The 72,089-nt window shown below is 46.3% G+C and overlaps 1 protein-coding gene across 1 annotated transcript; it reads left to right on the forward strand.

Moving 5' to 3' along the window:
- Positions 1–8,193: 8,193 nt before the first annotated feature.
- LOC142578438 (uncharacterized) lies at positions 8,194–57,470 on the forward strand. Its single transcript, XM_075687823.1, has 7 exons — positions 8,194–8,291; positions 15,882–16,244; positions 18,527–18,762; positions 33,543–33,889; positions 35,516–35,730; positions 40,221–40,415; positions 57,041–57,470. The coding sequence occupies exons 1-7, from the start codon at positions 8,223–8,225 to the stop codon at positions 57,296–57,298; spliced, it is 1,683 nt and encodes a 560-aa protein (XP_075543938.1). The 5' UTR covers positions 8,194–8,222; the 3' UTR covers positions 57,299–57,470.
- Positions 57,471–72,089: the final 14,619 nt, after the last annotated feature.

A 72,089-nucleotide genomic window follows, 5' to 3' on the forward strand; every position in this document is an offset into this window, starting at 1 on the left:
CCTTATCAGTGCGGCTTCCGAGAAGGGCGCTCCACAACCGATCATCTCGTACGTGTTGAAGGGAATATCCGGGACGCATTTATACATAAACAGTTCTTCCTATCCATATTCCTCGATATGGAAAAGGCGTATGACACAACGTGGCGTTACGGAATCTTGAGACCTGTCAGAAATGGGCATCCACGGTAATATGTTAAATATAATAGAAAGCTATCTGTCAAATCGTACCTTCCGGGTAAAAGTCGGCAATGCACTCTCACGTCCTTTTACGCAAGAAACGGGTGTACCCCAAGGAGGCGTGCTCAGCTGCACGCTCTTTATCGTGAAGATGAACACGCTTCGTTCTTCACTACCACCCGCCATCTTTTACTCTGTCTATGTAGACGACATTCAAATAGCTTTCAAATCTTGTAACCTCGCAGTCTGCGAGAGACAGGTACAGCATGGCCTGAACAAAGTGTCAACATGGGCAGACAGGAATGGATTTAAGATCAATCCTAAAAAAAGCTCTTGTGTTCTTTTTACAAGAAAGAGAGGCCTGGTTCCGGATCCTTCCTTAGAACTGTGTGGACAACGAATACCTATCAGCAAACAGCACAAATTCCTAGGAATCATACTTGACTACAGACTCACTTTCATTCCACACATTAAATATCTGAAAGAAAAATGTCTAAAAACAATGAACTTAATGAAACTTCTATCCCAGACTACATGGGGTACTGATAGGAAGTGTTTAATGAACCTATACAAGAGCCTAATTCGGTCTCGATTGGATTATGGTGCTGTAGTATATAACTCTGCCGCCCCGAGCGCACTAAAGATCCTAGATCCTGTCCACCATCTAGGAATCCGACTGGCCACTGGCGCTTTCAGAACGAGTCCCATACAAAGTCTATATGTAGAATCAAATGAATGGTCTCTCCACCTACAGAGATCATACATTAGCTTTACATATTTCCTTAAAGTGCGCTCTAATCCTGAACATCCATCTTTTGATACTGTTACCAATATGACGTGCGCTACACTTTACAGCAACCGTCCCTCCATAAGACAGCCTTTTTCGCTGCGTGTGAAGGAGCTTAGCAATGAAATGCATGTCCCACTCCTCGAGCATCGCTTAATGCACACAATCAAGCTCTTACCTCCTTGGGAGTGGAAGGTGATACAATGTGACATATCCTTTATAAATGTTACAAAGCACGCTCCTGAGGCCGAAATCAGAATGCATTTCCTAGAACTCCAGCACAAGCATTCCTGTGCAGAGTTCTACACAGACGCTTCGAAGTCAAATGCCGGGGTATCCTATGCAGCCGTCGGCCCATCCTTCTCGGAATCCGACGTACTGCATCCGGAAACAAGCATATTTACAGCTGAGGCCTACGCATTACTGTCTGCTGTGAAGCATATAAGAAAATCAAAACTTCCAAAAGCAGCGATCTATACAGACTCCCTAAGCGTCGTGAAGGCCTTGATGTCAGTCTATACACACAAAAATCCTGTACTTAGTGAACTCTACACCGCCTTGTGTAAAGCGTACATATCAAACCAGCGTATCATTATATGCTGGGTGCCTGGCCACAGGAGCATTGAGGGTAACGTTCTGGCGGACGAGATGGCCACGTCAATCGCATCGCAAACTGTTAACCCTTCCGCTGCGGTGCCTGTCACAGATCTGAGGCCTTTCTTGCGAAGGAGATTGCGGGACCACTGGCAACGCATGTGGGACGCGGAAACGAATAATAAGCTCCACCTGATAAAACCACAGTTAGGATTCTGGCCCTCTACTACAAAATCGCGCCGAACAGATGTCCTATTCTGTCGGCTCAGAATAGGACACACGTTTGGCACCCATAATTTTCTACTAACCGGAAGTGAGCCTCCAACCTGTGGTAGATGCGGGGAGAGGCTGACCGTGCTCCACGTCCTTCTGGAGTGCCGGGAAGCCGAATCTGAAAGAATGAAACATTTTTCCTTAGCTTACAGACAGCACATCCCTCTTCATCCAGTAATGTTCCTCGGCCCAGAACCGCTTTTTAACACAGACACTGTCCTAGGTTTTCTGAGAGATGTGGTCCTACATGTTATTAGCCCCATGCATTCCTAGCGCTTCCTCTCTTTAGAGGATGCCGCTGGGATAGTAGTACGATATAGCACATGCCTCCAGACCCTTGAGTTTCAAGGGCTCTAAGGAGGCAGTAGTGCTCTAGCATTTATTATAATCTGATATATTTTACCTCTTGTATCTTTTTAAATGCATCGAAATGTTCATAGTACAGGTCATATGTCATCGCCATAATTTTATCATACAGATTTTACGCACTTTAGAGCGTATATTTTAAGGCCTCTTTACAGCCACCTCACACCAACTTCATAGCAATCATAATTACACCGCAAACTCATTACCACAGACATGGCGCTCTTTGGCCACACCTGGCCCTTGCGCCAAAAAACTCCACACATCATCATCATCATCATCCCGATATTGACTGCTGTCGAGCGTTTGCAAACGCTTCAACGTCTCTCGATAACGAGCGAGGTCACCGTGCCAGTCCAGGTGCACCTGGTAGAGGGCTCGGATCTACAGCGCTGTGTCGTTTACAACGCTGACGTTGGCGAGGACCAGACTGCTCTCCAGCGTGAGCTCTACTGTCCTACTAACCGTGTCATTCAAGCGCGTTACATGGGAAAGGGGCGCTCTTGCATCGTCACCTTGCAGGGCCCACCTACTCCCCCAGCCCGCCTGTACTACTATGGCTCCATTCTACGACCTCGGCCATATAAACCCAGTGTCGCCTATTGTTACAACTGTTTCCGACCGGGCCACATGCGCCGATCCTGTCCATTTACAGCGCCAGATGAAGCTGTATTAGCTGGCGCAATGTCCAATCGATGTGGACTCTGCAAGACCGACGACCACGAGATCACGTCTCCAACTTGTCCCACAAAGCAAAAGGCCACTCAGAAGGTTCGTCGCGGGATTCCTAAGCAATGGCCTCAGCATGCTGCAACACAACCAGTGCCGACATCAAACAAGTTTGCGGCGCTCCAGTGGGATGACGACGACTGGCCAGAGCTTTCCGAGCCCGACCCGCCGGCACCCCATTCCCAAGAGACTTACAGTGACAAAGTTCGCAAAGACCGCCGTCGCCCGCTGGTTGTACAGAAGCAGAGCGGGCCGGAACATCCGCGTGATGATATGGCAGCAGTTGACAATCAAATTGCCCGCCTTTTAGCGGAGTTATCCAAGCTCCGACAGCACCGTGAACTACTTGCGCGTCGGCGACGTTCAGTGGAATCTCACACCACTACAAGTATCGATTCCGCTGCAACCTCACCTGTGTCACACCCTGCTGTATCGTTCGTAGAGTCTACCAGATCTTCAGCTCCATTGCCGGATAACTACAACATCCCTTTTGCGGTTCATGGTCAGCCAGTTATCCAACCTGACATCCGTGATTTTGCAACGCGTGGACTCGTAATCAAAATGGCGGGCACAGGTGTTTGTGGCGCGCTGCAGTGGAACTGTAGAGGGCTCTCCACGAAAGTGGGGGAGCTTAAATCCCGTCTACGTGTGAACAAGCTGCAGGTGTGGGCCCTGTTACTACAGGGGACCAACGCCTTGCCTGCCATTCCGGGCTTCAGTGGATACGTTTCTCCTTCGACGAGTGACCGTCGCGTGCACACAGCTGCCCCTCCAGGAAAGGCGGCAGTGTATGTTGATACGCGCTATCCTCAGGTCTGCCTTTCTCTTGAAAACTGGTGTAACTCATATCAGGAGGTAGTGGCAGTAGCTGTGAAGTTACCCAAGGCAACTGTTGTGGTAGTGTCATACTACATAAGACCAGCCGGTGGCTCTTCTTCAAGAAGTAATCTGGGCTGGTTAGTGAATGTCCGTCGCCAATACCCAGCGTGTCCTATTTTAGTTGGTGGTGATTTCAACGCCACTCACCCAGATTGGGGGTACCCTACTTCTAGCCCTCGAGGTAGGCGTGTGCGGGACGCCTTCGCGGATGCGTTCTTTGTACTACTGAACCATCCCGATTCAGCAACGCGAGCTGTGCCTCAAGCTCGACGTACAACACGTAGGACTCGGTCGACGTCTGTACACGTGTGGCAAGGGCTTTCTTGGCATTGACTTGTCGACCAAACGGATTGCCAAAAATTTCCCTTAGCTCGTCTTTGAAGAGATCCTAGCTCGAGTTCTTCTCTTCGTGAGTCTGGAACCACGCCAATGGAGCTCCGTCGAGGAAGAAAAGTACGTTGGCAAGCATAATAGTCGGATCCCACCTGTGACTGGTGCTGACACGTTCGTATAAGCGGAGCCAGTCGTCAGCATCAGGACTGCCGACTCCGTTGAATACATCAGGATCCCGAGTGGCGAAACGGCGACGTAGGTCGGGGCTGCAGGCGGAGACGCTTGCGTAGATGAAGTGCGGCTAGCAGGAGCCGAAGTTGCATTGTCGCCATTGCGACCGCTGCGAAGCTCCGTGACGGGTACGGGGAACGTCCACCTCCACCAAATTAATGTTACGCGAAGCTGAAGCCGAATACTATTTACAATCTATTTACAGGGAAGCTCACGGAGGCCAAAACGGCGACGCTATATCACGGGCACACACGTCTTCTTCGTACTACTCAGTGCAGCCACACTGTGGCGGCTGTTCCGTAGCAATATGTTTTTATAGTGGGCGGTCCGTATAACCAAATGGCGCATAACAGACCAAAGCCTCAATGCAGGCAGCGATCGCACGGGTTTGCGACGACCGACTTCCCGTCCGCATGCATGTCCGCGCACAATGTTTCGCTTTCACTTAGAGCGTTTTCACACCGTGCTGTGATATCTAGGCTGCAGAATATGAGCGTTTGACAGTCCACAAGCAAACATTGTTGCGTGGATGTTATCAGAGCTGTTAAAAAAACAATTTCGTTTTAACAAGGGATTTCGACGCTTACGGCGTCTGTGATGTGCCGTCGTGACTATTCAATTTCTTTTTCTAAATTCTTGGACGTTTCAATATTTATTAGGATGCGTCGCACCCTATGCACTCGGGGGGCGATCTCACGCTGCTTCTTTTTTTTTCGTAATGCAGAGCGTTAATTCATAACAGACAGGACCATATGCCATGCCTTTGGATCATGTGCTTCTTACCACTCGCTTTCCATTCCAGTAAACTTGCCAGTGTCTAGGATCAAGAAGTTCATAGACCAAACCGTCATGGCATTAGCCCGGTCGCAGGGGTGAGCGAGCGTTTCAGTGCGCGTTTTCTGCTACTCACCGAACATCGCACTCCTAGCGCCGTAGCAGAAATATTCCTCGTGTCCGTACTTGCTGCATACATGAGTTGTAGCCGATGGCTGTTTGCCGGTCATAAGTACCGCGAGCCAAGCTTCACGCAGCTTCTTGTCCCGCGGCTACGCGTGAATAAGGCTGACACCTGCCTCCATTGCGTACGTCCGGCTCTGCGGCACCAATCAGTAGCCTGCCATGTTGCACGCCTCTAAAAGCAGCCACTACCTATTACAGTGATTGCAAATGTTCTCAAGCAGATACCCAAGGCGGGAAACCCTGACCACTTAAGCATAACCGCAGCGCAGGTGGGTCTTAAAACTCTCGTTTTCAGCTCGCTTCGGCGCTTCCAAAGCAGCCGATGCGGCCACTGTGTCCACGTGACCCCTCATGCGGCGTCCCGCCGACGGTGGCGCCAGCTTTTCCAGTGGTGCAGCTTGCCCCCAATAGTACTATACGAGGTTTTTGTTAGGCTGATTAATGAACTAGGATCAAAACGTAAGGAAGCTCTGTTGAAAGCAGCAGAACAAAACTTTAAAAGACGCACGAATACCAGACAAATGGCGTCAAATTAGAATGAATTGAAGTTATAAAAATAAGGGGGGAAATATAGAATTCACTCGTACAGACGTTGACCACTACATCGCTAATATACAGGTTAGCAATGCAGACGATTAAATTGAAGCTGAAAGCATGGACAGAGCGTAATGGCCTATTGGGAGAACTAAAGGATGGCTTCAGAGTGGGTAGGCGTCTGGTTGACAACTTATTTGTCCTTATTCAGTTTATTGCTGTATCGAGAGTGCAACCGAGGCCGTTATGTGCGTTTCTTTTATATTACAGGAGCCTATGACAACGTAGGCCAGAAAATGTTGTAAGATATTCTGGAAGGGGAAAGCTTAGGTGACGACTGTATATAAATTTCGACAGATATTTACTAGAAAATAGTTTGTGTTGAATGGGAAGAAATGAGGAGCGAGCAGAAAGTTGATAATCAACAAGGTACTGAGGCAGGGGGTCCCTTTATCCCTACTGCTGTTTACGATGTACATGGTGAGGACGAAAAGGGCGTTAGAAGGAAGTAATACCGGGTTTAATCTCTTATACAAACAGGCGGCTGCAGTAGTAGAACTGTAGCTTCCAGGTTCGTTTTATGCGGATGACCTTGTGTTCATAGCTAACAGTCAAAGTGATATGCAGCGTTTGGCTAATATCTGTGCACAGCAAGGCGATAAGTTAGGTCTGAAATTTAGCGTTCAGAGATCAGGTGTTGTGGTATTCAATGAAAACAAAGAACAGACAGTAACAATACAGGGCAAGGAAATGCCTCGCGTAAAAGAATATAAATACCTTGGTATATGGATAAAAGAAGTGGATAGATATATGGAAACACAGAGAAAAAACAATAACAGTTAAGGGGAAGAGAAATGCGGTCATAATGAAACACAGGGCTATGGGGATACAATGGGTACGGGGTGCTCCGGAGTATGTGGAAAGATGTAACGGTTCCAGGACTTCCACTTGGAAACGCGATTGCTTGCTTCAAGTCAGGGGTACAATCTGGACTTGATGACCACCTAGGGAAAGTGGCACGCTTCGCATTGGGCGCTCACGGGAAGACTACAAATGAAGCTGTGCAGGGTGAAATGGATTGGACAAGTTTTGAAGGAATGTTTTATTAGTAAGTGAAGATATCTGCCCAGTGGTACATTTAGGCACCACTGGCCTCCTAGAAGCCCTTGGGTTCAGTGAGAGCATGGTGAAACCAAACATGTCCGCAAGAGATTAGTAAGAGGCGATTAGAAGATAGGTAGAAGAAAAGTAGGGAAAGGACAAATAATGGAAGTGTACAAAAACAAAGTTTCCAAAAGTGGTTCAGAAATATGTGTGAAGGGAATTCTTCGTAGTTGCTTTCTTTTTTTCTGCTTTTATCATAGGTGGGACTTTAGGCTATACACCAACAAGAGCGTGATGGCGCCGCCTACCGGCACAATTCTAAAGAGGACGCTCGTGGGATCCATCCAGCTTGAATAGCCGACGGACCACTCACGTGGCGATGCTTGTACAAGATTGGCGAGTGGCGTACCGGTGGACCACACTGAAAACCACTCGGTGGTGTTCGGGCTTTATGTTTGGGGTGGCCTACCGAGGAAACGAAACCATGGTCCCGTTGCCCCGACCGAGCACTCCGGACTCGCGGTGCTACAAACCATCGGCTCTGCCGACATAGGGTCACCCCGTGTGTTCCTGTTCCACCTTGCATTTCTATGCGTAATTTCTTACAAGAAACTGTAAATGCAAATTTCATCTGTGTCTGCTTCAATACACCTTAAGCTTCCAGCGAACCTGTTAGCGGCAGTATTCTTCACTTTCGGATACCCTCTCTGACGGTGCTTCTCGGACCCCCAAGTAGGAAAAGAATACCTCTGCTCTTGAGATGGACGAAGAAGCTGTACTCTTACTGAAGTGCTACCAACAAACTTTCTATCCTAAAATAGGTCAATTGCGCTCTCTTCTATATCGAGGTAAAATGTGGCATTGTTTCGTTCGGAAAATACAACGCCTGCATTTAGCTCTGTATTTGTCGTTGTTGCCACTACTAAAACGTAGAGGTTTCAGCTCTTGTATAATACAGATACCACTACTGAAGGCGGGGGTTTTCATAACCATCCATGTTTTTTTCTTGTTCTCGCAGTTAAGACTCCAGCCACGGGAACAACGTAACCTCGATTCACTGATGTGCAACACCATGAAACGGATCTCTTCGCTCAGCTGCTTTTACTTGTGTGATTCAGTGTTAAGTAGTACTGCGATCACAGTTGCGGCCTTCTCAGCTGTCACTAGACTGTTGCGGTCTCGACTCGCCGCACTATCTCTGGACCACGTGCGACTGACCAATCTTTCCAAGGAAGCGTGTGCTTCGCTGGATGCTTTCATGACGGCAGTTTCGGAGACAAGCGCACTGAAGTCGCTCAAAGTCGTCAATACGTTCTTCACAAACGAGGTAACTTGCGTGCGTGCCTGCGTGTATCTGTCTGTGTGCCTGTATGTGTGCGTGCGCGCTAACAAATGTGGCACAGTTGCTTAGTGGATAGGGTAGAGCTGGAGTGATTGTAGTCTATAAATCTCTCCAAGCGAAAGAATACAGCTGCACAAAAATACTTCTCAAGCGCGCTCTTTTATCCCCGAGCGGTGTACTGTTATTAAATGTGACAATTATACAGTAACAAATTCTTGCGTTTCATTTCCCAAAGCCACACAGTGCGCCTCAATTGAGGGCTCGGGAATATTTTCGACATCTTGTGCGAGAAATTTTTTTACCACGAAGCTGTATTGGCCACCTCACAATGGGTCTGTCGTGTCCGCAGGCAAAAAAACTCGGGAGGCGTGCGCCGCGTGTGCCGCTGGGGTTCTTGCAGCACCAGCAGATGGCGCTCGCCTCCGCGGCAGCAGTGGCGCCGGCCGTGCGGGGTAACTATAAAAGAACCAGAAATGTCGCCTTCGCGCATAGCGTTCACTGTACTTGTTTCCCGGTAAAGATTACGGCTGTATACGCTGCAGTTGCCGGGAAGTGGACCTGCACTATACGAAGAAGGGAGCGTCGTAACTACGGCTTCCGTAGGTAAGAGAACCCGCCTAGGAACCGATGTGTAGTGTTACTGTGCCACGGGAAGGCCGCGTATAGTGAGGACTTCCGATGTCCAGCGTGCGTACGAGGCGCGGCGAAAGTGCGGTTCAGTGCATTTCTAATCAGCCTGGTCCACTCTCTCTAGGTGCACGAAGTAGTGGCCCAAGCCAAGTCGCGAACCGCTGAACCGTTATAGCCGAATAATTAGGTAAAGTTCATGTGAATGTCGCCATGTGAATAATTTGAAACTACGTTGCAATGGGTAATTGTTCTAGTCGTTCACGACTCCGTTGTCGAACCGCCTTAACAGCCTGGATTGGAGACCAGTTTTTTTCTTAGTGTGCCAAATTTCCATCTACGAGGGCTTTTGTATTCCTTCCGCGTGCACACGCGGGCATACAGTCAGGGATGAAACCGGACGACGGACGAGGGAGAACGTTACGGCCTCTAAGCACAACGCTTTTCAGGAAAATTTACAGACACGCGTCACCAGGCGGTCATAATTTTATCCAGTGCACCCCACCACATCTCCAAAGCTAAGCTGGCGGTGTACGCAAGGAGTGCACTAATTTATGATCAGTTATTGGTTGATGTGTAAGTTCTTCGGTAATGACCGAGATAGCTAGCAGACTTCACGTCGTCCTGCTTGTCATTCGCCGGGTATCGAACTAAATGAGTTGGAAAGCGCTAACTTTTTGTGTTTTCAATAAAGTCAAGGAATCGTAAAGCAATTTGTTTCAGCCAAACACCAGTTGCTTAGGCACTAAAGATCACTGTTTTAGCTGCCTTTAACAAGCACTAGAGTTGCTACTTACGCATTTGTAGGCACAGAAAACAGACATTTAGCCATGTATACGATAAATTAAGTTCTCCTGTCCGTCCGAGAACAACTTACGATTTTCTGAGAAATAAAGCCCGCTAAATGCCTGTTTCGTGAAATTCACTTTATTTTCGCAATACAATAAAAGGAGGTATCTGTCTGAAGATCTGTCTGAAACCAAGTGCGCCTAGACATGCAACCACGGGAAAAGTTTTGAAAGCAGTGACAAATAAGCACCATCTCAAGATGTTCGTGTTTCATATTGTGCCTATTTTTTCTGGGTATCAGCTTGTAAGGGCAAACAACGCTCAATATCCACCGATGTTACCCAGCACATACTTCTCGTTCGGTAGATTTGATGATCTATTGCCCTGTGGAATTACAAAATGTTCGCTGGTCAAAATCTGCAACAGTTCTTTCAATACCAAACACCTGATATTTTCGCACAATTTATTTCGAAGTTTCTAAATAGCTTTAACAGCAGCATATTCGTTAGGGATGACGACGAACGTTCTTTAAACTTCAAAGTTAGCCCCACGCTCGTAGTCAGAGTCGCAACAAGGCATTCAACTTTCCAGATATAAATTGAGCCCACAAGTCGGTTAAGTCACCTCCAAGTGTATCTTCGTGTTTAGCCAGCCGCAAAGCTGTTAATAAGAGCCTTAACACCGGCAACGTGTTCGCGGTAACAATCGGTTGCCTTCAGTCGAATTCCCCTGTGGGTTATAACATTGTAAAGAAGACAAGGCTAGCACAAACAGTCAGACTAATTTCTAGGCCCTGAAAATTGTATATAGGCACCAACATCGAGCTAATCATTCATAAGCCCGGTAATGACGTCACTAAAATGATTCTAGACATAGTATGTGCTTATATGTTTAATAGGCGCGATATGTAAGAAAAAACTAAGCATTCTGCCTAATGTTCTGGTTACTAATCATAAGTGATCAAATCAAATAAGAACTTGAGAAAAACAAACATGGGCGTGATCGCAAATCGTTGTTGCGTTCAGTTTGCGTTCAGTTTCGCCTCACGCGATTGGCCTAGGCTGCGCCCAGACGGCGGCTGACTACTCGGCGCGGCCTATATGCGTGAGCAGAAACTCAACGCGCATTTAGAAGAACGATCTCCGATCGCACCCCAGGTCAACACATTCTAAAACCCCGTTCACACTTGGAGATTTTCGGATGCTGATCTTGTCGGCGACAGGAAAACTTTCTTTGCGTCACGCAAAAAGCTCTCGTCTTGCCATTCGGTCCGATACAGATTTTTGTCGCCGAAAAAAAAAAGAAAGAGGCAACGCTTGTTTCAAGCAACGGAACACAATACGCATCTTTTATCGGAGAGTCATTTCGGTGGGGCGCATTTATACAGGGTCAAGCACGTCGCGTTTTGTGACTTAACACGTTCTATAACGCCTAATAGTTTCCACTAGCTGTTCAAGGTCCATTCTGGTGACTGAGGGATACATTTGTCTCCGAAATCTTCAGCGCCCATCCCGTCGTACTGCGTAATTTTGCTGGCTTGCTCCTGCTTCCCGTTTCCCATAGTATGTGGGATTTGTGTAATTTTTCTGCGAGCATGTGACCGCATGCGCCTACGTGACATAAGGTCTACGTTTGTTGTTTATGCAGTGTATCTGATCTTCTTTCAGTTACTTGTGCACATATGCGAAATACTTTTGCAATAACCGTGAATTCGGAACAAACCAGCAAGAAGTGAGAGTCCATGCACAACCCCTCTCTCGAGAGCTAATGAATGGCGACGGACATTTCGTCACGCACGACGACAGCTTCGTTGGGAACGTGGCCATTTTGTCGTCTACGAGATACCGCGAACTCGCGTGATGGAATGCTACCCAGTTTGAACGCGCTTTAGCAACTTCGTTGGAGGGAAGTAACAAAAATAGTAGGCCACCTTAATATTTGACTTACGCGTCTCTTGGTGGCACTAGCACCTCGGCATTGGTGTTCATTTGCTTGAGCCAGTGAACGTCTTTACCCTGGCACCATAAGCGGGCGAGGAGCGAGAGAGCGAGTTGCAAGCGCAGCACGCGTCACCTAGCGAGGCGTAGCCTCCTAGCGGAGAGCGCCCGATGCGCATCTTACGCTGCTGACGTCGCAGCAAGTAATGAGCACGCAGGTGAGGGCCTCCAGAGAAGCGAGAGAGGACATCCGCTCTACTAGGCAGATGTTCAGTCTCTGCGAGGCAACTCTTTTCCATTGCTTAGCATGTTAAATATCAGGCCACCTTCTTGTGTGAGACGTCATTAGTGACGACATTACTTCCGCTTTCTACTTTCGTCTTTCCAGGAATTTCTTCAAAGTAGTGCTCACGGGGCGCGTCTAAAATCTACGATTATGTGCTTTGGTGTACGGTAATCAGAAATTTCGAATTCTATTTATTCCACACACTTCGGTAACCCAACTTGTAACTGAACTTGTGCTCTGATATCATATCTACAATAAAACCCACGAATATTGTACTCTACTATTTCTTTGCTTTTTTCTGATTAATTTTGAATTTCGTCCCCGGTCGTCTCAAGAGGTGAACCGGAAGTCCTGCGCAATAACCAAGAGTCTCACTCGATGGTCGTGCCACTAAAAAGCTTAAAAGGAAGCAAAATAACTGACAGAATTCAACCACGTGTACTGCAACACACGTTTGCTTCAGATAAGACGCGCACGAAAGACACATGCGTGACGACAGGGCTTGCAAATGCTAACTGAAAGCAAATGCCAACTACTCCAAGAAGGAGCGCCCTTTAAAACCCACATATCCAATGGCGATATTGTAATCTTGAGATTACGAAATCGAATGCGCGTCAGGTCATTGTTGTTGGGCATTAAAACCGAAGCACGGTCCTGTACGTAATAATTGTGGACTGAACATTTCGTCTTTAGAATTTGCTTTTGAAAAATTGCACATGCTATGTGTGACGGGTAAGATGCTACGACAACATAATTGGAACTAAACAGTAGTTGACTCTAAATATTCCACTCTATTTTTTTCACTAGTATAGACGTCGCAGCAACGTTTCGCGCTTGCCTGTATGCAACGTCACTTGGATATCGTGAAGTGGTGAACGAGACTAAATGCTCCACTAGAAAATTATTTACGTTTCAGGTTTCTAAATTTGGAAGCACACATTATGAGTTACAGTCGTTGTACTGTAACTCATGCTGTACGAGCAGAATTTTGTCGAGTTTCGCAGGCATCTAGATTTTCATCGAGTGGCCACATACGTTTACCTGAAATCGTCGAGTAAATTTTTTAAAAGAATATCAGTAGGACGTAGTTTACTATGTTGCTTTGCTATCCTCCCGCATATTAGTTAGCTAATGTGTTTAACCCTTCATTTTTCCTCCTTTCCGTGTTTACTCCATTTCGCATTCCTTCTTTCCACTAGAATCATTTATATTCTACCTTTCTGCTCATTTCCTGCTAATTTGTTTTCAATCTACCCCATTAATGTCCCATCTCTTTCGCATTGCTTGCATAAAGGCGGGAAATATGCAGTAAAACCCAACCAATTTTTGGCGGTGGGTTAGATCGTGCTTAATGATAAATCTGACACGTAACCTTCGGTTTTAGCTGTCCTACACTTTAAAATCTTCCCGTCTTTACCATCTGTCAAACGATTTTGCCAACTGTTAATCGAAGGCTTCTACAACAGAGATAGATTACCCCTGATTACAAATTCACTGCCGTCCGCGAAGGCGCTTTCTTTCCTCATTGATAGCCGATTCGTTACTTTAAAGGTTCTCAGCTGCACTCTTTGCCGAACTCTGCCTGCTAAATATGGGCCTCTGTTGCAAATAACAGCTTTGACACATTTAGAATCACCCCTTACTTCGTTTACCAACTTCGATTTTATCGCACACTGTGAGGCCTCTTGGTCTTTTTGTTTCTTCTTAAATCTTCTTGTTCGCGTTATCTTTTTAGTGTGTCCACGTTCTTGAAGCCTAAGCATTCAAACCCTTTAACTTCGTGCGAACCCGCTCAACAACCCCTGGTGAGCATCCTTAACGTTCAAATTAGCCCCCGTAAGTTACAAGTGCTAAAATGCATGCATTTTATTCTTTTCCTTTTCAAGAACAACGATGCATTGCCGTTTATAATTTAAAATTGCTGTGGCATGTGCTTTCATTTCTAATCACCAGCAGGTTTGCTACACAGGGACCGTGGCCCATGTTATTGCAACGCGAGTTTCATGCACTCTCAATCGTTCAGCTTTGATGCGTGGCTTTATGGCGATTCTGCAATCGCAGGCGAGCGCTGCGCAGCGCGATAAAACGCACAGATCCAAAACGCTGTCGTATTAATAATAAAGGCCACATACTCGCCTCTTTGTAGGTGCGCTAATAGATGATTGCGACACGTTTTACATACTTCAATCCTTAGTCACGAGCGCGTATAAAGGATAGAACATTTCTAGCATGAAATAGAAGAGCCGGAATCACTGACACGCGATATTGCGAGAACCAGCCGCACCTGCTGCTACCACCGCCCCAGAATCATATGTGATTTGCGTGAGGGCACAAGTTTGGCCAATAAGTTTCTTGCAGTTTAGTCGTGCTCGCCGTGTTGACTGTGTACCTGTGCTCACTGGCCTGTGCATCACAGTATCTTCTTCGGCTAAACTGCTACTTCTGCAGCTTCACAAGAATTATGGTAAATCTGGAACTCGTCATCTTTTATCAGTTTGTATCGTTACCTATTTGCCTGACAGTCCTTTGAAATACGAGCTTTTTGTCTGTAGTCCGTGCTCTTTATGTTTTGCACGGTGCGGTTTGCATAAGGTTCATACATTCGACCCCCTAAACTGCCCTTAATATGTTTAGACGTTTGGACGTCCTGGTTTACCAATATGGCAAATCATCGCGCTGACACACGGAAATGTAATAGAAAAATACCTCTGTTCATGGTTAGCGCTCGACTGTCATCTCAAATTTCGTCCTCCTCTGGCTCTTGCGTCTTTGTCGTGGCGTAACTCACAATATTGTCCGCTTCATATCATTTATCACATCTTGAATGTCCCAAAGTTGCAGAAAGTGACTGTCATACTCAGGTCGATGGTAGCTTAGATTTTCTCTTTCGCTACCCTCCATAATCCTCCCTAATCGGCCATCCAAAATATTTATAGCAAGCATACATTGTAAGAGATTTTGTCTTCCTCTACAAGCACTTCTCAGCTGATATTTTGGTTCAAAAAATTATGACAGCCGTAGAATCGGTAGATGTATACTGAGGTGTTTAGTGGTGCTTCCTCAATGGTTTCTTTAATTGCGTGTATCTAAGGTGGATCTCTGCATTGTCTCATCTTTATCTTAATTACGTTAATCGAGAAGAACAAGTTTTTAATCAAAACGGTATCCTTTAGATGTAACATAGTCAGCGGTTTTGTTGGCATAAAGTAGAATACATTTGTACAATTGTTAGTACTTGTGACTGCACGTAGCATTGAATATTTCATAAATCGTGTTTGTCATGCACCTCTTTCTAAGGTACACTAACAATTTACCATTTGAGCAATAAGAAATGTAGTTGTGGTTGACACCTATGGTTCAAAATAAGGTTTTTATGGGGGCGAAATGGAAAACCACCAGTCTATTAGGTGTAGGTCCACATCAAAGAAGGACAGGTTGTCACAATTAATCCAGAGTCGCCCACTACGGTGTCCTTTATAATGAAATCGTGGTATTCACACGTAGAACTCCACAATTATTTTTTCGAAATTAATAATAATAAACAGTGGTGTACAGGTTACTTGCGAGCAGAAATTGCAGTGTACTCAGTGATTAGGAACTAAATGCCGGGATATTGCTGTAGCGTCACGGTTTATTGTAACATTAGGGCGGCTTGTAATGTAAGGCTCTAAACCTCTGAAGCAAAAAAAAAAAACTTTAAACAATTTGTCCCCTTGCAGAGGAACCGTGACGTTACAGGGAAGTATTTCGCAAACATTTTTTTTCTGTGTATGACTCGGTTTTCTGGCTCACTTGAACGGACACTCTGCAATGAGGCGCTTTGCGTAATCTTTGAGTCTAGGCTGCTCAGCCCTCCTTTTATGAAACGGCGACAGACTTTTGTAGAACTAATTTTATTGTTGTTTTCACTTGCCGCGTACGCATGTTTCTGTCTAGGTGTTTGACTTCGTCGGAAAGCTGCTGCAGGCCCTGGAAAAAAGCACCAACATCTCTTGCCTAACCTTGGATGCCACCTTTTCATCTCACCAGTGCGGTTCAAGCTTCAAGCGAATGCTTGCCAGACCTTCGGCTCCTCCTGTCGTGACTGTATTTTGCCACAACCACACTTACCGCACCAAGGCAAACATGGTGTTCGGAGCGCTCATTACCAACAAAACAGTGACCAAGCTCACCGTAGAGGGCTTCAAATTGGGTGTCTTGGATTCTAAGTCACTCTCGCAGTTCCTTGCCTCCAACAATACCATTCAGGAGATGACACTGGTTAATATTCGGTGGGACTTGAGGAAACAAAAACCTCAGGTGAGGAAGACTTCTACGTGTTTCAACTTGTTGAGTAGCACACGCTAGAAACTCCTATTGTGTTAGCACAATAAATTTCAATCGCGTGATGTCTTCATAGGTCAAAACTAAGCCTAACACTTTCTCTTTTATAAGGATGACTAATGTTCTAAATATGCAGACGTTATTATTTTAAAGTAAATACATAAAGGCGCCTAAATAAGGAGCGCATTTTTTCTCACTGTCAACGTTCATTTCGTGAAAGAAACGTTTTTAAAGAACAGTGTTTCTTTAAAGACGTTCAGTAGTTAATCAGTGAACCAAAATATTTTTAGACCCTCGTATTCCCGCCACGGCGTCTATACATTGTCTGATCTATGTCCTTCGGCTTTCCTTGCAGTTTGGTGTGTCTATCAAACAGGTAATTAGTGACAAAGAACACGTCAAATAAAGGAATAAGATGAATGCTCACAACGGTCTTCAAGCTCAACCACTCGAATCGTCAAGACACGCGCTCATTCACGCGCAAAGCTACCCTACGCATGGTCGTCGCCTTAACGAACACAAATAACATTTATAACGAAGCTTATCTAGCTTAGCACAATCGCTATATGCTATGATCGGGTCACGTGCATCCACAACATGAATATTGTGCCCCTCTTGCCATGCGTGCCAGAGATATTGGCCTACTGAAGGTATAGGCGCAGGCTACTGGTCTCTCCATGAGGCCAGCAGGCTGCGCCTATAATTTCAGTAAGCCAATATCTCTGGCACGAATAACAGGCTCTCCATGAGGCGAAAGTGACCAAATTTGAACGACTGCATTTCGAAGAGTGATTTGAAAGGCCTTATTTGGGATAAGACCCTTATTCAAAAGAATGTCTAATAATTCCATCTTCGGCGTGTTGGTCATTCAGTGTTTGACGAAAAGAAGGCGTCTTGTTCATGAGAATAACTGTAAGTGAATAAAATTTTAGGAATAAATTAGTGTTAGAGACTACTCGTGCTTTAATATACACATAGTCACTCTTGCATGAAAGGTGGAACGCGCTAGGTGCTCTTCCGCTCGGCTTTTGCCAAGAGATTTTATGACTGGTGGCGATTTTATGACCTTATCGACGGGATGAAACTCAATGCTATGGAATCTTGAGGCATCTCGAAATGAGGCGGTAAAACATGTCTTACAATAGGTAACGGTGAGGCTCTACCGGAATTGTCTTTATTTTTACCCAGCCTCTACTTTCGCAGTGCAAGTCCTTGTGCACTTCTTTTTGACTTCAGTGTAGTGGTATTTACAAGATTGCTACGCATCTCGGCTTCAGTTTATATCGCCTTTGCTGCCAATATCATCTACTAATGCAATCGTCCGCCTTTTTCAAACACTTCTTTTTCGATGATACAGGTCGGCACTCGCCGTATGCAGAGGCAATATCTAGTCAGACAATAATCATGTCATACATTAGACAATAAGGCAATTTGTGTGTCGATTCGTTATCCGCGCGAACTGTTGTGTTGGAGATGTGAGTACATACCACCTAAATATCGATTTCTAATTGACTGTGAAGGTTGTCAAAGTTGCTTACCCGAATACAACTACACCACACATGTAATTACAGCAGTGAAAGAGGGGGCGTTATCTATCACTGATATTTTAGCTGCTACTTTTCCTGCACAGCCAACGGATTCAAGCGGATATGTTAGGAGCGGATAGAACCCGTAGAAGCTGCTGCATATGCTCAATGCGCACAACATATGTCGGAAACTTTCTAATTGCCTTGTCGGCGAAAGCTTACAGAAAATTTACACAAAATTTTTTAGATATTCGTAACTTGCGAATGAAAATCATGAATATGCTGAAATAGAATGCGTTTTCTCAAGGTGCTAGACAGAGGTAAACTTCTGCAAAATAGGAGTCGTTTATTTCTGTACCTTTCCTTCTTGATTTCTAGCTTTGCTATGGGCGTCTAATTTGGATGGAGGTTCAGTTTTGTTACAAATAGTTCCCTGTATGACAAATATTGCGAAATATATATTCTGCCTATATGCGAGCATGCATTTACAAAATTTTTTATGTGCCATGTGAGTTTTTTTAAGTACACATGCAAGGCTTTCTGGACTCTGTAAATGGAAGGCACTTCACACTTCCGCATTTGTGTGTGTTGTAAAAGAGTACAGTTGAGCCTCAGCTTGCAGCTTTTGCTCAGCTACTCGCTTTCCTAGAACAACTGTACAACGTCTGATAATTGATAGAGATAAATCAAGAACTAATTCTTCTGTCTAACACTTTGTATTCCGACAAGCAGACGATCAGGTGGCATGCTGACCGTTTGGCGGATGGCCTCAGGCAGGCAAAGTCACTCCGGCGCCTCACCCTGGGATCTGACTTTTCTGCTGCCGAGATTCGTTGGATCATCAAAGCCACTCATGTATGCGAGTCCCTGAAAGAGTTCCACTTTTCGGTTGTCCTTGAGGACGATGTTGATCCCATATCTGCTGCGCGTCAGGAGATGGCCAACAAGTGGAAGATCACAATTGGAGAGTGAGTAATTTGATTACTTCTCTACGTTCTCGAGATTGCAAAACCTGCAAGGCGAGTGTGGTGCCCAGAGGCGAAGAGCTTGTGTATGCTGTTTACTTGAAGTAATAGGAGCAGCAAGTGTATTATTGAATCGCTCAGTTCTTGTTGGCTATATGAATCTGGAAATAGTCGGTACATAAATATTATAACTAAAACTACATTCTTTACCATGTCACGATGGAAAGAAATCTTAACTTAGGCGCAAGCTTTGAAGTTGAATATTCCATTGAAGCGATATTATTGAAGCTAATATCGCGGTCGCGGTGTCGTCGACGTTGGCGCAGAACAGCAGCACTGGCAATGCACTGTTTGTTCTCTTGTTACCATAAATTCCTGATGGCTCTATGTTCATGGCCCACATTCAAAGCACACTGTATGCTATCATTCATTAGGTAGCTGCTGTTCTACCGAACCTTATTGGCTTGCATTGTGACAGTGTTCAAAACATACGCCCAGGCCGTGTATAATATCAAGCCTTTCTATGCATCGAAAAAGGGGCCTATTCAGCATAAACCATAGCAAGACTCCGTGGGTAGCTGCTGTTATACAGGGTTTGGTTTGGAGCCTGTAGATATAGCACAACCCACTACAAGGGATTGGCCATGAATCGGGCGGCAGTGGGTCGTAAAAGAATAAATAGCTAAATAAGATTTTCTCTTTACTAAAAATGAGATATTAAATGAATTCTAATCGTTAATCATAATTTTCATGCTATACTTTCTTAAAATTAGAAGTTAACATTATTGGCTTCTTGTTGTGAAAAATACAACAGTTAAATTAGCATGGAAGTCTCCTTGTTTCCATTACAAAATTATATATGGCATCACATACGTTCCTATTACAGTGTGCTAGTGCCGACGCCCCCAGAGACAGAATGATAGGTAGCGTAATGGCTAATCCAAGTTGGCGTAAGGGACCTTCTAGAAGTCATTTTCTATGCACGTTGAACCTACGACACTCTATAAAGAAATGATCCATAGTTTCGGGTTCATTGCAGTAGAAACATTTAGGAGAAGGTGCCAAACCAGACCTTTGGGAATAGAAATTAAGCCTTGGTATTATGCAACGCATACGCGTAAACGAAACTTCAAGTTTTCTTGTTACACACCATCCGCTGTGCCAAGGAAATCTAAGGGGCTGAAAATCGGCGTTATCAAATACACATGATTTGGCATGTTCTTCTTGAATGGAAATTTTTTAAAATCTTGCAGAAGTGACGTATGCCGGAGGGTTTATGGTCCTCAGTACCGGGAATTTAAGAGATGCCGCTGCTAGTGCGTCTGCTGACTTGTTTAAAGTGAGCCCCACGTGCCCTGGCACCCATACCAGACGGATGAGGCGTAAATGTTGAGGAATGAATGAATGAAATTCTCGGAGAATGATACTTGAATTGGGCACACATAAAGCGGAGCAAACAGACAAGGAGTCGATTAAGATTACGGCTGAAGAAATAGATATGGGAAGTTTCCGTAGAGCTAGGATGATCGCCAATAACTCTGCTTGAAATACTGGCGTAAAGTCGGGTAGTCAAAGAGAGAAAGACCAAATTAATGATGTCTAAAAAATGCCCACTCCGGCCTTCTCTTCACTGACAGAAGTATCTGTGGCTATTACGGCATTTATTTGGAGGTTTTCAAGGTGGTCATCTAATAAACCTTTTAGGTATCGAATAGGTAGGAGCTTAGCGTTATTGGGAAATATCTCGCCAAATTCAACACTTACTGTCGAAGTAGGTAAATTTAGAAAAGCCGCATCACGGATTGATATTCGTAATGTCTCTAATAGCTTCCGCACAAAAACTACCTGGGGTCAATGCAGTCTGGACCATTGATTCTCAATGAATGCAGTTGGTTCTGCAATAAAAATATAGTACGGGTGTTTCTGGGGAGAAGCATAGATGTTTAGAAATGTTTGAACTGTCAGTATACGAAATCGAGTTTGAAGAGAAGGCAGATGTGTTCTATGATATAAAATGTTATTGGCTACAAATTTCCGAAGGCCGAGGCACAGATGTGGTGATTCGCGTTCTAAAAGAACCAGAGGACGTAACTTATACGTAGGACCTCCTGAAAATAACACGCATCCAAACTCTAGAATGGGGCGGACATACATACAATAAATCATCAGCAAGGTCTCCCTGCGCATTCCAAAACGACTGCTGCAGACTCTTCGTAATAAACTAACATCTCGTGCTCCTTTAAACTCGATGTATTCTACGTGTGTCTGCCAATCAAGCCTTTCGGTGTAAATCATTCTCAGATATTTTAAAGAATGTACCTGCGGAATAATCTGGCCATACCACAGTGTTATTCGGATAGGAAAAGTTAAGGGAAAGACAATGATCGCACTTTTGTTAACTGTTAGCGACATTTGTATTCCTTTTAGCCAAATTTCAATCTGATTCAAATGCGACTGCAAAGTTTTATATAGGCTATGTATATCATTCGATACCGTGAAAAATGCGATATCGTCAGCGTATACGTATACCTGTACGTCATGATGTGTCGGGATGTGATTTAGTAAAATATCGAATAATACTGCGGAAAGTACTGCACCTTGAGGAACGCCCCTTGTCTGTTTGTAACTTTTAGAAGAAACACCGTTTTGATAGCAATGAAATGTTCGTCCGCTTAGAAAATTTTGAATCCATGCAATGATAGGCTGTTGAAGATTCACACTATAGAGTCTGTTGATTAAAAGTATTGTGGTCGACACTGTCATACGCCTTCGCAATGTCTAATGTTATAAGGCCGCGTACTGGTTTTTGCGCCGAGCGAGTTGAATTCTACTCTCCAAGTCAACATGAGCACACCAAATTAAGCAGCCGGGTCTGAATCCTATTTGAGAATCACTTATTTTGTTCTCGCCTATCCAACTATCGACGTGACCATACAGAACTCTCCCGACGTATGAGAAAGCTTCGTTTCCTTCTTCGTCGTTCTAGTTCCGGAAAGCTACCCCGCTCGCAGAAGTTAACGAAAAGTTTGGTTCCAGCGCCTACAGGTGTTGAAGGCCCGTTTAACCATAGAGCCACCCGGTACTCTCAAGGTACAGGATCTTGTCTTGCCGTCTCTTCCTCTATGGAGCTCCTCTATTCGTACAATATTCCATAGTTGCCGGGGCTTGTTTGACTGTTGTAGAAGTTCGAGTTCACCTTTCTTAATTCTGTCGAACGAGGTTGCTGACTTCGGGCTGGGCATTGTTCTTAACTCAGAAAGGTATTCATTGGACCAATGCACCCAGAAAGTTCTTCGCGCTTTCAACAGCGGAGCTGTTCTAAGTTGAGCCAACGCCGCCTATTGTCCGGTGTGATAGCAGTGCGGTAGGTTGCGGAGTCTGTGTTGTGTCCCAAACACTGGCGCATACCAACTATGGTGGATTGGCCAAGAAGCACCTGAGTCACTACTACTCTATGCTTCTGGTGGTGGTGGTGGTGGAAACAATTTTATTGAGATTCTGCTCAGTTTGATCTGGGATGTTAAAGAAAGGGTCGCCCCCTCATGAGGAGCGACCCTTTCAGCCCAGGCAACGAGGGCTTACCCCCTCCCAGGTTAACTCTATACTTCTGCTTACCATTCTCTTCCTCTTCTGCACTGTTGGCGTTCTTCGTTACTGTTACAACACTTACATATATATATATATATATATATATATATATATATATATATATATATATATATATATATATAATATTGCTACGGAATAGTATTACCAATGACGAAGAGGTGAGCAGTAAGAAGCCGACGACGACGATTAGAGGCTAGCGCGGGCTGTTGCCTCTCGCCAAGTGCGGCGTATTACGTTGTAAATGTACTTGCATATAGCTTTTCATCTGCGTCTTCTTACGTAACATATCTGGTGGAGGTGGACGTTCGCTGTACCTCGTCACGGAGCTTCGCAGTGGACGGTACGTCGAGCCTACCTTCATGGCTCCCGGCGATGACAACTCGACTCAGCCGCCCCCGACACCTGCTGCCACTTCGACGACCTACATCACTCTCCCTGCTCCTCGTGATCCTGGCGTATTCTCGAGCAAAGATGGGGAAGATATCGACGACTGGGTCAGCCTGTACGAACGCGTCAGCCGCAATAACAGGAGGGACCCTACCATCATGCTCGCCAACGTAGTCTTTTACCTCGGTAGCACACCTCGAGTTTGGTTTTGGACTCACGAAGATGAGCTCACCAGTTGGGATTCGCTCAAACAAAAGCTCCGAGACTTGTTCGGCAACCCCTACGGTCACAAACTTGCCGCGCAAAAGGCGCTTTCCGGCCGTGTGCAGACGGCAACAGAGCCCTACGTCACGTACATTCAGGACGTCTTGGCTCTGTGTCGCAAAGTTCATGCACACACGACTGAGTCAGACAAGGTATCCCATATCCTCAAAGGCATTGCCGATGACGCCTTCAACTTGCTCGTATTCAACAACGTCGCCATGGGGGATGCTGTTATAAGATTGCCGCCGCCTGGAACTCGCTAAAAGCCGACATATCGACCAGCAGTTTGCCCGTTTGCCCAACACCCCAGCGACATCTTCCTGTGCCGACGCTCCTCGTCCCAACAACACTGGCGATATTACCAAGATCGTCCGGCGTGAGATCGAGGCCACCTATCCGGCTGCCTTCGACTCCAGTCCCACCAACACATCTGCAGTCACGGTCTCACTGATCCAGGCAGTTGTCCGCCAGGAGTTCGAAAATATGGGCCTTCACACCATCTGCTCGACCCATCGCCCTGATACCCATCCGGCTTCTTCGATTCCGCCCCGTCCCGCATCTTCTTACCCACCACGTTTCCGCAACCCATCTGAATGGCGCACTGCTGACGACAAGCCCATTTGTTTTCACTGCCGTCGCATCGGGCACATTTCTCGGCACTGTCGAAGTCGCTGGACTTCCCGGACCCGGTCTGCTTATACTGCCTACTCTCGCCCCTCAGGTGGCCCTTCTCCTCCCTATGCCACACACTCCGATAATGCCGCCATTGACTCTGCTGCGCCGAACCGCCCCTATTCTCGTTCACCTTCGCCCCAACGACGACAATCTCGCTCTCCCCAGCCCCGTCGTTCCTTTTCGCCGACTCCCTTCGGACGCCGTTCCCAGCCGGAAAACTAGATGACGCAGCGCCTCGAGGTGACGCTGCATTGCTCCCTACGCCGCCAAATCCTCCACTGACGTTGCCCACTCATCGAACCTTCTTGACGTGCGAGTCGACGGTGTACCTGTATCAGCTCTTATAGACACTGGGGCGCATTTGTCGGTAATGGGCGCTGACCTTCGTACCCGCCTGAAAAAAATAATCACGCCCGCCACGACGCATGTTGTCCGTGTCGTCGATGGCAGAACAACACCCGTAATTGGTAGGTGTGCCGACCGTGTCTCCTTCGCCGATCGCTCCACAATTGTTCTATTCAGTCATGGCCCACTGTCCCCACGACATCATCCTCGGCTTAGACTTCCTCTCCGCACATTCTGCTCTCATCGATTGTTCCGCCAGTACTCTCCGCCTTGACCTGCCTGTTCTGGATCCCGCTGAACCACACCCCAGTCACCTCAGTTCCGTCGACTTCGTTCGCTTGCCACCTTCGGCACTGACTTACGTTGACCTAGTGTCATCCCCACCAGTGCCCGACGGTCACTATATCGCGGCTCCTATGCAAGACCTTACACACGGGATCACGGTACCTCATACCGTTTTATCTATTACGGCGAATTGCGTCTGCCTGCCAGTGGTCAGTTTGGCTTGACGACACAAGTGCTGCCACGCGGGATGTCTCTGGCCCAGCTTTGCTCATTTGAGGATCACTCAATAGCATCTGTTGAGGTAGACGACAATTCAGCCGATCCTCCTTTGCCATCGCAGTCGACAACTTGTACCATCGCCGACTTACAGAAAATGATTGCGCCGGACATGCCGTCTGAGCACGCTCGTGAGCTCTACCGCGTTCTGTTTTCCTACAACGATATTTTTGACTTTAACGATCGTCCTTTGGCCCAAACAACAGCTGTTAAACATCGCATTAATACCGGCGATGCCCCTCCTATTCATCGCCGCCCGTATCGAGTGTCACCGGCTGAGCGTCAAGTTATTCACGCAGAAGTTCGCAAAATGCTTGTCAGGAACATCATAGAACCGTCATTTAGTCCATGGGCGTCACCTGTTGTACTGGTAAAAAAGAAGGATGGCTCATGGCGCTTTTGCATAGATTATCGGCACCTTAACAGGGTTACCAAAAAGGTCGTGTATCCCCTACCTCGGATCGATGACGCCCTTGACTGCCTCCATGGTGCTCGCTACTTCTTCTCTATTGACCTCCGCTCCGGCTACTGGCAGATTGCCGTGGACGATCTCGACCGCGAGAAGACTGCTTTTGTAACTCCGGACGGCCTTTATCAATTCAAAGTGATGCCGCTCGGTCTATGTAACGCTGCTGCCACTTTTGAACGCATGATGGACTCCCTTCTTCACGGTTTCAAATGGTACACATGCCTGTGCTACTTCGACGACGTTATAGTATTCTTCCCAACGTTCGCTACGCACCTCGAGCGCCTCTCGGCAGTCCTGGACGTTTATCGTCGCGCCGGTCTGCAACTGAACGCATCGAAGTGCCAATTCGGCCGTCGCCAGATTACCGCCCTTGCGCATCTCGTTGACGCGAACGGAGTGCAACTGGACCCAGGCAAGATCCATGCTGTTACGCACTTCCCTGTTCCAAAGTGTGTCAAGGATGTGTGCAGCTTCATCGGCCTTTGATCCTACTTCCACCGTTTCGTGAAAAATTTCGCGGCCATAGCACGACCACTAACCGAGCTTTTGAATAAAGACGCCCCTTTCCAGTGGGGCGATAACGAGGCCTCTGCATTCTCGCATCTAATCGACGTTCTCACAACGCCTCCCGTTCTGGCCCATTTCGATCCTTCTGCGCCTACCGAAGTTCGTACTGATGCCAGCGGTCACGGAATTGGCGCAGTACTGGCACAACGCCAGCGCGGCAACGACCGTGTTATCGCTTACGCCAGCAGGCTCCTCTCACCCTCCGAGCGCAACTATTCTATCACTGAGCGTGAGTGTCTGGCCCTAGTTTGGGGGTTGCGAAATTCCGCCCATACTTATATGGCCGACCCTTTTCCTTTATCACAGACCATCACGCGCTTTGCTGGTTATGCTCACGGAAAGATCCTACAGGAAGGCTTGATCGCTGGGCCTTACGCCTCCAAGAATATTCGTATGTCACCTACAAATCTGGCCCACTACACAAGGACGCTGACTGCCTGTCTCGTTACCCGGTAGACGAGCCTGACGACGCCGACAGTAGTACCGCCAACGGCATTTTCTCTGTGTCTGCCTTCGCTAACATCGCCGATGAGCAGTACCGAGACCTACCGCTGCGAGCACTCATCGAGCGTCTGCGCTCTACACCTACCGACGCGTCCGTTCGCCGATATGTCCTCCAGGGCGGCATTCTGTATCGAAGGAACTTCCTCCCTGACGGCTCTGACCTTCTTCTTGTCGTGCCAAAACAGCTACGACAGACTGTGCTCTTTCAGATGCATGACGCACCTACTGCAGGACATCTTGGCGTAACCCGCACGTACGACCGCGTCCGCCGCCGCTTCTATTGGCCTGGTCTCGCTCGCTCCGTCCAACGCTATGTTGCTGCCTGTGATACCTGCCAGCGTCGGAAAACACCTCAGGTGCTACCTGCCGGTCATCTCCAGCCGATCACTGTCTCTGTGGAACCGTTCTTTCGTGTTGTATTAGACCTCCTCGGTCCCTTTCCCACGTCATCCTCTGGGAACAAATGGGTAGCCGTCGTAACTGATTACGCCACACGATACGCTATCACGCGGGCTCTCCCTACCAGTTGCGCCACTGAAGTCGCGGACTTTCTCTTGCGTGACATTATCTTACTTCATGGCGCCCCGCGACAGCTGCTCACTGACCGTGGTCGTAACTTCCTCTCGAAAGTTATCGCCGACACTGTACGTTCCTGCTCCACTCAACACAAGCTGACTACCTCATACCATCCTCAAACAATGGCCTGACAGAGCGATTAAACCGTACTCTGACCGATATGCTGTCCAAGTACGTTTCCAAGGACCACCCTTCCTTCCTTACCCTTGCCCTTCCTTGCGTCACATTTGCTTATAATTCTTCCCCGCACGACACCGCCGAATTTTCTCCCTTTTATCCACTCTACGGTCGCGAACCGACCTTGCCCCTTGACACGGCACTTCCCCCTGCTTCTATCTCAACAAGCGAGTATGCGCGCGACGCCATCGCCCTCGCCGACCATGCACGCCAGCTTGCCCGTGCTCGACTGACGGACTCGCAAACCACTCAGCAGCGTCATTACAACGCCCGCAACCGTGACCTACAGTTTTCGCCTGGTGCGCTCGTGCTCTTGTGGTCGCCCTCTCGTCACGTAGGACTTTCAGAAAAGCTCCTTTCGCGATACACAGGGCCCTACCGCGTGCTGCGCCAGGTGACGCCTGTGACGTACGAAATTGCTCCGGTGAGCTCAACCTCGTCTTCTACTATGGCATCTAGTGATGTCGTGCACGTCAGTAGGCTCAAGGCCTGCTACACTGCTTCCGAATCCGGCCTTTAGTCGCTCCGGGACGGCGCTTTTCACGCCGGGGGTAGTGCTACAGAATAGTATTACCAATGACGAAGAGGCGAGCAGTAAGAAGATGACGACGACGATCAGAGGCTAGCGCGGGCTGTTGCCTCTTGGCCAAGTGCGGCGTATTACGTTGTAAATAAACTTTTATATAGCTTTTCATCTGCGTCTTCTTACGTAACAATATATATATATATATATATATATATATATATATATATATAATTGTGTGTGTGCAGTGAAACCTTGATAAACCGTAGTTGACCGGAGCTCGGACAAAGTACGTACCAAATGGTAGTATTGCTTAACCGAAATAGCACGAGATTGCCCACTTATCTGCCTAAAACCGAACTTTGGGAGAGTGCAATGAAAGGGAAAAAATATACAGTATTTATTCACGCCAAGCGACAAAAGCTCATTTTCGTTTGGAGGCCGCGGCGGCTAAGCAGCGACGACAGCGGCCTGAAATTTACTGAAGTTCCGAGCAATCATTCCAGCCAGCCCCCGCGGCAAACACGCGCATGGCATGTTCCTTGTTGGCGTTACATATCCTCCGTGCACTCTTTACTCGCTGGAAATGATCCTCCAACCTGTGGTAGACGCGGGAAGAGGCTGATCGTCCTCCACGTCCTCCTTCAGTGTTGGGAAACCGAGTCTGAGAGCATTTTCCCTTAGCATACAGGCAGCACATCCTCCTTCACCCTGTAATGTTACTCGGCCGAGAACCGCTGTTTGACACCAACGCAGTCCTATGTTTCCTGAAAGATGTTGTATTGCATGTTATTAGCCCCACACATTCGTAGCGTCTCCTCTCTTCAGAGGATGCCGCTGTGATAGCTGTCTCGTGTAGCACATGCCTCTAAGGCCCTTGTGTTTCAAGGGCTCTGGTGAGGCAGTAGTGCTCCAGGTAATTTTACCATCTCACATAATTTCTACGTTGCCTCATTCCTTCACGATGGATTTTACCGCACATAGAACATGCCATTTGTCATCGACATAATCTTATTACACATAGATTTCACGCACTCTAGAGCTACTATCTTTAAGTCCCCTCTTCAAGGGGGAGATAGAAAGGAATAGAGACGAGCCCGACCAAACCGCGTAGACTACATAGCCGTAGGGGTCGGCGTTCTCGCAGTCTATCGTGAAGCCGCGCAGACCGCCGGAAACTTAATAACGCCAGTATTGCCTTTAGCGTGGATGTTCTGTGGGAGTAGTGAAATAAAACTTTCAGTTCTGACAGTGGACGATTGTCTAACTTGTCCGGTACTCTGAACAGCACTTGTCTCTGAGCATTATCATCATCATCATCATCATCAGCCTGGTTACGCCCACTGCAGGGCAAAGGCCTCTCCCATACTTCTCCAACTACCCCGGTCATGTACTAATTGTGGCCATGCCGTCCCTGCAAACTTCTTAATCTCATCCGCCCACCTAACTTTCTGCCGCCCCCTGCTACGCTTCCCTTCCCTTGGGATCCAGTCCGTAACCCTTAATGACCATCGGTTATCTTCCCTCCTCATTACATATCCTGCCCATGCCCATTTCTTTTTCTTGATTTCAACTAAGATGTCATTAACTCGCGTTTGTTCCCTCACCCAATCTGCTCTTTTTTATCCCTTAACGTTACACCTATCATTCTTCTTTCCATAGCTCGTTGTGTCGTCCTCAATTTGAGTAGAACCCTTTTCGTAAGCCTCCAGGTTTCTGCCCCGTTATCTGGGATAATATGTGCGATCGTCTCCTTGATGTTGGATGTGCTGCACGTGGGGCTGTTGGCCATTCCAACAAGGAAAGCATACGAGTTCGTGAATGCAATGCCTAGCCAAAGACGGCACAGCATGGTCTGTTCACGTCGTGGTAACCCACGCGGTAGGAGCATCCGGATGTCCGGAGACAGTGAACGCAAAGGACAAATGGTGAAAGCGTCCGAGTCCCACAGAGGCAAAGTACATTCACGGGACATCAGGGGCAGCTCAGCCGCAGCGTCTGTTCGCGAAAGCGGAATCAAGACACGTTGACCACTTTCATGTGCAGATCGCGCGGCTAGGTCGGCGTGGTCATTCCCGCTGATGATGCAATGTACTGGGAGCCATTGAAAGATTATGTTGTATCCCTTGTCATGGCTGCGATAATACATGTGTCGAATTTCTGAGTCCAGTTGTTCATTGGGTCCGTGGCGCACTGGGCTTTGTATGCACTGAAGGGTTGCCATGGAGTCGCTAAAGACTGTCCATTGTTGCGGAGGTTCATGAGTAATGAAATCAAGTGCAGCACGGAGTGCCAAAAGTGCAGCACCTGTTGATTTGGTCAAACATGAAATTTTTAATTTGGTTTCTTCACATCTTGCCGGGAGGATGACTGCACCAGCTGAGCTGTTTAGTTTTAACGAACCATCTGTGTAGACATGTTGCCGGAATTTCTGTACGTTGTGAATGTGTCCCAAAGTTGCTTGTGTCAAAGCTTGCAACGGTGCTCCAGCTTTCTTTCTGATTCCTGGAATTGTCAATTGCACTTGCGGCCGATGCAGACACCACAATGGATCTGATAATAGTGTAACGGACGTAAGTTCTGATGGCAAGTAGGAGTGATGTCTTACAATACTTTTGGCAAAAGCAGAATGTGGCCTCTTTGCTGGCAAGCAAGCAAGATGGTGTGAGGGAATCCGACTCAGGTGTCGGATGTGTACTCTCTGCATATCTGTATCTATCTAGGCAGCCAAAGGAGCGTCTCCGGCAATGGCCACTGTCGCAATCGATGACGCAGTTTTGAGGAGACCGAGACAAGTTCTGACTGCTTGTGCTTGCATACCCTGATGTTTGCGGATATTTGTAGTGCAAGTATTTCCTAGTACAGGTAACCTGGGTACAGCAGGAAAGCCAAAAAGAGTGCTTTATATAGTTGCAACATTGATGGTACTGTTGCGCCCCAGGACTTCCCATCGAGAAATGGCTCATCATTGATAGGGAATTGTCGTGGAGCCCTGACGTCTAGTGCGTGACAGAGCGTTTGGCCGCCATTGTGGAATGCAACGAGAATTGTGTACCGCGCTTTGGGTGCACGTTGAAAAGCCCCAGCTGTTCAAAATTATAACGGAGTACTACACCACAGCAACACATATAACCCGCTATGCAGTGTCTTGGCATTAAGCTTCACAATTTTTTCTATAATTTGTGAGGCAGATTCTCTTATGGGGGTGACTATTCACAGTTAAGCTACCAGTACGTTCAATAAAAATGCGATTCTAGCTACGGAAAATGTGTTATGCACAGGCAGCTTATGCGCTATGCCGGACAGTGTTCGTGATAACAATTAGTCATTAATCATCTAATTACCAAACGTTACTTGATTACTTCTTTGTTGGTGTGATTAAAGCATACGTTCAAATTGGAAACGTGAAATCGTATTTGAAGACCTTATTTTGTATGAGTCTCCTGGAACGCTTCTTCAAGGTATTCGTAACCAAATGTGACACTCATGCAGTTAATTACGCATTCTGGGGTAGGAATCTTGACAAAACGTCAAGGCGTGAGGCAAGGTCAACACAATAAAAGGAAGAAAAGCCAGCCGTCGCTCGTTTTCGCAAGCTAATAGTAACAGCACAGCGGTTTCAGCTTCGCATTGCTTGCAAATGAAATGCCACACAAAGTAGGCTACACCAGATTGGGGACTTGTTGTGTGGAGATCCATGCCCCTGATTCGCATTAGATAATTGAGTCAAATTTGATGAATATGTCTAACACAAACGCCCCACTGATTAAAACAGAGCTGCCTTCAAATACCACCGTCTTCCGTTTTCAAATATAGACGTATACTACAATCGCGAAAGCCGAAGAATAATTAGGAAGTTTTGGTTATTTATCTGTTTGACGATTCTAATTACTCAAGAATACTGTGTCTCCCAAAGCGCATGAATTGTCTGTGCAAATATATTCACGTAGATAGCATGTCATATTGAGTTACATTGCTATTAGTTCAACTTTGAACCACTTAAATAAAGAATGGTCTTCATTTTTCTGAGATCCAGTGAGTTCATAAATATATACGCTGTACAATACAACAAAATTTAAAACATAACTTCTTTCATGGCGTATTTTATTGAGAATCATTGTCACTATTAGGTCCATACACTATACTGTTTTTGCCCAATTTCTGCAAACTTAAACCAGGCGTCCCATTGGTCCTCTCGTAACACAGGGTAAACGTGCGTATAACGCGTGTTTAATACTTTCTAAAAAGGCATGCAATATGTAAATTACGACGGGGCCGTAAATCTTGTCGTACGAAAAGCCTCAGCTCGATGCCGGCTGACAGTAAACATCGAGTGTGGCTCCGTGCGGCCTCTCCCAAACGGCGTGATCCACGAAATACGAAAGCTGCCATCCACTCCTGGGCCATCTAGATCCCTAGGATAGGCGCAACCATTTGAAACGACAAAGCGCAAGCGGATCTTAGACACACTCCTTGCTTACCTTGGTGAGGCGGGCCTCGTGGCCCAACTCTAATGTTTTTCACTGGTCGACCTCTAGTGCGTTCGCGCTCTCCATTGTCCGTTTCGGAGCAACTCGCTCCGTGCCAGATCGAGCTCACTTGCTTCGCTGACGAGGCGCGGATTCAGGCGCAACAGGACAAACATGCGTCACTTCCGCTCTCTGCTGGACGGCGACTTTGGATACCATGGAAGAATACAGAGCGAGAGTTGGTTTGTATGACGTGTGCGTTCAGGCTCTCACAGACTTCCGGTGTGAACCCCGATGGAGAATTTTCGCTCTCCGCTGGCATATTCGCGTGAGGCGGATTATATGCTTGCGCATCCCGTCGTCCAGGTCCGTTTCCCAAATGATGGAACCTACACTGACAGGTTAACCGACTAACACACGACGCTACCTCACATTCCACCGCTGACAGTGAACAGCACGCTTCTCTTTTCAATTCTACACTCTCGCCGCTAACACAGCCTCGTTCGTTACGACGCCCGACCCACCTTACCGACTCTCCTTCTAAGAAGAGCCGTAACTAAATATACTATGCCGAGGAAAGCATGTGTCGCCTTCAAAAAGACAAGTTCACTTGTGGAAAAGTTGGCTCCGGCTTTCACCTTGTTCTCGCTTTGACCAAAGTGGAAAATAATGTGAAGTGTGGAAACCCTGTTAGGTGTATATGTTAGGTGTATATATATGCATGCCTCTACTGTATAAATTGCAACTGACTGTGGCCACCTTCGGACCACCGTCGGTTGCACTATGCTCTTTCAAGGGGCGGGACGTGTGTCGAGTGGGCTCCCAAACAACACGTCTCAATGTGGCAGACACGGTTTAAATGATGGAACCGCGGCCTCAAAGGAGTGCCCCGTAGTGCTTACGCACTTCTCTCGGATTTACCGCTTAATAGCGAGCGAGCGAAAACTTTATTCGGAATGCGGAGGCCCGAGCCTGGGGCCGCCTAGATGGCCACTGGGAGAAGCCGCTCTAGTACGACCTCCATGGCGCGCTGGGCGACCCAAAGCTGGTCTTGGAGTTCTGAGCTGAGCAGCGCGGCCGACCACCGTGCTCGTAGATTTTCTGGGGAGACTGCCATTTTATGTTTATATTATTTACATCCGCGCAACGTGTGTTGAAAGGCGGCTCTAACAGACTTGCATAGCTTGTATATATCGCTCTCGTATATATCGGGGTAGATAGCCACTGAGTTTTTATTTAGGAATTTCGTCGACATTATAGTGACAGTTTAGTAGAGTAGTTTGATGGGCCAGTTGGTGCATGGTGAACGTATATTGGTTTCCAGCAAGTACGGACGCGAGCACGAGAAACACCAGCGTTGTCCTGTCTGTTTCTACTTCTTGTGCTCGCGTCCGCACTTGCTCGAAACCATTATACGTTATAGTAACAATTGTTCATACGTACACGTTCGCCTTCTCATTCTTCAGCTGCATGCATGCTGGTTCGCAGTATGCAGTAAATACGTAAGTGAATTATTTACGGCATGTTGTATGTCCTATTTAAGGATTGAATATCGTATTATTGCTCGCTGAATCATTCCAGCTGAGAATAGTCGCGAAGTGACTAACACAACCACAAGATTTTAATGACGTCGTTGTGTTCTGTCTGGTTTTTGCAGATTTGCGATTAGCGTACACTCCAATGCCGCTAAACAAATTGCCTGCAGCCACGAGGTTCTCTCAAGCCCCGATAGGCTTGAGCCTCTGAATCTGATCTTTGCTCCGCTGGGACACTCGTGCGGTCCTCCCAATGTCCCCTGTGGAGACCATCTGACCTCCTTGCTTTTGTCCGGCGAGTACTTCATAAAAGTACTCCCGGATGTCGCCAAAGGATTGGGCCTTTACCTGGCACTGACACGCAGTCTACGAAAGTTGGGCATGGAATTTGAAACGTCGCATGACTCGGCGCAGACCATCATAGAAGGCATCGCAAAGAATAAAAGCATCGAGGAGCTGCGGATAGAAAGTAGGTAAACTGCGCGTAGAATGCCGAATTTTGTTGAGTTTTTCAGTGCTGTAACGTAGCCCGTCGTTACTTTCCAATTTACTGATATTGCGGGCAGCACAAAATTCTCTGCAGTTTAGTCAGGGCACTTAACATAACATGTTCAAGCTTGTGCGTAAGTGAATTGCGTTTTGCGCACTACTGCGGACATCGTAAAGGACCCTGCTGGTGGCGCAGAACTTTACCAGAGTAAGCTGATGTAACATGGGTGACCAATTATTGTATAATAAGATGCTGGCGTGAATTTTCCGCAGAAAGAACGTAAGGTGAACAAAGAGCCTTTCTAAAGCAAATCTTTATTAGTTAATTCTGGCGGATTCTCCAAACCGTGGCTGCTGATGGGTGCTGGTGCTGTCTTGCCGGATAGGTCATATTTAAAAAAAACTATTCGCAGTGGTTGGATCGACCCACGGTCACCCCAGTACCGCGTCCAAATGCTCTATCAGCCCACAATCGCACGTATTATTTGTGCAAACATCAACAAGCTCTCCGAGATGATCACCGGGTGTGTCACGTAACCTAGCATCACGCGCGCACAAGCCAAAGACGCAGGAATGAAATGGAAAATTTACAGCGGTTGATTAAACGCTTCACAAAAAGTACGCGCAGATCACAATATGTGCTTTCGATGTGCATAAGTTGACTCCCGTAGCAGCAAAACGTGTTAAACTCATTGTGGTTGTACAAGGCATCACAAAATCTCGCTACTAGCATTGTTGCTTCAATTTAACTCTCAAGTACCCTAGCATTTTGGGAAGTTTAGCACGTGCAGAAAACTCGCTATTCATTGCAAAAAATTGCAGTTCATCTCTGCGCACACAAATTCATCAACACGTCACTGGATTGAACTATTGAGAAATTGCTCAAAGTGTGATGGCTAACTGGATTCCAATTCCACGAGCAACATGCGATTTTTGAAAAAGGTTGTTTGTTGGGAGGTTGCCATTGCAATACACAGCGATATTGGCTACAACAATCAGCGTATAAGCTGGAATCACTTTATTCACTTCCTTGTTTCAGTTCAATTGACACTGTATACTCGTCTAACAAGCAGGATTGTTTTCTGCGGCATGATGGCTACTGCGTATACTATGCAGCAGCGACGATAGTATATCTTTCTCTGAAGGTTGCCAATCAACGTGTACTTCAGCTTCAGTGCAATCAACTTGTACCCTCGCCTTACCTTTGATACAGCAGCGCCTCATGGCGACTATGATATACTGTTGCCCGCACCTGAAACCCAAAAACTCTTCCAGAACAGACACAATCCCGTATAAAAATTTTTTGTGCTTGTGATTTCCATACTAATTTCGTAACCTAACCGACATGCATTATATTGCCACGCTACCAGATCACAAATCAGCGCTTCGTTCTCGCATGATTTCCTGACCCTGGGTTGAGAAGTGTTCAGAGTATAATGAAAAAACACGCCCAAGCCCGCACACTTCCACTCTGGATGGCGCTGTTCTAGCGCACTAGATACTAATAGTCCCGGCAACGACGTTTGATAGTATAGTACGGTAGCCTTAATAGTTTCGGTAGCTTTGGCACGATGACTTGGCTCTGAATTGCCTTTTGTGAACGCAGGATTCTTGGTGAAGGATGATGACTGGGCAACCTTGACCAATTGGCTGATCGACAATCGGCGCTTGCACAACCTGGTCATCTTGCCTCCTCCTAGAGAGAATGCGGCAGTGGTCGAATCCTTGGCAACGTCATTCGAGAGTAACTACTCCGTCACGGCAATGAAAATATTTGACCGTTATCTCGAACAAGCAGCCTGGATGCGCATAAAGAACATCGTAAGAAAGCTCTGTGCGATGCCCAATATACGCGCTACATACGCATGCCCTTGCTTATGTGCTTATTTTTACATTAATTCACGGGACGCATAAAGCCTCGCATACGGATATCGCATGAGATAAAGAGAGCAGGGGCTGCAATAACAAAGAATAATCTAATCTTTAACAAAACAAACCGCTAATATTGCACAATGCAATGTATTTCACGATAGGATGCGCACTGCACTAAATGTAGTCATCAAGATTCACAAATAGAAGAGGGCAGAGAAAGAAAATTCTGAATGTAAAACAGCTGAATGGACATACGTTAGAAATGAGGACATATCAACCAGCAAAAGTCTTGAGCAAGCGCTTCAGTGCTACAATGAGTGATCAAAAACACACAGAATTCAGCAAGTACAATCCACGACGAAAGACAATTTAAGGGGACAGCGCGAATGGAAGAACGAGCGAACGCACGAGCGTTTTCCTTGCCGAACGCTTGACAAATTTCATCCAAGACAGTCCTCCACTCCTCACTGCTGCGCCCTCCCCGCAACTCAGTTGCATGGGCACCATTTACCTCGGCTCCTTTCTGTCGCAAGTCCTACCTTCGGCAGCCGCCGACCGCGAAAACAGGTGAAAGGGCAAAATCAAGCTATTCAATTTAACAACCTTTTGCAAGGTCCAGCTGTTTCAGCAATAAACAGACGGTCGTGGAGATGTGCAAGGTTCAGAGCTGCTAAAGCTTTCCACATCTGGTGGAGCACTTCAACGTTGAACGCGTTCATGTATATCACTGAACGTGTTTTTACCGGATACAAGTGTACGCCGCTGAAATGGGCATATATATACACAGAGCCAGTCACTACAGCCCAAAGTCATCGTATTTGGCCAGCGCGTACACAGCGATATTCAGTGCCACTGTTCACTGCAAACATGGCGCGGGCCAGAAAGGGGTTGGATCGAGGACTTCATCATCATCGGCCTATTTATGTTCACTGCAGCACGAAGGCCTCTTCTCTGTGATCTCCATTCACCCCTGTCCGTCGTCAACCAATTCCAACTTGCTCCTGCATATGGTCCACCTGTTATCCATACTACGTACTGCATGGGTTACACAGGTCCATTTTTCGCTCATAATATCAATTACAATATCGATTATCCCCGTTCGCTCTCTCATTCACACGACTCCCTGTCCCTTAACGTTACGCCTAACATTCTTTGTTCCATCGCTCTTTGCGCGGTCCATAACATGTTCTCGAGCTTCTTTGTCAGTCTCAAGTTTCTGCTCCATATGTTAGCACCAGTATAATAACTGTACAGCTTCCTACTTCATGATAATGATAAGCTTCCAGTCACAATATAACATTCTCTGCCTTGTGCGCGCTCCAACCCATTTCAATTTTGTAAATTTCCTCCTCATAATCCGTGAGAGAGTGAGTGAGTGAATAAACTTTTATTGGGTCTAGCAATACGCGATAAAACGCGCACTCGCCTAATCCCACGACCGGACTCACATATGTAGTCTGCCGGCCCGATCGCGGGCGCGCTGGACGGCCAGGATTTCGTCCTCAAAGACGGGACTTCGCAGGAGCGCGTCCCACTCTTCCTTGGTGAACTTCGGGCCCAGCAACCCGCACTCCCAGAGCATATAAGGCAAAGTAGCAACTTCACCACAGACCACGCATCCCTTAACAGCATATATCCCGAGATTTATCCGAATTGTTCCTCATGATCAAAATCGTCTGTGAGTAATTGCCCTAAATAAACGTCCTCCTCCACATACTCTACAGGCTGGTTGGCGATCCTGAGCACGTCTTCCCTTGTCCAGCTATTCACGTTAATCTCTGTCTTCTGGATATTAGTCTTCAACCCCATTTTTTACACTTTCTCTGTTAAATTATCCAATCATTTGTTGTAATTCGTCGCCGATGTTGCCAAACAAGACATTATCATCTGCAAACTGAAGGTTACTGAGATATTTGCCATTTATTTTCACTGCTAAGCCTTCCCAGTTTATTCGCTTATAGGTTGAATACTTCTTCCAAGCATGCAGGGAATTGAAATGATGAAATTGTCTCTCCCTGCCTGACCCCTTTCTTGATAGGTAACTTGCTACTTTTCTTGTAGAGAACCTTGGTAGCTGTGGAATCATCTTAGATATTTTGGTGAATATAAAGAAGTTATCTTGGTAAATATTCTAGACAATACTGAAAGCAAGCTAATGGGCCTGCAATTTTTTTCATTCTTTAACGCCTCCTTTCTCGTGGATTACTATAATATTCGCATCTTTGCAGTTCCCTGGTGCACACAAAATCGTGAGGCGCCTGTAAGCTTTTCAAGCAGGATGTCTCCTCCATGTTCGATTAAACAGACCGTTATTCCATCTTCGCCAGCCGCTTTTCCCGAGGCCATGTCTTGCACTAAATTCATCGTTCTCTATCTGAAGGCTCCTTCTATAGCTGGCTTCAGATTCCTAAAACAAAGCAGATGAATTCTGCTGAGGTTCGCAGGGGGCAGAAGCTTTACGAAAGGGATAATTCTAGCTCCCTGTTCCACAGTAGCGCGGATAGCAGTATTTCCTTACAGGAATTCTCAATGTACGCTTCTATAAATTCACATATTTCATTACTTTGCTATCAGTTCACTCGACAAGCAAGTGTGTCTGCCGAGACAAAACCAAATAGCACTGCGAGAAGTGAGATATACCAGATCATCCTACACCTAAAAGCCTGTCGCTGGTGCATGAACGGTCAAATCTGCTTCATCTTATGTGAGAAGTGCAAGCACCGGGACTATCTCGAGGTTCCTCCCCCATCATACATACTTGCCAAGTGTTAGCTACTCCAACGTAACCACTTCTTGACCATAACATGAAGTTAATTTTACTATGACCGCATGCAGTATAACGACGACCGTCGTCCTCATAGCGTCGTAGTGGTATTCAAATATTTGCTATTGTAGCCCCAAGTTAATCGAAAGACTAAGCAATGCCAATACCACGCATATAACCCATTCGCATGACAGAAGACCGACGGAATGTTTACAGAAATGTGAAGGTGTTGTTTGGTAGGCAATTTTATTAGTAGGTTCAGCGCATAAAAATTTCCTACAGGTAGAAACATCCTGCACACAGTTCAAGTTACCATTTGTCTTAAAACACAGTGAAGCTTTTACCTTGCACTAAGTGAACATACTAAAGAGAGCCCATTTCATGTATTTTTATTGCTTCAATCGAAATGTCAATACCCTTTTGTGAAAACGCGCAAGTTGGAGCAGGATTCAAGCAAACCAAAATTGTCATCTACCTGGTTGCAGCAGGGAGCTACAGAGGAAACATATAGGGATTACTCGGAAAGTTTTCCAATTCAGAAAATAATCGTCCAGTTCATGGTTCCGTTCAAGTTCTAGATTCTTGGTTAAGTGAGGCACCACGGTTACAGAAACCTTAAACGAATTTAGATAAGTGTCGCACTTTTCTGTGCTCCCATGCTTCTCTTTTTCCCATTCTTCCTGCCACAAGCATCAAACATCGCCTTCGTCCTCATGGCATCGCTGCATTTATGTCTCACTGTGGCCATCCGCCGGAGTTTTTTCTAGCATTTAAGCGTATCTTGTGAACGGTGTAGTGCATAAACGTTGCCCGAAATGAAAAGTGGTCAATGTGGTACATATACACAAACAATGCGTCAAATTGCATATTACACAATATGTAAAAAAAGCACAATTGGGCGCATTAGGCTTAGTTGTACATCATTTATACGTCTGTTCACTGAAGCTTTGCTTCACCCGAATTCCAGCGTTTGATATGCCTTTTTTTTCTCAGAGCCTATTCTAGTGATGTTATCAGATCATCAAGATATGCCACGTAATCAAAAATCGTTCATACTGCTAGTTTACTCGTTCATCGGATAAAAAAATTAGGTATGTGTATTTACCAAGACACTTTCTCTAGCTTGCCAGCTTGTTTCAAACACCGAGGTGGTAACTTTATAAAGAATACATCCATCCAGCTTTTTATCTTGCTTCTAGGCAGCAGTCCTCGTGTTTTTATGTAATTTTATTTTCTGCATTTTTCATAATGGTGCCCTTCAGTGCATTGGTAATAGTTTATATTATTTTTTATTTCCATACCTTTCTCGGAACCTCCACACACTTAACGCGTAGCCGCAGTTGGCATCCTTCAAGCACATTGCAAATTCACTGCCAACTTTCCACGGCTGCCAACCAGACTTAAACGCGACCTTTCTTTTGCAGTTGTTTTATTTTTCTCGCACCTTCAAACACTGCTGTACAGACTTAATAATTAAATACCCGTTGGCAGCTGATGTCGGCAGTGCCAGACACGGTCCTAACTACACGGCCACACGTACAGAAGGCACTCAACAGGTCTGCTGTGTTCTACGCGACTGCCGACATTTCTGAACACGCGTCACAAGCATTCCTTAAATGTTCAGTGTTTTTTTTTTCCAGTGCCTGAGCTCATGAATCATTCTGAAACCCTGCAGACTCGGCGTAACTACGGATTGGTGCAGTGCGCAGCTGCGTTCGTCATGGGAAGCTCGCTTAAACGCGCTGCGGTCGCCTACGAACTGGTCTCGTGGCACCCGCAGCTTCCCGAGGTTGTCCAGTGCATGGAATTCCTGAGTGAAGCCGAGGCCAAGGCGAGAATGGAACAAAGCCGCCTTCGGCTTCGTGATGAGGTAGGCGATGGTCCAAGGCTCTCACTAGCTGAATCTCATTGCATTTCAATAGGATGTGCTGAGCCGTCTCCGGATTGCAGCATACACATGCCTCGTGTTATTGCGAATAGTTGCTCCGATATGTTTTTGCTCTTCCGCAACCAGCTCGAGCATGAAATAGCAAGGTACTTCCTTTTTTCTTATCGTACAGATTTTTCAGTCTAATTTCCTTCTTGCTATTGTAAATCCCCATGGTTTTTTTTGTTTCTATTCTTTGCATCCAATTTGTTGTCTGTGTTACTCTCACTATCTTTCTGACGACTCTTGCTTGTTTATTTACCCTTTAAATTACCCTGTACTTGGTTGTCAAGTTTCTTGACTTCATCCTGCAGTCTGTGCCCACGCTTGTCAGGTTGAGATACTTCTGCACTTTAGCTGCGCACCTATGTTGCTGCATGTTCCTGAGTCTGTCTTCAAAACTACTTTGCTCTGCGCTTGTTTCATTTCAAAAGAGGCCCAACCTATGTCACCTTGCACTGCCTTATTTGTGGTTTTACCGTGGGCTTCCGAAGCCAACCGACCTACCAATGTTTGGTTAACGTCTAACCACGCCAAGGTATCCGATATTAAGTACATAATATTTACAAACGTTAGCGCTGCCACCATGACTCCTTTCCAGATTCCACGCACCACCTCACATTTATTGTGGCCCCAAAGTGCTCTACGTTTCATATTTGCATTGCGCTTCCCCTTTATTTTCAGAATATCGTGGAGGGTGCTTCAGAAATTATTTCCTTCGTTTTGTATACGCCGAGGTATTTATACCTTTTGTCTATGGGTATGACTTTTTTAAATTGACACCGCGAAATAACCCGACTTTTTATAAAAGGTCATAACTCCCAATTTCCCTGTGCTAAACTCAACGCATATATTGGTCGCTGTCTTATCACATATATTCGCAAGTGTCTGTATACCTCCTGCATTGCCGGTTAGTAGGGCTATGTTGTTCGCATACACCAGTCCGCGGACATTCTGTTGCACCATTGTATATTACGCATGTAGGATGAATCAAACCCTAATTGACTTTTTTTGCAGTGGTCTTTCAGTGCTTTTGACATAAAGCGTGAACAACACTGGAAATAAAGGACACCACTGCTTCAGTCCTAGGTGAATTTCTACCACTCCATTACATTTTCAACATTCCGGTACAACTTACACTATGTTGTCTCTCTATATGTACCTCAGCAGCTCCAAGAAATTGTTATTTATACTTTCGTGCTTGAGAATATACCATAACAATTCCTTGCCTATGTTATTGTTGTTGGCTCCTTTGATATTTGGAAATGCTATCCATAAAGCTATATTCTGAGCTATTGAGCTATTTACGCACTGAGTTAGTACGGCCGAATCCTCTAAACGTCTGCCTGGTCTGAACCCATTCTGTAGTTCCCCGAGTACGTTATTTTCTTTCAACCTACTTAAACAGTTGTAATTTTATGGCTGGCATTACCATCTGTATATCACCGACATCAGGTAACTGGCCTATGCGTGTCCATCTATCCTTATCACGTTCGCTTTTGTAGATGAGCTTAATCTTGCTTTTAGGCCATCCAACCTGAATTTCCATCCATCTACTCAATCGCTCTGTGGTAGCAGTCGCTTCTTCTTTGCACCAATGTTTTTGATTAGCTGCATGGGAATTTTGTGGGATGCTGCGGCAGTGTTATTGGGGACATTTTCTTCTACTGTTTTCTAGCAATAGATTTCTATACTAAATTTTGATCCCTCAGGCTTCTATGTTGTTGCTGGATCTGTTTGAGTCCGGACTAGGCTTTTTTTTTCGTGCCGTAGTTATACCTAATACCATCTCTGGTGTACCGAAGCGCATAGCCTTCTTCGAAAATGTTACCGCCTTCGTTACTTACAGGCGTATACGAATATTTAGTTGGTGCTCGTTTTGGTGCGCCTTTGTCTGTTCTGTGAATGTTGTGCACCCAACATTCACTTGTGCATTTAATTTTATCTCGCGCAAGCTCACTCGCCACCCTCTTCTCTGTATTTGTTCCATCTACGGAGCACCTCTTGTTCGTGTAGTCCCAACTTTATGGCTTCTCGATGATCATTTGAGGCCTGCTCGCGCTCTTGCATAGCTTCCTTTATTTCCTTCGCTTGCGGTTCTGAGCGCCACCGCGCCTTTACGAAATGGCATCTGCTACAAGCCCAATTTTGTGCATTAGAAACCTGCGGAGAAATTCAATACCATCGTAAAAACTCCCAAACAATCTTGCACAATGATGACGATGTTTGCAAAAATCTGTTTCATATGGCGCCATTTGTCTTGTAATTTCGTTCTTGAGGCGTCGCAGCTCTGGAACATCAAACAGCGGCCACTTCGTGCCTGCGACTTGCCGATATGTGGAACTGCTGAACTTTATTGGCAAAATCGCCAATGCAGCGCAGACGGCGAACAAATAACACGGATCATCACATGTCATGGCGACCAGCCTGCTTATTATTTTGAAGCCAATTACATGAGCACTCCAGACGAATTTTCGTCGTCGCCGTCATGTTAAGTACCAAGTCCAACTGCGACAAGGCTTCCTTAAGCCATAGTAGCGCAAATAAAAATGAGCACAACACTAGACCGGACACCACGGGCGCTACACTCATAACTGATTTATAGGCCTCTTGAAAGCCAGAAGAAACGTACGCTAAAATGCGCATGCACAGAAATTCGTTACGAAAAAAAAACAGATTAATATAATGAGACCTCGTTTCGAAATAGATAAACAAGAATATATAATGCAATTCGTACTTCTCTTCTTGATATGAGAGGCTTCCAAAAGTTCGCGTGCGAAAGATTATTTTCTATTGCCCGAAATGATTGTTCGCACTTGCAAGCCATACAATGTTCGAACAGATGCGGATTGCTTTTATCTTTAATTGAGAGTTCGTGCTGCCGTGCTCGGTCACTAACGCATCACCCAGTTTTGCCTGTATTAGCCATGAGATGTTTTAGTGGCACCCCCTTGCCACAGCGAGGGACTCCTCTGTCATGCCGCGCGCTCGCTCGTTTGCTGCTCGTTAGGGGAAGGCAATGTGATGGTCAGCCCTTTTTTGACAATGAACAGCAGTGACTGGCCCTCGGCAGTCGTGTCTACGCCGTGATAACCTTCGGGAAGTGTCTGAAGTGACATACAGCCATGTACATTCCGAGTTCTCTCCCTAATGTGCTGTAGCGGTCTCCGTTAGCGAGAGATTCCGAGAAAAGAAGGAAAGGGGCTGCCAGTTATTATCCGCAAACTGTTGAAGCACCGTTCCCGCTGCTGCATTGCACGCATCAGTCATGAGGAAAAGTGGGGCTCCTGGTCTCGGATGGACCAGAAGGGTTGCCTGAGACAACTTGGTCTTCGTTGTATTGAAAGCGGTTAGTGCTTCGGGGGCCAGGTGAGTTTCAGTTGTTTTGCATTTGTTGCCCTGCAACGTGTCCATAAGGGCCGGAGAAAAGCGGCGGAATGAGACATGAAGCGGTTGTAGAAACTTACGAGGCCAGAAAACTCGCAGGTTTACGGATGGAAGGTGGCTGACGAAAATCTTGTATGAACTGGGTTCTTAACGACAAGAGATGGATGCCATCCTTCTCGACAGGGTGATTGATGAAGTCCAACTCGAGTACGCCGAATTCGCAGTTCACCCTATTGATGGTAAAGCCATATTCGGCAAGGCGTTGAAAAAGTTGGCCCAGATGTTGCACGTGTTGTTCTGCGTCGCGACTAAGGACAAGCAAATCGTCGATGTACGCGGAACTGAAAGGCTCTCGTCACTGTCGATGAATTGTTGAAAAGTTTGTGCAGCATTTCCAAGGCCGAAAGTCATGCGCACACACTCGAAGAGTCCAAATGGCGTCATGGTTACGTCTTAGGAATATTCACTGGTTCTAGAGGAATTTGATGGTAAGTCTTCACCAGGTCGATTTTGTAGAATATTGTTGCTCCAGGCATTGTCGCAGAGAAATCTGCTATGTGCGGAAGTGGGTAACGGTCCTGCACAGTAGCATTATTGAGCATACGGTAATCTCCGCACGGCTGCTAGTCTGCAGGAGACTCCTTGGACACCATATGCAGTGGACATGCTTAAGGACTTGAAGAAGGCTGCACGATCCCGAGTTCGAGCATGTGTTCAAATTCGATGCGTGAGATCTTGCAGCGATCACGTGGTAAACGACGAGCTCGAGCATGGACTGGTGGATCGGTTGTAATGAAATGGTGAGCGACATCCTGTTTGACTGGCAAAGGGAAGTTGGCCGGCGGAAGAAGGAATGGAAATTTCTCAAGGAGTTTTATGAAGGCTGACTTTGGCAATGAGTTGTTGACCACCAAAAGTGGCACTCGCGAGACTACACCAAGCACAGAAAGGTGTCTCGTGGCATCAACAAAGTGTCTGTGATGCATCTAAACTAAGAGATTATAATGGTGCAAGAAATCCACACCCAAGATGGAGTAGGGAACAGCAGCAATTAGAAAATTCCCACAGAGTGTACTGCGGAGGCCGATGATGAGGGACAGTGCTTGTTCCCCACATGTGGCAAAGGGGGTCTCATTGGCAGCTTGTAGTTGTGATTGGGCTTGCCGGCGCTTGCGAGTGACCGCTGAGAATGGGATGACGCTGACCTCTGCACCAGTATTCACGAGAAAACGCAGGCCTGTAGTTTTGTCAGTCAAGAAGAATAAGCGGTCGCAGGGCCACTCGCTGCTTCTAGTGGTGCCTAGGGAAGTTGCCCTGAAAACTACAGGGCGCGGTGCACTTTCACGCTTCGTTACCGAACGTACGATAGTACCAGAATTCACCTAGCTGTTATGAGGACGGCGGGTGGCTGCGCGAAAAAGAGCGCTGATGTCGAGGAGATAGAGCGGCAATGTGGTCGGACAGTTTGTAGATCTCCTCGCTGAATTCATTGCGCAGGCTTTGCATGGAGGGCAAAGTGGCACAGTGGATGCATCTCAACATTCCACGAGTGAAATCGCGGGACTTGATGCCTCCATGACGCAGCCGGCAAGTTTGGCACAGCCGAAGTGTATGCAATATGAACGGTAGTTCAAAAGATCATTGCTGGCAAACTTGAAAACACTGTCATATACACATATTCATTAAGCATACTGAAGGCTCTACACATGAAATCCCAAAGTGAACCCTTCATAGGGGATATTTTGAACGCATTATCGTCAAACAAATATGGCAGATCAATTAGGTTTTGCTGGGTACCAAGCCATGTTCGGATACCGGGTAACGAAGCAGCGGATAGATGCGCATCAACGGCAGCGTACAAAAACATTCAAAATACAGCGCTTCCATATAAAGACAGTGCCAATGCGATTCGGAAAGCCTTGACCTCAAAATGGCAACGCGGTTGGGACAATTGTTTAAGCAACAAGCTACATCTTATTAAACCTGTAATTGGCGAGTGTAAATCATGCAGTCACCAGAAACGGTTCTACGAGGTGATCTTGTGTCGACTTCGAATTGGACACACATCTGACGCACAATTTCCCTCTCCGAAAAGAAAACCCGCCAACTTGCCAAAAATGCAATGAAGCTCTTACAGTCATGCACGTCCTAATAACATGTCCACACATCTACGCTCTGAGACGGAGGTTTTTACACAGCCTGTATAATGTGCGCACAGCATTACACCCTGTCATGTTACTAGCAGATGACCCCTAGTGCCATTTACTAACCTACTCGGCTTTTTTAGAGAAAACTGGTTATTTACACCAACTATAATGTAATGCAGGTTTACCTGCTCTAACGTTCCGTTTTATTTTGTCTTGTGTCTGGCACAGCATGGCCTTAGTTGCCTTTGTGCAATTAAACCCAAACTAATTAAATAACGAAACGGTTGAATTTTTGAGCCTGCGACGTGACTCGTGCAATGGCGAACTGGCTGTTTATTTGAGCGATGTTGAGTTCGCGGTCCGCTGGCCAGTATTGGGGTAACCTTTGCGAAAGAGTAGCCACGTCGCGATGTGGCGCAGGGGTTCTTCGATCGCTGTCATCCGCGACGATGGTTCAGCGCTGATCATTGGAAGCATTGCGGCTGTGTTAAGCCATGTCCGCCGTCCGTGGTCACCAATATAGGGGGGTGCAAAATCAGTGATGATGATGAGCCACAACAAACAGCCGTATATTTTCACTGAGAGGAAGGCCTTAGCTGATGCTCATACCTAGAGGGATCGCTCTCCAGGCTACCTCGCACCGGCCGCTCGTGATGTGGGCCGGGCGCCCGCTTCACTCCCTACGCAGTGGACTGTCGTTGTTGTTGTAGTTGTTGTTGTTGTCGTCCCTACCCAGCCGCCGTTCTACTCGTCTTCTTCGACGTCTATGCCGCTACACTACGTTTGTCTCTCCCCAGTGTGCGCCGCCTGCTCGTTTACCTGATCCCTTACCAGTTACCTGTTCCCCAAAATTAGGTAGTTTCTGCGCTGCATTAATGCATGTGCTACTTTACCTCCTTTGCCGCACAATGCGATATATTGCTACAATGTGGCATGAGTACAAAATGACATAAGGTAAATGAGTGATGTATTTGCAACTTTACATGGTCCCACACGATGCAAGCTGAACCTGTCCAGAAAGCACAAAGAAATTATCAGAACGCATATTGGCTGGGTATTGGCTGGGTATTGGATCTGATTTCCCTGAAATTTCGTGCAACTTTTACTTCGAACAGGAAGTTTCTACTCTTCTCATTTGGAAATTGCGATGGAGAAGAAAAGTATCCTGTCCGTTCATTGAACTTAGTGGGTTGGTTTCAGGACTAAGAAATTGACCAAACACAGATCGGCGCAATAAATCGGTGATGGGTTTTCCTGCTTTCTATTAAGATATTTTTATTCTTCCACTTACGTAGTGATTTTTTCCTAGTGGGCTCCGGTAGCCTAAAAATGCGTTCAACAGAAGTATTCTCATTCTTTTCGCATTAAAAATGTCAAATTTTTCCCTTACAATTCCATAAAGAAATTTATTTGCAAGACGTATACTGTAAAGAATGCTTGGTGACCGCGAAACATGATAGAGGGTGATGCAACTAATATTCGTGATAAACCAACTGTCAGTGAAATGAGGTTATTCTTGTGAGCAAGAGTTTCACACATGCAAAATCAAGTGAATAGAATTATGAGCGAAATGTAAATTTGCGTTAACTTACTCCTTAGTCGACGCAAAATTTAGCGAGTGAGCCCTACGATTGTGAGCATTTAAGAGCTGCGTAGATTCCCGTGTACTTGCTATGTGTGATGCTTGATGACTAAGTCGCGACTTTGTGCCTTTACCATGACGTCTGTAATTGTATGAAAAAGGAAGCTATTCTGGGATTTCACTTCCAGAAATAATGATTAGAAGGCACGCCGTAACAGAGGACTCCACATTAGTTTTGACCATTTGGGGTTCTCTAATGTGCAGGTAAATCTTTAAATCTACCTTTAAGGGGACAGGGTAGGTCCTATTCTTGCCATGCATTTTAGGCTATGTTCGTGACCCTTTTTCTCACGATCTGTTGGGGTTAGAACATTAACCTTGGTTGCATTGTAATAAGCAATGTTACGTAGTGTTACTGAACCAGGATTATTCTTTTTTAAAGATTTTTTTTGTTTTCTTTTTTTTACTGGACCCACCACATTTTAGAGCCAAAATCTGCAGTAAATAGCCTGTAAACAAAAATCCCCTACAAGAATATTTATAATCCTGGTTCAGTAGACTGTCTGTAATATTTGCTCAATATCTGGAATATATTATCTCCCTAGCACTTGTAGTTTCTGAAAAAAATGGTCAAATGCAGCAAAATTTGGTGTTTTGAGATAATTGGCTTTGAAGTGGAAGAAAGAGCTTTAATGCAATATAGGACTATAGAACCAAATTCTGGCGCATTTTTTGAATAGCCACCAGCCTGGTAGTCCCCTCCGTCGTCAACAATTCTTTTCTATGCTAGCTGCCTTGTTTTCCGGGCCTCCTTAGTGACCAGTCGTGTAGCCCTCTCAGCAAAGTACAGTCGCCGCCGGTCAGCTTCGCGCAACCACTGGACTGTGAACCGTCCTGGAGAAACTCCGAATGACCTCAAAATGTCGGTTCGAGCAATGCTGCGGTCATTAAAAGTTAGCACAGCATCCATTGTCGCTATTTTCAGCGTCTTGAGGCCAAGAAAGACTTTCTTCGGAGCGCGCTCCCATACAACGTTGTTGAACGCCTCATTCGCGTTCTGAGTTTTTCCATGGAGACATTTCTGGAGAAGCTCAGGCTTTGAGAGCTGCTGAAACACCGGCGTTCTGCTTCAAGCGATCCGCCGAGCGCGAAAGCTTCGATGCAGACGCGCACGTGGTGGCCGCGGCGCCCACTCATGGATTGTGTTGCGGAGAATTGGCGTCATTGGAAATCGACTTATGCCGGTTTCCGTGGAAGAGACGTTTTTTAAAGCACTTCTTTCGCTTCGTCATTGCATTACCGCTAAATAACCAGCATCAAAGTATAAACAAATTCGATTGTCCGCGAAAACACGCCGAAGCACGAGCAAAATGCCGCGCGTTGCGAGTAATCCAGCTGCGTCTTAGGATTCGTTTTCCTAAGTGAAATATGCTAGCTAGGTTTTCACTTTTGCCAGATGAGTGGCAGCCATTCCGCTAAACGTGACGAAAAAGAGGCGGTGAAAACAATTTTTTTTTTTCACTTTAGGAGAGGCACAGATCCCGAGCATGTGTCAAAAGGGGCGTGGCTGGATGCTGCCTAGGTTTCGAAAAATGTTGATCTTGAGGTAAATATTTCGCGTGCGCGCAAATGAAACACTGGGCCATGTTAAGGAAAGAATAGAGATATTATATAACACAAAAACAAAAAATCGATTTTTTTCGGCAACTTTGCCTACCCTGTTCCCTTAAATCTCCCTTTAAATCTACCCCACGACCGACAGCTCTGCAGCGAAACGTCATAGCTGCTAGGCAACCACAGTCGTTTGTAATAGGGAAGACACGTTTCTAGATTGCAATAATGCTGGTATTTTTAAAAACAACCTAGAAAAAATGCAATTAGTAATCGGAGAACTTCGTTCTACGCAAGCAGGCGTCCACTGCGCCAGAAAACGAATTGAAATACAGCTATTATAGCGGGAGTGTAGCAGTCGACAAATGCGAATCCCCACAATGATGTCACCATAGCGGCATTCGCAGCGTCACCGTCAGACGCACACGAGGTAAACAGGTCTCCTGACGTAACACTGGAATCAAGCAAGCCACGCCGGTTGTACACCTCACACGCGATTCTTCTGGCGTTAACGCTTCCTGTTTTAGCATTAAAAAAATGAAGCTTCGCCTTCAGTAGTGGAACGCAACAGCACTCGAAAATTGCTCACTGCTTCTCACGCCTCCCGGCAACTGCTGCTTATGTAACCGTAATGTTTACAGGGAAACACCGGCGTCGAACGCTCTGCATGAAGGCGAGCTTTCTGGTAGAAACGTGCCTCTAGCGTGGGCCGCGACGCGGCGAAGGCAAGCGCCATCTGGAGGTGTTGCAAGAAAGCTGGAGCGCTGCTTTATGGCCTTTGAGGCTTCCACGTGCAAGTCTAGGAGGCCATGGCCGTTCTATGGATGGTAGAAACGCTGGAAAGTGCGCTTTTTTAGTTTTTTCGTAACAGAATGTTTTTCCGCACATTCAAATTACAATCAGATGCAATCATGTGTGTAGGTTGTGTGTAAGTCGTACTTTATGATATTTCTACGTTATTTTTCTTGGCAAGTTCAATTACTTAAGTAATTTTCTTGCGCCGCATGGAGGGCCTGCGTTGTTGGGTATGCGTGGTTCGAAATTCGTTTTGCCGAAGCGACGTCCTACACTAAACGCAAGGCGCGTGACGTCGGAGGCCGGCGCCAGATATTATGCGACACGGGGCCTTTAACGCTACCGCGTTATTTGCCAACGAGTATCCGTGGCGCTAAAAACATCCCTGGAGCGCCATACAAACCGGCTACCTTCTTCACATTGTGGGAAGTGTTGTGGACATAAGGTACACTTCAGGGCTTCATCTCCTTCTGGGCCGAGACAGTTCTTTAAAACAAAGCTTTCTTTGCCTCTTCCTTTGAATTTTCCGATGCTGCTGCTGTTTGCTGTTATTTTGCACGCCGCGTAGGGAGATTGTTGATAGCCTGTATAAATGTACATTGCAAGAGCGTGGGAAACCTTCCCAATGAACTTCGCGGGCGTCGCAACACTGCCTTCTGCGACTCCCTGGCCGTTGCCACAATACTATCTGGAATTCTCTCGCCGTCGATATAATGATGTAATTACGCATGAGCCCCTCATAAAACCATTGCATATGCTGCAGCACTTAAATTTAGTCACGCGCAACCGCCGAGAGGGAGGTAAAACGGTAGGCAAAAGAAACAGAGTGCGCAAAACCAACTCCGTGATGAAGCGGGTGAATAATAGTCGCTCTTCGCTCGTGCCAGCTTGCATGCATTGGACGTACGCTGCAGAAAGGAAATTCGTCGTCAGAATGCATGCTTTGTTTGGGGTTTCTTCACTAAAAGAACGCTACTACTATACAGGGCGACAGTATCGGACAAACTGTAAACGCATAATATTAATAATATAAGCCCACACAGACCAAATATATAAACAGGCGTCATGTCGCCATTCCTATCGTCTTTATTCTTCTCCTCTATCTCCCCGCTCCCTCCAATGTTCTCCGACTTCTTTCGGCACGCTTCACTCCCCTCATCCCTACTGCCATGGTATTACATAACATTAGCTGTGGAAGTGGACCCATTTTCGTCGCGCCGGTATGCCTGACAGTTTTTAGGTTGCCTTGCTGAATTGCGGTTTTCACGACACGATATGGTCCTTTATATACAGAGCCAGTGTGTCATTCCTTTTCTCATGAGAACCAAGTATACTACCTCCAGCACTGGTGAAATTGTTTTGTTCTTATCACAGTTTCTCATTCATGGTAGTTCGCTTGACTGTCTTCTGTCCTTGTTTCTGTAAGCTACACCATCTTATCGATTCCCAAGGCTACATCACCGGGAAGATAAGTTGTTTTTCCAGTTGCAACAAAAAGAAGTCTACATCCCAGACAAGTCTGTGATTGGTTATGATGAGATAGCGCTGCTTGAAGGCAGCGCTTTCATTCTCCCGGGAAACTTCGATACCTGCTGATGTATAGCGTCAGGTCCTGAATAGTTCGTTCCGCCAATCCATTAGCTGCTGGATGGTATGGGGCAGTGACTATGTTACCTGTCACGTCGTCTTGCCCATTCCTGCAGTTGATGGCTTCGAAAGGCTCAACCATTATCGGATACCCAAACTGTGACGTTGTCAAACATTTTGTGGTTGAGCAATGAGATTACACTCATGGCATCCTGTCTTCCTGGCTTCGCTGCTACCATACTTGTGCCCTCGTCCACGCAGACAAAGAACGCCGCCAATTTATTCTCACTTTCTGACTTATGGAGCTCGGAGAAGTATACGTTAACAACTTTGAATGATGTCCCTGGATGTTTCGGCAATGTCATTTCTTGAGTTGGTTATATGAATTTCGCCTTATTCAGTCAACATTCATGACATGATTCCACATACAACTTCGCGTCTTGTTTCACGTGAGGCCATGCAAGTTGCTCCGTGAGCTTCGTGTAGTTTCCCCGCAACCAATCGTGTCCATTTGAATGAAGGCTATTATGATATAGATCCAAGATTTTCGACATAAGGGTTGGAGGCACTGCAACTTTTCCTGTCGCCCTGGGCTGGAGTGCTTCAGTTCCCACAGTTTCGCGGCGTTTATTGCTTCTGGGCGTATTGAAACAGGCGTCACCGCCAACCTCGACATAGCATTACCTTCTTTCATTGAAGCTCCCTAGCGATGACCCATTTCAAAGTCAAACTGCTGAAGCTCGTTCACCCAGCGTGCGATTTTTCCTTTAGGTTCCGCCAACTTCTACTGGTTTGTCAGTGCTTCATGATCAGTATACAGCTCGAATTGCGTTTCTTCTAAGCAGAAGCGCAGGTACCGAACGGCCTTTAGGGCAGCGAAAGCTTCTTTCACAGTTGTGTAGTTTACTTCCGTTTGGGTGAAAGTGTAACTGCAGCAAACACACCACGCGAAGCTGTTGACTGGTTGCCTGGATGGAGCCTCGTTGATACAAAACCCGATTCTTTCTATAATGCGACTCATCTGAATTTAGTTCAAGCGGAAGCGAAAGGTCAGGAAGGTCAATCACAAGGTCGGAAAAAGTTACGTCTACTAGCTCTTCGTACGTTCAATCGCTTTTTTCTGTCCATCGAAACGATACATCTTATTGCGTCAACCTTGCGTCTTCTTAGCATAGCCTAGAATAAATGCTCTGAAACGGTCGGCTAGTCCCAAAAGTACGCGAAGCGAATGGACGTCAGATGGCTTCACAAGCTTAGCGCTGCGCGCTAGGGTCTCTTCTTTGGTATTCTTCGGGAAACCATCCAATACTGGAACAAAAAGTGTTTTTGTTTTTGGAGAACACGCTAGTCTTGCAGTTTGCCTTCAGCCTGGCTTCGGACAAGGCGTCGAGAATATGCGCAAGGTGTGCTTCATGTTGGTGCTCCATCTTAGAGTGTACAATGATGCCGTCTGCATGTGCATTCCAGAAGCCACCAATAAAAGGATTCAGAACTGTATTCATTATCTTCTGAAAGCAACTGGGCGAGTTTTTCCAACCAAATGGAAGATGATTAAGTTGTACTGGAGAAGAACGAGCAGCAGGCACTGCTTCGAGAAAGACGACGACGATGAGTGGTTAGAAGCCTTGTGCCTGGGTTGCCGAAGCTGTGTGTCCTCTCGCTGCGGTGCTCTGCTATCTGAGCGTTTTATCCAATGAACTATAACACCTCTTGACAATACTTATAGATGTCAAACGGGGAGTTATAGAGGCGGCGTATTGCTTGGTGTCGAAGTGCCATTTGCCAGATGCATTTGCACAGATCTATCCTACAAAGCGAGGTACATCCGCCTGTTCCGTCAATTATGCTGTCTATTCGAGGCATTGTAAATTGTATCAGATGCGTGTGGTTGACCGCTCTGTAGTCAGTGCACAGTCTGAGGCTACAGACTTCATTCGGAGTGATAGTGATTGGTGATGCAGACGCCAATATACGTGGAAAGATGATATCAGCACCTAACATCTTTTCAAGCTCTTTTTTAGCCACGCCTTTTTTTTTGCTGTCGATAGGTAGTGTGGCTTTTTCCAGACTATACTAGTGTCGTAATTTAAAGGGGACTTCAAACTTGGTGCTATCAGAAGGATAGCCTCACAAGCAGAACAACTTCATGTAGAGTTTTCAACACTGTCCATTTTTCGGCCAGCGAAATAGGTTTGCACCTGTCATCGGTTTCGGATTAACTTCATCGGGGCTTACAGACAGTCTCGTCCGAATGAATGCTTAGCCTCAACGATTTCATGTCCGGGCGAGACAGAAGAAAGTCCTATAAGGCACCTTCCATCACCAAGGCAGGAATTTCCACGTGCTCCGACTGAAATTTTAGCCTCAAGCTTGTCCATTCGCCGTGCTCCTCTTCAAAACGGCCATAACCTCATACAAGAACTCATCTCTCTTTGCATCTTTCTTCTGCATTTGCACCGCTTCTTTGAGTATTGATACTGAAGAGATTGCAGGTTGTGTGCGTTCACTTCGAGCTGTATGTGAAGTAAACTTGAAGACATCAGTAAAGGTCTCGTCTCGTTTTGTTTCGGTTGAACACACTGAGGCTTTTTGTGAATTGTTTCTGTTCGAACAGTTTCGATGACTGCAAGGCGTCACCAGGTCCTGAGTCGATCGCACGAAGTCTAATAATTGCGCTATATTTAATTAGTGGCTACCTTACATTCGATTTGGTGGACTGAGAATCTTACTGTCCGTGAGGAGCTGGCCGCGTCTTACAGCTCCTCTCAGACCAGAGATGAGGGAATACTTGTAGCAGCTCTAGTAGTGATTCCAGAATTTTCGGCCCTTTTATTTGTGTACGTAGTTGCATATATGTTGGGAGACCGTGAAATACAAGCGCTAAGGCTGATCTTGCAAATCTGTTTCAGCTAGTCGAAGCAGTCACTGCTTCTCAAGAAAGTAGCCAAGAGGGTAACCGGACCTAAAACGTTCAAACAGTGCCTGGTCCTATCGCTGTAAGTTATTTCTTCAGAACGTTGACAAAAAGAAACTCTTTCCACATGCACCAAGGTTCGCAAACATAATCTATGAAGCGCAACTAATGCCACATTCCGGCTACATAACTCAGAAATTGTCGCATGTTTAAGGCCCGTCTTGGTCAGAAATCTACTCATTGTACTTCCCTACGGCCTCAAAAAGGTGATCTATCCTTTTATGTTATTACAAGACCCGTCAAAAGCTTCTAACCATAAAATTTCAATTGGATGGTAGTGGCGTAAAGCAGACAGAACTTCCGTCGCTGCGCGCTGTTGCGAAAATTGTTCTTGTTGCATTGCTATGGCCTGAAAAATTGATTTGCGGTCTTATGACACTGCATGACCAAACGGTCTTCCAAGTACCAGCTGCTTAAACAGAGCCACTGGGATATTCATTTTCGCCGAACCCCGTTTAACAAGCTCTTCGGGTGACACATAAGCTCGATCCAGAACAAGATCCGGGAGCTTACCCATTGATTCCACAGGGAGGTCGACCCGAGAATCATCGTGGACGTAGTAGCCTTAGACTACAACTCGGTGGTTGTACCTCTCTACGAAAAAAGACGCCCACATCTTCGTTCACTTGGCGGCTGCGCCAAAATTGGCAATAAGCCCGCACATATCAAATAGGTCAAACTAGCGTCTTGTCGCCATTTCTTACTTCTTTTTATTCTTCTCTGCCACCCGGCTCCCTCCGATGCTATCCGACATCCTCTCTTTCGGCACGCTTCAAATAATAATAATAATAATAATAATAATAATAATAATAATAATAATAATAATAATAATCATTCACGGTATGGTCGGCACGTTTCTGCTATTTCTGAAAAGTAAACACCATGAAAGTTTGTCCACGCGGATGACTGACGCAGGGTCTTTGCGCTCAGACGCAAAGCAGCATTAAAGCACCGAGTCGTGAAAATGACAACACGCAAGTGGTGATCCAGCAAATAAACACTTTATTCGCGGTGCCCTTACCCTGCAACACTTGGGTGGGGGAGGGGGGGAGATGCCTGATGCGTAACGGAGCGCGGGTGGCCAGTGGGTGCTGGTCCGTCGGTGAAGGGACGTTGCAGCAGCTATTGCTCCTAAGGTTTAAGCAAAAGGATATCTCTATCTCATCCACCGTTCGATGCACCGTGTGAGGGAGGGGTATTGCTAACTTTCTCGCAGGCTACGGACAAGCGCGCACAGCCACGCCTCGAGCAAACACGTCTCTCTGTGCGCTCTGTACCCGCCGTGGTTGCTCAGTGGCTATGGTGTTGGGCTGCTGAGCACGAGGTCGCGGGATCGAATCCCGGCCACGGCGGCCGCATTTCGATGGGGGCGAAATGCGAAAACACCCGTGTGCTTAGATTTAGGTGCACGTTAAAGAATCCCAGGTGGTCAAAATTTCCGGAGTCCTCCACTACGGCGTGCCTCATAATCAGAAAGTGGTTTTGGCACGTAAAACCCCAAATATTAATTATTATATTACTGTGCGTTCTGTGTACCACTTAGACAAACGCAAGTGGTGCATGCAAGATAACATTTAACACGTCATCACTGCCACATGCTGTCGAAATCAAAGCCAAATGCCGTCAATGAACGCAAATAGCACAGCAAGCTTCGATCGCATCGATTCCCGTAGTGGGTGCAATCTACATATATTTATTTTCGTCTAGTGCGCTTCACCTTCTTCAGGAGTGTCTAATGGACCGCTTTCAAGGCTTATCCCTGGTATCCGGCTGTAAAAATCATCGCCAATTGTTTGTCAAGACAGCGCTGCATTGTGTAGGGATAGGACTAAGAGTGCTTATTTTAGGCAGAGGGCCAAGTTTCCTGTGTTTACTAGAATATAATGTCCTAAAACATAAGGCATGAGGGATTTCTGTGAACGCGGGCTGTAAAACCCACACGCATGTTATTCATTCAAAATTATTAATAAGATGACTGTGACGAAGATGAAGTCCCATCTACCGTGCTACCAGGTACAGAAGGAATAGAAGTTGCACACAGCCCTGTAAATGTCAGCGCGCACGACGCAATAACCAGGGTGCACAATGGCCAAAGGCAGGCCGTCGACAAACCCAGACTATTCGTCTCATTTCGCTCATTTATCTGTGTGCTGCACGCCTTGGAAATCCTCGCTTGGTTTCCATTTGTCACCGCCGACTCATTTGAGCCCATAAGTTATTCGATTATTCCAATTTGTTTAAATAATTGATTTGACTAGACCAGAAGTACATCCTGCGGATGGCTGTAACTCGTTTACTGTCCACTCGTGCGTGCGTGTGTGCGTGCGTGCGTAAGATAGAGAATCCCGAATTCGGTTTATTTTATAGCTTCGTGCTACAGTGGGATGGATACCAATTTTCCGTTTCCTTCCTTCCTTCTGGAACCTTCCTTGACATTGCAGGTTTCCGCCTAACTGATTCGCCATACATGTATTTTTCCATGCAGTTCTGGCAGCTCTCTGGCATTGTCAAAGAACAGCTCATCTGCAACGCGCCGCCTACTGGAGCAAACGGCAAGAAGGTCCGCCAGCTCGACAAACTTGGCGCGCACATGTTGGATTACCTACGCTCATACCTCAAGGTCGGCGACATTCTGGACGACGAAGAGGAGGAAGCGAAAAGCGACAACGCAGCTGCTGCCACGGAGCGTTGCAGCAAGCGAAAGCGGGCGGACAGCACCGATTTGCTACAGCAAGAGCACTGACCTGCAGAGGAACTGAGACCAACAGTGCAGCTGTACTTGGCCGTTAAAGCTTTTAAGCACATTTTAACCAGGGTGAAGTCAGCACTCACCTCTTTACGAGTAGACGACTGTTCCCTTTTAGGCAAATGGAACGTGAACTTGGTCAATAAAAATGATTTTAAAGGGACGGTAGAGGCAGCCTTAGCATAATGTGTTCTTTCCTTTTGCAATAACATGAAGAGCTCATGGCATGGTACCATAGGAATGGGTCCCTGACTCTTATGTTAGGGAAGTTTCTTGACTGATCCGGGGGCTCTGATAGTAGTTCCCTTTATAAGCTTTCTTGTTAACTCCAAAACAAGCCGTCGCAAGCTCTTATTTCATTGTCAGGCTACATGTTTCTAATTTCAATAATGGTTTTGCTAATGACCTTCAAACCTACTTTGTCGGTTAGGGTCAAGCATTAAAATTCAGGGTAACAAAGAATCCTAAAAGAAAAGAGAAAAACTTCATTACAGGACGGTTCGGATGGATAATTTTCTGAGGTTCGGACTAAATGAAGTGTGCACGAAAGTACGAGAACTTGCTAAAGGTAAGGGTCTCCAAGGACTTAAGAGGAATGCAATGACGTTCGAGTAGTTAGGCTTAAAGCACAATAAAGACCGTCAGATGGTTGAAATTATTCAGTCTCCCACAACGACGTGTCGTCTAACTGAATCGTGGTCTTATTACGAAAACCCAAGAATACAAATACTTTTGTTGACAGGAATGTAGCTAATGCAGCATCCAGCAAGGTTCTCGATGCCATAGAGCGCTTTCCAATTCAACTCTTAAAAATTACTGGTTAAAACTGATTCATTGAATTAGAGTTAAAGCCATCCTTTAAAATGCGAACCAGCCGAGGCAGGTTTCCTCCGCAGGTCAGTCGGTAATACGTCGCACAGCTGTTACATGGCGTTTTCTTTGTTGTGTGTTTGGGATAGAAGTCAAAATTGTCAATATTATTCCAGGTAACGCCGCGGCTTTAGTCCTAAATGGTGCTATGCTGTACAAATTTGCACTTTTCAACATCAGGAAACTTTGTCTCTGGAGCTGCGACCTAGATAGATCAGAACGGAGGAATGGGTTCGCTGACCACTCCATTGGACCGGCTGACACTCATTCGATATAAATGTGGAGGTTTAAGTTAACTGACAGCTTGGGGGAGATATAAGTTCTTGCTCTTTGTTGTTTACACAGAATTTGTCCAGAAATGTATTTCTAAACTAAAATAAAAAGCACGATAGAACTCTAACTGTACAATGCTGTACAATCTGACGACATAACATGAGGGTGAAATGCGAAAACACCCGTGTACTTAGATTTAAGTGCACGTTAAAGAACCCAGGTGGTGCAAATTTCCGGAGCCCTCCACTACGGCGTGCCTCATAATCAGAAAGTGGTTCTGGTACGTAAAACCCCATAATTACATTTTTTTTTTGACGACATAACAATAGCGTGAAGAGTGTGAAAGGTAACCGAAGCAGAAAAAAATACATATTTGGACACCGCTATGACAGATGCCAATATTTGTGAATTAGGCTTTCCCAAGGCTCGCATCTTGAATGCGGCTATTGCACGTAAGTGCCAAAGTAGCGTTCAATCTGCCCAGTGATGTATGACCTTCAATGTTAAACATTTACTATCCTACCAACTGCGCAGCGACACTAACAATGCTGGAGCGATCATAACTTTGGCTCACGGTGCACACGTTGCGAAACTTGTCGCGTGCATATGGATAGACTAAAACAAAGCGTGGAAAAGAAATCAGTGAATATAGCTGCTATTCCGGCTAAATGACAGCAGTGAATGGTCGCCTGTATAAAGCCTTGCCACTGCACGCCATGCTAATGACTCATTGGTGAGATTTACACCTAGAACGTCTTCCAGACGTCGAATAGACCTAACGCGGTGAAACCACAAGACAAGACGCGCTGTCTTGTAGTCTCACTGTCTTGTTCTTTTCATTGTGCTCGAGCACTAAGACAATACACGCTATGAATAGTAAAACAGGTACCTGCATCAAGGTACACTGGATTCAAGGACATGCTTCGAACCATTAGAATATTGCTGCTGAACCGCAGGCACAGAGCCCTACCATTAGAGATATTTCGTCAATCCCCTTCCATCTCCATCCCTCACCTGAATCCGCGCCCGTAACAGTTTCCTCCTGTGGAACACACACGCTATTACCCTCCCCCCCCTGCGTGTCTGCTCTCTCCCACCCCACCCCCAGTCTCCTAACTAGGGCGGAGGAAGTTCTGCTTAGATTCGTCAGGCTGAGGGTGGCTGTTACACAGGCTGTCACTTCTCTATGAAACAAGCCACACTTTACATCAGTTGCAACATGTCCACACAGTCGTCGTCTAGAGATTGAGGCAAATGCTTACTACTATTTATTTATTTATTTATTTATTTATTTATTTATTTATTTATTTATTTATTTATTTAATACTGCCACAAAAAGACAATTGAAGATGTACCTGGCGTCGGTGAGACCGACAGTAGTACAAGATTGCATACAAAAAGCTCAAGCCGGCGTCCTCAGCCTCTACTTCTTCAGCACCCGCCTCTTGCCGAGCGCCCGTTCCAGTCACTTCTTTCTCAGCACTTGCTCGTGACACCTAGCGCCGAGATACTCTCAGGGGCAAATCCATTGGAGATTGGAGTGGGGAATAAGTTCAACATAAATTATCCACAACAGCATCAGCAAACAACCAAAATATACTAGTATAACTATACATTATTAGCAGATAAATTAAATAAAGCTTATTTATAATTATTCAAAGTACACATTTTACCGCACATAGATTACATAAACCAAGGCGCATAAGTGTCGTTAGTAAGCAGAGTGCACAATTCAATGTGAGGAGAGCACTCAAACCCTAGTTATAAACATAGACAAAACAAGAATACTCGCAACAATATGTCGCTTAAGGTTTCTTTATAACGGTTGTCACTTATGGAGGCAACAGTTCCGGGAAGGTGATTCCAGTCGTCAGTTCTCCGCGGGACAAATTAGTGTAAAAACAAGGATATTCAAGACAGCATAGGAACTTTGTGTTGGTGATCAAGCCGAAATTATATGTAGCGTGGTGCCGAAAGAAGGTCATTTCGTAGTACGAGATGATGATATATTTTATGAAAGAGAGAGAGAGAGCCGCAAGGTGTTTACGCCGCAATGCTAAGGGTGCTAACTGTAGGTTAGACTTCTTCGTGGTGACGCTGGCTATGCTGTTATAATTGGAGATTATGTATCGTGTGGAATTGTGCTGCACCATTTCCACTGAACAAATAAATTATTTCGACTAGGATCCCCAACTGAGGCGGCGTATTCGAGTTTAGGCCGGATAATTGTTTTATACAGCATCAGTTTGAGGCACTGTGGCGCACGTGAAATATTGCGTCGGAGGTAACCTAACGATCTATTAGCGTTGCTTACTACGTGTGCAATGTGTGTCTTCCAGGTAAGGTCACATGAGACGGGAGCACCGAGGTATTTAAAAGATGAAACGCAATCGAGTGGGATGTTATCGATGTAATAGGCTCGTGGAGTGTTATTACATCTGGAGAGATAGAGAACCCTTTAATGAGATGCAGAGATTTTAGCCCGCGTGTAGACATCGCTGACAAGCTACTCTGCGTGGGGATGGGAATTGGGGAGAGAAAGAAGGAGAGAGGTGCAAAACAGGAATGAGTTTTAAAAAATTGGGCCCTGAGTTTTCTGACCCATGGGCAACGGCGTTCAATGGTAAAGTCCTTCAGGGTATGCACCGTGCTACAATGAGGTGACAGAATTCCCTGCATGAAATGTGCGTGAAGGTAACCGAGTCGAAGTTGTGAATAAAAAGTTTGCCGCACGCCTCTGTTGTGTGAGGCAGGCGAAAGGGCCTGGATAGTCGCATTGTCTTACATTTGCTTATGTTTCATTCTAGACGCCGTGTTTTGCACCATGCACTGATAGCATGAAGATGGGAGAGTGGCTGTATCACGGTTAGTTGTTACTTACCAAAATATTAAGAAGTCGTCAGCAAAGAGACGAATACGAGATGCTAAACAAGAAGGTTGGTCCTAAATATAAATTAGAAATAGCAGCGTTCCAAAGAAAAGCAGTCGAGGGAAAGCAGATTAGAGGGAGGGTCAACGCTGTTAGCAGAAACGAACTGAAAACGACTCGACAGGAAACACTGAAGCCAATTATGTAATTGGTGATCAAGGTTAAGTGTGTGCCATTTATACAATAGTAGATTACGACATACTTTATCAAATACTTTCGAAAAATCTAGGAACATACAATCTTCAAGAACGATCGAGAATGGCATGCAGCTCATGTGTAAATGATATTAGCTGCGCTTCGCATGAATAAGTTTTGCGAAAGCCGTGTTGTAAGCGCGTGAAGAAGGAATTTTATTCGAGAAAGTTTGCAAGATCAGAAAATTAGATATGCTCAAGAAGTCTGCATGGGATACTAGTGAGAGAAATGGGACGATAGTTAAGTGGAGAGTGTCTACAACCGGTTTTATAAGTGGAATCACCTTTCCTATCTTCCATTCTGCAGGGATAGAACCTGCATTGAGTGAGTGTTCAAAAATTTTGGTTAGTATAATGGAACTATGCTTGCTCGTGCTTTTGAACAACGTTGGACTGATCGCGTCGCAACCAGGGGAAGAAGAATGTTTAGATTCATTAATCCGGTGTTCTGTGCCACACGGGCCTACTGTAATCAGACACATTGAAGTGGAATATTGGCAATGTAAAAGCGGTGGCGGAACACTTGTCACTGATAAAAATTTGGAAGCCAAAACATCGTTAAGGATGGATGCGCACTGTTCAGAAGGTATGGGGTGTCCCGCGTTATCGACAAGGCTTATGGCGTTACCGTGTCTTGGGTTTGACGCGCCAGAACTTTTTAGTGTCGGTAGCGAGCAGGGATGAGAGAGTGCTTTCTAAGAAGTGCTGTTTTGCGCAAAACAGTGCAGATACATACTCATCAGAAGCAAGTTTATGTGCATTCCAATGCCATAGTCACAAGGACAACGTTTCGCTGATCTGGAGACACGCTTCTTTTTGTTTGATAGACGTTTTATGTGGCTGTTGTACAATGGCGACGATTTGTTTAAAGTTATCAAGCGAACGGGTACATATTTCTCAAGTTAGGCTTCAACTTCGTTCATAAATGAATCCCGGTTGTTTTGAACGCGGCGGCTGTGAAAGCCGGTCCGAAAAGTATCAATAAACGTACACAAGTTTCTGTTGATTGCGTCAAAGTTTGCATGTCTGAAATCACAAATAGTCCTGCTTTTGTTCTTTAGTTAGGCTGCCATGTTGTTTTAGATTTCACAACTTCTCAAAGAACCCACCAAGACGACAATTTGTTCCGTCGATAGCCTTGATTGATTACTCACTACTCGACCTTATCTTGCTTCCGATATAGCTTTACTGTCGGGTTTGAGCTATAATTCCATCTTAACCTTCGAAATAGCTTTATTTCGAAGGTTCATACGGACTGATAGCTCAAACCAGGCAGTAAAGCTATATCGGAAGCAAGATCGGGTTTGAGCTATCATTCCATCTTAACCTTCGAAATAGCTTTATTTCGAAGGTTCATACGGACTGATAGCTCAAACCCGGCAGTAAAGCTATATCGGAAGCAAGATCGGGTCGACTAGCGAGTATTAAGTTAAGGGTATTGACGGAAGAAACTGTCGTCTTGGTGGGTTCTTTGAGAAGTTGTGAAATCGAAAACAAACAATGCATATGTCAAGACTCTTTTGCAAGCATCGACCAATGATTCATGCTGGGTGGATCGCAGTCCCATGTGAGATTATGGATATTAAAATCACCGAGCAGGAACAAAGGTAGCATGGGTATCGCGACAAAACCATGTTAGTGACATCGTGTGAGTCGCTTAAAAAGCTGGAGAAATATGCGGGTTGTGCAATAGCAAGCTATATGCACTTGTCCGGGCTTGCAAGCGAAACTCACACGTCTCCTACTGAAAACTGGCCTACGCTACAGTGCCACAACCAACTATAATCACTGAGTACCCAACCAATACCACAGAACACTGCTTGATTTCCTACACAACACCGTTTTACAGCATGCATGCAATACACATCCTACTACATATCATAACGATACTTGATCACAATAAAAAATGTAGTGACGTTTTACTTCGTAAACGTGGGTTACGCGCAAGCGTATCGACGATATTCACTTTTTGTGCGTTTGCGCGCAGAATGTTCCAGAAACGTTTTCAGTGAGACAGGTTGCGCATTATAACAGCCGCATTGTCTCAAGCCCTCTAGCACGTTCCGCGGGAGTCTCCTGGACCCGCCAAGCCGGTTCCTTTTATCCTACTTGTTCAGCTCGTTCCCGGCGCTTGGGGATTACTTCGGGTTCGGTCAACCTTCGCTCAGCAAGGAAAAATTTTGAGAAGAAAATCTAGGTTGCAACTGTTACCACCAGCTAAATTTGCGCGCATATATATATATATATATATATATATATATATATATATATATATATATTTATATATATATATATATATATATATATATATATATATATATATATATATATATATATATATATATATATATATATATATATATATATGATACATCCTGTATTTGCTGGTTAATCTTACAACTGTGACCAGAAACTTCGGAAGCAGAAAACCTTTACCATATAACCAATAACAAAACCTGAGACTGCTTTAAAACTAAATTCTATTTCACGCAGCTCCCGCTAGTACAAGTTCCTTAAAAATTTCATTACTTTATCCTTGATTGACTATTTACAGCGTCAATATCTAGGCTTAATTCTTTATAGCTACAGGTGTTACTTATATAGACGTCCGCACTACAAGTTTCATCCTAGACGCCAGCGATCGTTTCTCTCCTGCTGTAAGGATTTCACCTCCGACGGGTGTACGTTTCCGTCGCTTCCCTTCAACGTCGCGCTCGCGCTTAGCTCGGGCGGCACGCTAAACGTTTCTTCTTTGCGATGGTGCCTCTTCGGACGACTTGAAATTAAAACTGTGCTGTTAACTGCCACAACACACATATAAGCACCAAAGGGTTGATGCCACCAGCGAAACTCTACCGTTTCCCCAGAAAATGGTACAAAAAGGAAGACGACAGACATGGATGACTGCGGTGCGCCGAAAAAGTAAGTAAACTGGCAAACGTAGAGATCTCGTTCATTGATCGCGTTAGAGTGTATAATGATTTTTACGTGTAACCCACATGAATTTGATGTTTACTGGGTGCACAGTGGGGGCGTACGTGTTAAAGTCTCTGTCTCAGTCACACCTACAAGTTCAGTTGCCGCTTTGGTGATACGAGAAATATCCGTCAAAATACAGCTAAAAACGTCCCATGTATCATCAATTACAGCTGGTCAACTGGTAACCCAGCGTGCGGCTTTTAATTCCATTCAGGAGAAACCACCCCATGTATGGTCAACCATATGGGAATGCAAGGCAGCCCTGCAGGGTGTAGTGCCAGCACTGCGCCATGAATCACGTGAGCAGCTCGTCGCAGAGATCAGAGATCACCATCACATAGTTGATGGAGGACAATATATAGTATACCAGTGGTTGCCTAGTCACTATGGCTTACATGGCAATGCTTGAGAGGACGCCGCTGCCCGATCTGCCCATGACGGCATCAACTGCGTTGCCATTCCTCTTTCGAAAGCCGGTGCAAGTAAAAGCTTTCCGCACTTGCGCGTGACCTAAGATTAGCTCAATGGAATTCATTCGAATTCACGAGTGCAGACCTTCATAACCAGGACCCTACTTAACAGCTCCGTAATCCGCCCGACCTTCCATAACGTAACTAGACACTTCTAGTCCGTCTAAAGCTTGGAGTACCATTTTCAAATGCGTATTCCGTTCTTACCGGTATGGCCAACAGCCCACTTTGTGACTTCTGCAGGTGCAACGGAACAATCGTGCCCATTCTTTGCGAGTGCCCTCGTTTCAACCCTCAAAGAGCAGCCCTCTCAGCCATCCTAGACCAACTGCAATAGCACCCAATAAGGAAAACAATATCCTTAGAAACTGGCCTACGCAAAGATCAGCGCGATCCGTTATGAAGGCGCTGCTACGTTACTTAAAAAAAACAGGACTTTGTTGCAAATTGTGATCGTACACTCTGCGACGTAAGACTGGATGGTTACACTGCGTAACATTAGGAACGCGTTCGCAGACTGCGTAACAATACCCGCAGAAACAGTTCTGTGTAGTATGTCTATGTGTGTGTATATGTTTTTTTAATTCTTTTTCTCTCACTCACCTGTCCCTTCCCTTTGCCCCTCTCCCCGCACAGCGTAGCCAACCGGCGATAACCTCTGGTTAACCTCCCTGTCTTTCCTTTGCCTTTCTCGGTCTCTTTCTCTTTCTTCAAATAAAAACTTTCAGTTGTTAGATCAGCGCTTGTCCTGTCTTCTTTCTCGTGTTGAGTTTGTGTGTGTGCTGCCCAAGAATGGAAACAACTTTTGTTCCATGCGCTAGCAATAGTCGGAGCTGACACGTGCCGAGAAAGTGAATATGTGTCCGATGCGTTGAACATGAGCCAAGCTCCTTCCTGCATCACCACTGCACCGATCGATCGAGTTACTGGAAGATACATGCCCACATCTTGATCGCACCGGCATTGCTGAAGCAGAAATTATTACTAATGTATTCAACTTACGCCTCTCCACCACTGCTAAAGAATCATTAAGCTATTTACGCGGCCGCTTCCATTCTATATTCTAGGGGACGTACTAGTTAAAATTGTGTACGCATGTAGTATTTGTGCTACGCGGCGATATATTTTGTGTATTTCCTCACGGTGCCGATGGAAGTCCGTGGTCGCCAACAGAGACAACACGGATTTCTAGCAGACATTTTGCGGGAAGCTGCAAAAAAAATGACTTGAGTCAACACGCGTCGTATGCGCTGACGATTTTTTTCCGGTGGCCCATACGGTTTCGTTCCCGATTAACTGCTCCGCGTCACCTACATGGCTAAGTAGACGCTGCCCTTTCACCACATTGCAGCCACGAAAAATAGTTGTCGACCGCGCAGATCTGCTTAAAGGCTGATCGACGCGTGTACATCGTGCACATATGTCCTTCGAATGAAACGTCCTCATACATACACACACTCACGCACACACACACATGCACGCAAAACAAACACACACACACGCACGCACACAAGAACGCAAACACATGCACAAAAACACACGCACGCACGCACACACAAACACAAACACACACGAAAACACACACACGCGCACAGGCACACCCATACACACGCACACACACACATACACACAAAACACACACACACGCACACGCGCACACACACAAAAACACACACTCAAAAAACACACATAAACACACACACACGCACACACACAAACACACACACGCACGCACGCACACACACACACACACACGCACGCACACACACGCGCGCATGCGGTCCGAAACCAGCGCTTACACGTGGAGTGCAGCAGGCAATCAAGGTGGTGTGAAGGAGGCGTTGGAGAGATTGTTAGGGTTAGCGTCTGGCACCACTTGCAGAAAGAACTTTCTCTCATCCGACCTGCTTTCACCAGGGCTCGTCGAAATGAAGCGTGACTTCCTAATTCGCCATGACCATTTCGAGTGTCTGCCGGTCTGGCGGAAGGCCCGCTGTGTACAGGCCTCTTTTGTGTGTCTGTGTGTGCGTGTGTGTGTGTGTGTGAGTGCGTGCGTGCGTGCGTGTGTGTGTGTGTGTGTTTGTGTGTGTGTGTGTGTGCGTGTGCGTGCGTGTGTGTGTGTGTGTGTGTGTGTGTGTGTGTGTGTGTGTGTGTGTGTGTGTGTGTGTGTGTGTGTGTGTGTGTGTGTGTGTGTGTGTGTGTGTGTGTGTGTGTGTGTGTGTGTGTGTGTGTGTGTGTGTGTGTGCGTGCGCGCGCGTGCGTGCGCGCGCGCGAGTTGAGAGAAACCCTTTCCTCGAACAAACTGCAGGAGAACTTCTATGAACCCGCAACGCGCAGAAGAGACGAACAGGCGTCTGCAATTCTAGGAGGCGGGACTGCCTCCTCCTTGCAGCAGGCTCGGTATAACCAGAGGAGGAGGGGCCCACTTTCTGTGCCGGTCGCGTGACGTAGACGGAAGCGAGATCCCTCCCACGATTGTAGAGTGCCTATTTAAGGGGCTCCAAAATGTACTTTTGATCGCTTCATGCTCTTCTCATTTTCTTTCATCAACTTTTGAATAAACCATGCATGTTTCGCCCTTGAAATTGTGTCGCCCTTGCATGGTCGCCATGGTCTACCGGATGCATGCAGCCCGCCGACAAAGCCACGCTACCCAATAAGTAACGTCGGTCGAGCTTTGTTAGGCAGGCGCCGCTACAACTCGGCAGCAGTAGGATACGCTACCCTGGAGTACACAACAAACTGACTGGCAGCGATTGGGATACGGAACCCTGGAGACCCCAACTTAGACGACAACTACGAGATCGTAACCTATTAGTCCTGGCGACAACGTTCGGAAGGCAGGTGTCTGTATTCATGACTGCATATGGTGAGTGCACGGCTTTTCTTCACTAAGATATCACTTGGCTTTATGTATTTTATGGAAAGTACATTGCAGTGATTTTTCTTTAACCGTTGACGGAAGTTTGAGTACGTCAAGGTTGTATAGAGTGAAGAGTTAGCAGCACTAAGGGCAGCCATGAACTTGAAGGCACTTAAGAAGCCGGAATTGTTGAGCTTGGCGAAGGAGTTGGGCCTTCAAATTGCCGAATCAAAGAGAAAGCCGGAGATCATTGGGGCGATTGAAGCAATCGGGGCCGACGACGATGAACTGAAGGAATGCCTAAAGAGCATTGCAGAGAAAGAGGAAGAGCGTAAGTGCTTAGAAGAAAAAGAGGAGCGCCACCGTGTTGCACGCGACGTACTCGAAATGAAGCGCCCAGAGATTGAAGAATGCGCAGCACGTGAGGCCAACGAAGAGCGCGACCGTGTTGAACGCGACGCACTCGAAATGAAGCGCCTAGAGATTGAGCTCCTGAAAGCTCAAAATTCTGAAAGACCTAGCCGACAGGCACGTGAAAGCGAGCGCAGAATGACAGACTTTATGGCACCCTACGCAGTATGAGGGGGCATAGGTCTTTTTCTGGTACAGTGGAGCGCACGTGTGAAAAGGCAAAATTCGCGAGGAACACGTGGCCGCAACGCTTGCTTACGTTACTGCCCCGTGAGGTAGCTGATATCATTGCCCGCATGGGGAAAGAATAAGCAGCGGACTTCGATGAAGTCAAAGCAAATCTGCTTAAAAAGTATAGGTTATTAGCAGAAGCATTCAGGCGAAAATTCAAGGAATTCGAGAAGACCAAAAGCGAGTCATACTAAGGTTTTGCATACACCTTGGAGGTAAACCTGAAGGAATGGCTCAGAGAAGAGGGTGCACTCGGTGACGCCGAAAAGATAATGCAGTGCGTTGCTTTAGAACAGTTCTACCGCCGGCTGCCAGTAAACATCAAGCATTGGGTTCAGGATAGGCCAGGCATAGACACTATCACGAGAGCGACCAATCTCGCTGAGGAGTACGTAACCCGCCGTGCGTTATAAGGCAACGAGGCTCCTAAGAAGGAGGTGACTAAATACAGACCCGACAAGCCAGAGCGACGGTCAAAGTCGAATCAGTATAAATCAAAGGAAAGGTCAGATTCAGTGAAAAGTAGTGACGAGAACACCAAGGGAAGGAAGGAGTCACCCGAACACAGGGCAGAAAGGCAAAAGAGAAAAGCTTTCGAGGCCAAGAAACCAACAGTTTGCTACAACTGCCAGCAAACCGGGCATATCTCCGTGGGATGCAAAAATCCCAATCTAGTGCTGATGTCACTAACTAGTAGCGAGGAAAATCTGAAATTCCTAGAACCGTACATTCGAGACCACGTGGTAAACGGCAAACCGTGTAGGGTGCTTAGCGAGTCGGCAGCCACAATGAACGTAGTGCATCCGTCATACGTAGAGGAAGGCCAGTTCATGGCACAATGTGCTTGTATAAGGCAAGTCGTGGAAACCTCCAGTGTTTGTCTCCCTGTGGCCAAGATTCGTAACAAAGGCCCTTTTCAGTACTGGACACTGAAGCCGCCGTCTCGGCACATCTCCCGCCGCAGTATCCGCATTTGATTTCTAACAAATCAGAGGATTTACTACAACGGAAGGCAATCGGGTTTACTGAGGGAACAGTGCAAGCCCTTACTCGTCCCAAGGCAAGGGAGCTTGCGGCCAAGGCAGTGTATGAATGCCTAGAGGTGAATTAAACAGGTTTGACGGAGGATTAGTCAGTCAACACCAAACAGGACAACCCTATAGGGGATAATGCAGAAAGTGCACCAGCTAAGGCAAAAGACAGGAAAGCCGCGGAGCCTGAAATGTCCCGCGAGGCAGAATGCAGAAAGTTATTGAACGTAAGCCCTGCCACAATGATCGCTTGCAGGAAGTGTGTAAGGCACAAATCAATGCTGAGCATTGCTATGACAGCACGGCTCGCACGCGACGCTTTGAAGGTGGGGAAAAGGTAATGATCCTGAAACCGTCGTTGAATAACCAACCTGACGAGATCCCTGTCGACTTTCCAGAGTTAAGAGCAGTGACGGAGGCAAAAGGCACTCACGAGACCATTTACAAGCTAATCGAGCAGGCGGAGTTGAATGCCAATCAGAGGGCTGAACTGAGGGAACTCGTGTTTGAATTTTAAGACGTACTTTCAGACACACCGCGCAGGACCACTACGATCGTTCACGATATTGAGTTAACCTCATCGAACTCCGTTCGTTCGAGAGCTTATCGCGTTTCACCTCGTCAGCGTGAAGTCATAGCTGCTGAAATAAACAAGATGTTAGAGCTAGAGGTAATCGAGCCAGGAGAAAGTGACTATGCATCGCCTCTTTTCTTAGTTGAGGTCCTAGGAAAGGAGCCGCGACCATGTATCGACTACCGCAGGCTCCATTTAATCACGAAGGACCAGACTTATCCAATACCGCATATCGAGGAAAGGCCTGAGAAAGTGAGCAGTGCTAATTTCATCTCTACGCTCGATTTAGTCAGAAGGTATTGGCAGGTTCCGTTGATCGAGTGGGCAAGCAGGCTAGCGGCGTTAATTTCCGCGATGGGAACCTTTCGTCCGAAAGTCCTGAGCTTTCGATTGAAGAATGCGCCGTATTGCTTCTCTAGCCTTATGGACCAGGTGCTACGAGTAATTCGAGGACTTTGCACTTCCGTATCTCGATGACATAGCAATCTTTTCTTCATCATGGGTCGACCATATGCAACACCCCTGCGAACCATGCTGTGTCGTCTACGAGAGGCCAACTTAACTGTCAAGGATCCCAAATGCGAATTAGGGCGCGTGGAGATGGCTTATCTAGGTCACGTAAGAGGGCAAGACCATCGTCGGCCTTCTGAGGTTAAACTGACAGCAATAGACAAGTTCCCGCAACCACGCACCAAGTGGGACATCACATCATTCCTTGGCTTGGCGGGCTATTACCAAAGATATATCCCGCGGCATTCCGAGATTGCGAGTTCTTTGACGGATGCTGTCAGAAATACAGAACCACAAACGGTAAGGTGTTATGACGAGAATCAAAGGCTTTTAGAATGATGAAGAACGCACTAACGAGTCAGCCAGTGTTGAACGCGCGCGGCTACTCTAAGCCGTTCATTTTTCAGTGTGATGCCAGCAACAGGGGTATGGGGGTGGTGCTCTGTCAAAAGAGAGATGACGAGAGCGAACACACTGTACTGTACGCCAGTAGAAAGCTTTCAGTTCGTGAAGAAGCATACAGTGCATCAGAAGAGGAATGCGCCTGCGTAGTATAGGCGGTGCAGAATCTAGCTTGCTATATCGCTGGTTCAAGGTTCACCATAGAGACTGACCACTGTCCCCTCACATGGCTGCAGTCCATGTCTACGAAAAATTGTCGTCTTTTGCGCTGGAGCTTGGCTCTTCAACAGTACAGCTTCGATATTCGCTACAAGAAGGGTAAGCTTAACGGCAATACCGACGGTTTGAGTCGTTGCCCCTAGAGTAACGAAAGCCTCATGCTCATCCGGGTTTCCGTGGCATTTTTACGTTCGTTCATACGTTTTTTTCCCTAAGTGTAGTCGATTGTTAGCTGATTTGAATAACCGCCTCTTAACGCTTTCAAGAAATGGCTGTTTTTAGCGTTCAGGGGGGAAGGACGCGCGTAAGGAATGGGAAAGGTGTAGCGGGTTTTCTTTTTTTTAAAAGCCGGGTGTGTCTTGGAGGAGGGTGGCTTTGTGCTCGCGGTTTTGTGGTTGTGGGTCCGGCACTGTTCTGGGGGGCTTGCTTGCCCACGCAGGAGACGAAAAGTTGCGAGACCTGCTTGCAAGACCAATTTCACCGGACTGGATCAGGGAGAGAAGTCACAAGAGCGGCCACGGGGACTGATGACAACTCCCAGGAATCTACCAGCTACGAACTAAGGGTTCGTCACCTCTAAGGGGAATTCTGCTACTGAAACGCTGACCCCTCGCACAGCAGCTGCTGGACCCTACGCGTCGGGGTCTTCCTCCCCAGCCGGAGATGCTGTTAAGGTTGGCGTCTGGCCCCACGTGCAGAAAGAACTTTCTCTCACCCGACCTTCTTCCACCAGGCCTCGTCGAAATGAAGCGTGACTTCCTAATTCGCCATGATCATTTCGAGTGTCTGCCGCTTTGGCGGAAGCCCCGCAATGTACAGGCCTCTTGAGTGT

This window comes from Dermacentor variabilis, chromosome 4 (genome assembly GCF_050947875.1).
Source record: "Dermacentor variabilis isolate Ectoservices chromosome 4, ASM5094787v1, whole genome shotgun sequence".
NCBI lineage: Eukaryota > Metazoa > Arthropoda > Arachnida > Ixodida > Ixodidae > Dermacentor > Dermacentor variabilis.

What these genes read in the sequence shown, in the direction of transcription:
- LOC142578438 (XM_075687823.1), top strand. Translation starts at nt 8,223, where the DNA reads ATGACGGCAGTTTCGGAGACAAGCGCACTGAAGTCGCTCAAAGTCGTC. An exon ending in ATACGTTCTTCACAAACGAG is followed by an intron (nt 8,292 to 15,881) that starts GTAACTTGCGTG and finishes GTTTCTGTCTAG; the next exon opens with GTGTTTGACTTCGTCGGAAA. An exon ending in TGAGGAAACAAAAACCTCAG is followed by an intron (nt 16,245 to 18,526) that starts GTGAGGAAGACT and finishes TCCGACAAGCAG; the next exon opens with ACGATCAGGTGGCATGCTGA.